Source organism: Choristoneura fumiferana, chromosome 11 (genome assembly GCF_025370935.1).
Source record: "Choristoneura fumiferana chromosome 11, NRCan_CFum_1, whole genome shotgun sequence".
Lineage (NCBI taxonomy): Eukaryota > Metazoa > Arthropoda > Insecta > Lepidoptera > Tortricidae > Choristoneura > Choristoneura fumiferana.
The window spans coordinates 11,721,633-11,792,853 of NC_133482.1; the positions used below are offsets into that span (position 1 = coordinate 11,721,633).

General features: G+C 38.2%; 7 protein-coding genes across 7 annotated transcripts; 4 read left to right on the forward strand and 3 right to left on the reverse strand.

Moving 5' to 3' along the window:
* Positions 1-1,135: 1,135 nt before the first annotated feature.
* LOC141432369 (chymotrypsin-1-like) lies at positions 1,136-4,984 on the forward strand. Its single transcript, XM_074093908.1, has 4 exons — positions 1,136-1,453; positions 2,525-2,710; positions 3,314-3,450; positions 4,680-4,984. The coding sequence occupies exons 1-4, from the start codon at positions 1,172-1,174 to the stop codon at positions 4,837-4,839; spliced, it is 765 nt and encodes a 254-aa protein (XP_073950009.1). The 5' UTR covers positions 1,136-1,171; the 3' UTR covers positions 4,840-4,984.
* A 1,627-nt stretch (positions 4,985-6,611) lies between these two features.
* Positions 6,612-9,635, forward strand: LOC141432370 (chymotrypsin-1-like). Its single transcript, XM_074093909.1, has 4 exons — positions 6,612-6,951; positions 7,240-7,431; positions 7,686-7,822; positions 9,390-9,635. Exons 1-4 carry the CDS (start codon positions 6,676-6,678, stop codon positions 9,556-9,558), a joined length of 774 nt encoding a protein of 257 aa, XP_073950010.1. The 5' UTR covers positions 6,612-6,675; the 3' UTR covers positions 9,559-9,635.
* Positions 9,636-10,711: 1,076 nt separating this feature from the next.
* On the forward strand, positions 10,712-15,435 carry LOC141432371 (hypodermin-B-like). Its single transcript, XM_074093910.1, has 4 exons — positions 10,712-11,024; positions 12,229-12,420; positions 13,236-13,369; positions 14,344-15,435. The coding sequence occupies exons 1-4, from the start codon at positions 10,728-10,730 to the stop codon at positions 14,504-14,506; spliced, it is 786 nt and encodes a 261-aa protein (XP_073950011.1). The 5' UTR covers positions 10,712-10,727; the 3' UTR covers positions 14,507-15,435.
* A 673-nt stretch (positions 15,436-16,108) lies between these two features.
* Positions 16,109-19,364, forward strand: LOC141432372 (chymotrypsin-1-like). The gene is made up of 4 exons (XM_074093912.1): positions 16,109-16,442; positions 17,232-17,423; positions 18,148-18,305; positions 19,173-19,364. The coding sequence occupies exons 1-4, from the start codon at positions 16,152-16,154 to the stop codon at positions 19,330-19,332; spliced, it is 801 nt and encodes a 266-aa protein (XP_073950013.1). The 5' UTR covers positions 16,109-16,151; the 3' UTR covers positions 19,333-19,364.
* An 801-nt stretch (positions 19,365-20,165) lies between these two features.
* On the reverse strand, positions 20,166-21,251 carry ClpP (Caseinolytic protease proteolytic subunit). The gene has a single exon (XM_074093913.1). It carries the CDS (start codon positions 20,987-20,989, stop codon positions 20,237-20,239), a length of 753 nt encoding a protein of 250 aa, XP_073950014.1. The 5' UTR covers positions 20,990-21,251; the 3' UTR covers positions 20,166-20,236.
* A 1,738-nt stretch (positions 21,252-22,989) lies between these two features.
* Positions 22,990-25,839, reverse strand: LOC141432374 (uncharacterized). The gene is made up of 3 exons (XM_074093914.1): positions 25,555-25,839; positions 24,296-25,324; positions 22,990-23,749 (listed from the first exon to the last, which is right to left on the reverse strand). The coding sequence occupies exons 1-3, from the start codon at positions 25,643-25,645 to the stop codon at positions 23,265-23,267; spliced, it is 1,605 nt and encodes a 534-aa protein (XP_073950015.1). The 5' UTR covers positions 25,646-25,839; the 3' UTR covers positions 22,990-23,264.
* Positions 25,840-26,757: 918 nt separating this feature from the next.
* On the reverse strand, positions 26,758-37,444 carry IntS8 (integrator complex subunit 8). The gene is made up of 10 exons (XM_074094562.1): positions 36,915-37,444; positions 35,725-35,937; positions 34,794-34,891; positions 34,177-34,301; positions 32,256-33,846; positions 31,128-31,278; positions 29,093-29,450; positions 28,471-28,624; positions 27,418-27,507; positions 26,758-27,130 (listed from the first exon to the last, which is right to left on the reverse strand). The coding sequence occupies exons 1-10, from the start codon at positions 37,030-37,032 to the stop codon at positions 26,891-26,893; spliced, it is 3,138 nt and encodes a 1,045-aa protein (XP_073950663.1). The 5' UTR covers positions 37,033-37,444; the 3' UTR covers positions 26,758-26,890.
* Positions 37,445-71,221: the final 33,777 nt, after the last annotated feature.

Here is a 71,221-nt window from a genome sequence, read left to right on the forward strand (position 1 = left end):
TATTCTTTATGGGCATAAAATGCGCCTGGTGAGAGCTCTTTTGTGGCCTAGACAAGGGTGTTTTTAGTAGGCTGTGTTTCAACCAAAGATGACAAAGGTGTTTTTCATGAACCATCAATAGGAACGCTTCCTTTTACCTATCCTCGCACAGCACTCTCTAGTGGGTAGAAACAGCTGAGTGGAGCGAGGCGAGGTAAATGAAGCGTTTCTACCTATTGGTTCATGAAAAACTCATTCCTCGCAACGGTGTACTGCCGTTTCGGCAAAATATTTTTCGCCAAATTTCACTTCCCAAAAAACTTATCGCAGTAGTTTCATTTCCCAAACGAATCTTTAGCATATTTACATTTCGCATTTTATTCATTTGGTCAAATTATCATTTGGCATAATATTACTTTGTCATATTTTATTACGACAAACGTTTATTAAGCAAACGTTTTCTTTTGGCTAATATTGTATTCCGAAGAAATGTTTGTTCAAAATGACATTTCGCACAAACCAACCACAAAAATTGAACACCTCAAAATTTTTAACTGTAAAATTCCGAAAAGTTTTATTGGCAAATGATTTTTTTGCCTAATGATAATATGAGCAAAATATTTTGGGATGTGATACTTTGGGAAAAGTTTTTTGCCCATACATTAGTAATCCCCTCGCAACACATCCTCGCACATCTCTCTGGTGGAAACGGAGCCTTATACATAGAGCAGCAGTTTTTATTTGTATTTAAGAATAAATACAAAACAAACAACAGCAAACTGAGATTAGGTACTTAATATGATTACGATTAGTATTAATAAAAAGCTAAATTAAACTAAACTATTTAAAGCTAGCTAGTGTAGCAACTCAGTTTGCGTCCTAGAAAAATATTGCACTCCAATAAATCAATTTGCTTTATTTCTTAGGAATATTATATAATATGATATACTTATTATCGTGGAAAAAATTAAAACTTTAATTCAATGCGCGAAGTTATATGTCAAAATTTGTGCCTTAAAACGTAGTCAATTTTATGAAAAGGCTCCTACCTAGACTAAATTAAAATCAAGCCTGTCGAAACTGTCAGCGCGCATATTAAAACTGACGCAAACCCGTAATTAATTTACCGGCATTCAAATGGCACATTAACGTTCTTTCAATCACACGAGAGAATATTGGTTTCAATCGCATTATGGTAATGGCTAAGCGTTCAATCAAAGCCGTCGTTCTTTTGTTTTTGCACTTTAATGTACGCGCTAGTCGCTTGGAACCGAGGGTCTATGGAGGGAACTCGGCAAGTATTGAGAAATTCCCTCATTCGGTGTATATGACAGCAGAGTGTAGTCAGAAAGCTTGGATTTGCGGAGCTTCCGTCTTGAATCAGAGGATATTGTTGACGGCAGGCCATTGCGTCTACGGATGTGTTGGAAAGTATTCTATACGTGCCTACGCGGGGCATGACGTCATAGGAGAGGTATTATTATAAAAATTGTTTTTACCCACCCCCGTAACGGCCATTTTATCAAATTTCATGATAGAAATATTCAATCTTCGGCTCTTGCAAAACTAAACCGTACTGCTTGGCGAGAAACGCATCAAGTTCATCCATCTTGCTTTAAAACATGAACCTCCGTTAAGTATGGCCTTGTTTACATTATCCCGGTAAAGTTCCCTTTCAATAATATTTGTATTCAATTCAGTATAATACACTTTGTTCACTAAACTAAAACTAGATTAAAACTAATTAAATTAAAACTACAGTAATTCTAAAAATGGCCCCTGCGGCATCGTGCCGGTGCCGTAGACGCTGGCAGCTTTTTCTCGCGGATTTTCGTGGAAGCTGCCAGCTCGTCCGTCTCCTGTAGTATCTCGAGTATCTCTGAGTCTCTTTCTTAAGTCTTTGAAGACTCAGCGCCAGGGCTCTACAGACCAAGTCTCGACGCAGAAAAGTACAGTATAATAAAAATAGTTCCAGTAGCATGACACAGAAGCCCGGTTTCCACCGCGAGCGCAGCCACCTCATCACTAAGTCAATTAGTTGAACGTACAACGATCGGCTGTATGAAAGTACTTACACCGGCCCTCTATCATAGTAGAAGAGGAGAAGTAAGTTCAATACAAACAAAAGTACATCGCGCGGCTTAAATGTGTGCGCGCCGGATGACTTGTCGCCGGTACGCGCGCACCCGCCGCACGCACACACTGATAATTTAAGGAGGATTAAGTTTTCTGTTATCTGTTACGTTCGCGTGCTCGTACTTACGTGTGTTTTTGTATTAGCGTAGCTCCGCTCGCGGTGTAAATTAGGCTCGAGGTACTCGATCGATCTGATGTAACTCATGTATCGATACTGCAACGATTTATTGGATTAATATAAACAGGGTCTAAAGGTGACTTTCCACCGACGGGGCGGGGCGAGACGAGAATTGAAATTTGCATGGCGCAGCGGGCACGCGAGAATGGATACAAATTTCAATTCTCATCTCGCCCCGCCTCGTCTCGTCTCGCCGGTGGAAAATCACCTTAACGCCTAAACAACTTCCAGATGAAAATCATGAGAAAAGTTTCCAAATATTTGGTTCATCGAGAATACGAGCCAGTACAATGTAAGAACGACATTGCATTAGGATTTGTGGCTCCAGATTTGCTTTTGGAGAAACTCGTTCAAAGAGTTATCATAATGAGAAGTTTCCCTGAGGGCGCAGAAGCCAAAGTTGCTGGATGGGGCATGGTGAGGATTAAAGATATTTCTAATGAAGATAATAAAAGAAGAAAATAAAATTGCTAGGAGATAATTGTGGTTGGTGGTTGGACCTTGTGCAAGGTTGGCCTTACTCACCAAGTGGTTCCGACGATGCTGGCAGCGTTTCTCTCTGAATAGCTAAGCTAATGTCTTGACCGAGGAAGCTGCCAGGTCTTAGACCCACAGAAGTCACAGGCTTCTACTAAATTCTTTGTTATTGTTTCTTATTTTCATGTTAGAATATTGGCAAGAGCCCACGAGAGTCATACCTTCGTTTTTTTAAAAAGGTTGAAAGTTTCTTTAAGTATGCCTTCAGCTCAGTTTGGCAGGGAGTTGCAGCGGTACTAAATGTCTGACAATCGACGACGTGGTTTCTAATAGGTACTATTGTAAATGAAACTTATAAAAACTAAGGTTTTTACTATAACGGTTTGAGGTGCAATTTTATAACCTTTACTACCCGTCTACTGCCAAAGCAACCACTACGACGGGGATCATCCTTATCTGTCTTGAGGGCATACATAAAGATACCTTCTAAAAAACGGAGGTCCGACTCTCGTAGGCTCTAGCTCTATAATTATTTTTACGCAGGACGAGACTAATTTCAACTCAAACCAGCTGAAATGGGTGACTCAAAGGTTACAATCGAAGAAGAACTGCAAGCCGTTAGGCAAACTAAGCAAAGGCATGATGTGTGCTACCAACGCGTTTGATACCTACCCTTCTCAGTAAGATATAGAACATTTTTATTATAAACTAAACACTGGTCCGTGGTGCCTCCAAATAGTAAATGCCAATCAGTTAATGCAGATTTTTACCTCAGAACTGAGTAAAAAAAATATTGAACCTATACCAAAAACATAAAAATAACTTTCATTTCTTGAAATCGGTACCTCAGCACGAGCCAGCAGGAGTGGACCTAGTCATCTGCCTTGCCTATTGTATATTACCTATCTGTTGGGCTAATATCACTCCTCCTGGCTGAGTCCACCTTCTCAGAGCGTGTTAGTCTAATAATATTAGTGTTTTGTCTCGAAAATTAAACGAAAAAAAAAATGTATAACAAAAAATAGAACCGACTACAAAAACCATGAAAAAAATTTTCTACGAGTCTGAAGTCGGTGCCTCAGCACGAGCCAGCAGGAGTGGACCTATAATCATCTACCTCACCTACAACTATACGAGTATATTGGGCTTCAATTAGTCGGTTCCATTTTTCGTTATAATTTTTTTTTCACCCGTTTTAGTGTAAAAGTTCTAAGATACAATAGTTTATTGTCAACTGCTCGTCACCTTTTACGAAAAATTGCTTTTTCCGATGCAGAGACGTTCATTATTGAGGAGTCCTGGTGCTTCATCACCCGTTCCATTTCACCGGATGAATTACGATGAGCTTAAATTGCTTAGCAACTGCGTTAAAGTAATTGAAATTCAACCCGTGAAGTACTTGTTATTGAGTAGTCGCTCCATTGGTCAAATTTGGTCTTCATCATCAGTTCCACTTCACCAAATGATGATTTTCAAGAGCAAATGCACGAGTTACTCCTAAATATATCGAAATTACTATAGGCGTTCCTACAATATTTGAAGAGTTCCCTCGATTTCCTTAAGATCCAATAATCAGATCAAGATTTATGGGACCTAATTGAAAGCATTCCTAGGCGAACGAAAAAAAATAATTTTTCAAATCTGTTCATAAATGACGGAGTTCTGAGGTAACAGACATAAAAAAAAATACAACCGAATTGATAACCTCCTTCTTTTTTTGAAGTCGGTTAAAAATGAAGCAAAACACTAATAGATTATTATTTTTTACACAAATATGCTCTGAAAAACTGGGCCCTGGTAAACACCAGGCGCCAACTTCAAATAGATCAGTAGAAAGTTGTTTTCGTGGATTTTTTGGAATCGATTCAAATTGAGACACCTCACAATACTCTCTTAATTATTTCCTCAGTGGCGATTCTGGCAGCGCTTTGGTACTCAGCAACCTTCCAGTCCAGATCGGACTGGTGTCCTTTAAGGAGGCGACGATACCACATCTGATAGCCTACACCAATATCTCATACTACTACAGCTGGATACACGAATACGCGAAAAAGTTAAACTGTGGTTAGTTAGATAAATAGAAACTTAATTACTTATTTGTAGTTGGAGGGGTAAATATTTTAGATTTATCTTTAGATTATAAGGTAATGTGTAAATGTTTTGGTCGTAACTGTAAACTTGCATGTCTTGAAATAAATAAATGAAGTTATTTAATTTCATTATTTTTTTATAAGTATTATATTATTCGTACTATTATAATGTGTGTAAATAAATAAATATTTTTTGGGTTTTTGTTGTATAGTCGACCAAGTAAATGGTTTAGGTACCATTTTTATGAGAGCTTCTACATCAGAATAGAAACAATAAAGCTGATTATGACAATCAGCTGTCATGACGACCACATTGACTTGTAAATGAAAAAAAAATGCTCTAATATAGAAGTAAATAAACTCAAAATTAAACGAAAACTGACCAATTTATCTATTACAAAAATACACAATTTATATGTTATAATTAATAGAGATTGTTGCGAGATATTCCATACAGAATGTTAATGCTGGCTGGATAATATAATGCATTACCTCTTTTGTTGTAATGAGTCTGATGAAATTTACGGTTTCCATACATTGTTTATGATTACTGTTTTCAATAAAGTACAGAATCCACAATTTTTTTAGACTGATTCAAAAACGCTTTCCTCTATGCAGAAAATATGGCGCTACAGTCAAGGGCAAAGATATCGACACGGCCAAAGTTGCAAAAATATGTATGTATACACGGTCTTAATGTTAAGTGCATAAAGTCGTGTATACATATTTTTGTAACTTTGGCCATGTCGATATCTTTGCCCTTGACTGTACATGAGTGTGACGTCACATGCAAGTATGTCTTTCTCTGTCTAATCTTGACTTTCAAACCTTTATAACTTTGTTATTTTTGTAAAGGTGCTTAAAAATTGTTTCTCTATTCGATAACACGCATTGTGAAGTTTTAATTTATAAAATATATAAAAAATAATCAAATACCGTATTGTGTTAATTTTTGCTTTGTTATCGTTGAGAAATTGGTATAGATCTGGAATAATTGTACCTATATTATAAATGTTTTCATTAAAAATCAAATTGTAAAATAGCTGGTTTAATATTATTCTGAAGTAAGGACATTTTTGCGCTACAATAAAAACTTTTTTTAACACATGCTATTTTGTAGAAAACTCTTATTTTTGCCATGTCTAAGGCGTAAGTAAGTTTTATATCGTACCTAAGGCTATTAGAGTTAAATATACATGGATACTTAAACATATATTTGGGAGCAAGGTCCGCCCGGATTGCTACCACCATCTTGCTCACTAATCCTGCCGTGAAATAGCAGTGCTGGCACTGTTGTGTTTCGGCGTGGAGAGTAAGACAGCCGGTGAAATTACTGGCACTTGAGGTATCCCATCGTAGACCTCTAGGTTGGCAACGCATCTGCAATCCCTCTGGTGTTGCAGGTGTCTATGGGCGGTGGTAATCTCTTACCATCAGGAGACCCACTTGCTCGTTTGCCATCCAGTCGAATAAAACAAAACAAACAAACATATATAAAATACCTAAGATTCGAGAACAAACTCGAGAAAAACGAAAATTCGTGATTTTTTTATTTTTTCATACATAATATCAAACCCGACCGGGGATCGCACCCAGGTTTTCCAGCTTCGTAGCCGTATCTTAAAATACTTAAAAACACCCACATCGTGAAATAACCGGAAAATGTTGAACCAAATTTCTATGACCCACAATTGATATCACTAGTCAAAATTAACTACAATCATCAAGTTTTATACCCCACAATCAGCGTACGACACGGTCATTTCCGAAGCCATTAAAATTAAATTTGAACAATTCCGGCCAGTTAAGAAAAACATGGCTACGTTTTCTACGAAACTAGTCGCTATTTTCTATTTATTTTTATCCAAATGCACTGGAGAAATGGAGCCTTATGTTGTTGGAGGAGATTATGCGAAGATAGACCAGTATCCACATTCCGTGTTTCTTTATGTGGAGAATAATGGAGAAGCGTGGATTTGTGGGGCGTCCATTGTGAACCAATTGTTGCTGCTGACCGCTGCCCATTGCTTAGAAGGCTGTCTGACTGATTGGTCCGTCAAAGCGTATGCTGGATCTGCGCACGTGAACGAAGTGAGTGAGTTTATTACATGATTTCTAAATTATACTTTACTACTTATTTGGTGTTTACCCGCGTGAGTTAAGAGTATGACGAATCAGATTTGAACGAATCCGTGCGTGGTTAACCCGCGGCTTCGCACGCGTACACCATTAGGATCAGGGTTTTTTTTTACATAAATCTCACCTGATGAAAAGTGCAGATGACGTCAAAGGTGTATATATCTCACTGGTTGTGAGCAGTGCCGAACCAAGACTATAATTTGATGTCCTAAGCAATGCACGCCTGTGTTTTATTTTCAGATGAAGGCTGTAAGATTGGTTTCCAAGTACATAATCCACGTGCACTACGACACTAGGAAGAGTTTAAACGACATCGCTTTAGCGCATATTAAGAAACCATTTCCGTTTGGACGCACCATCCAAAGAGTGATACTGAAACGGAACTTTAAGGGGGTGAAGAATGCTAAGGTAGCGGGGTGGGGACTGGTCAACGTAAGTGAGATGTGTTGCATTCATATCTGCCACAGCGAAGCGTAGAATAATATCTGACTTGTTCTAACGGCCCTAAAAATGAACTCGTGTCAGATATAATTACCACAAACGGCACTTATCACGCTAAATACGCGAGTAATATTTACCTGGAAATTTTGACCTTATTACTGTGTTTGTAAAACATTGTACGGAGGTACGGAACCCTTCATGTACAAGTCCAATTCGCGCTTGACCGATTTTTTACTCTGCCACAGGACCAGACAGAGGAAGATACCGAGCTGCTGAAAGCAGTGACGCAAAAACTACAGTCAAAGTCGAGTTGTAAGGAAGCCGGGGAACTTCTTAAAGGCATGATGTGTGCCACGAATAACAGGAAGAATCGGCCTTCAAAGTAAGATTGGTTCATCTGTCGTAGTACTTAGGTACTATCATCATCACATGCACATCATATCAGCTGTGGGACGTCCACTGTTGGACATAGGCCTCTCCCCATACCAGAAATTACTATGCATTTCAAACTAAATAATCCACATTTTTCGCGGACGCAATTTTGAAAGGGTATGACTTTATTGATCCCCTAATACTAATAAATGCGTTTTTGGCGACCTAATAAATAATATTTGTGCCTAAAATAGTAGATCTGTCACCTAAATTGAATCAGCAAATAATATTAAAACGGTTACGTAAATATAATTTAAAAATTACTCGGGAATAATATTGATCATCAAAAATAATTGAACTGAAATTTGACGGTAGTGATATATACCTAATACCTAATAAATGAAATAATAATAATAACATCTTCTCACAAATTACACCAATTGACCCACCCCAAACTAAGCAAAGTTTGTTCTATGGGTGCTAAACAACGGGTCGACATACATATATACATACTTACTTAAATATATACAAACATCCAAGACTCAAGTACCTACTACAAACATTTATATTCATCATCATAAAGGTTAACTGGAAGAGATCCCTTTAAGGGATAAGTTCGCCTTTGTACATCTCTTTCTCTTGTTAATTGTAATTTTCATATGTTTTGTGTAAGCAAAAAATGTTCGGTTCTGGCACTTCGCCGGTCGCTGCCGCGGCACGCTCACTTCGCTCGCTCGGCTCGCGCACTGAGGGTCGCAGTTCTACCTAACACTCCTCCTCGCTTCGCTCGTCGTCGTACCTAACCAGACCTGCCTTAGTTGAATAGGTAGAAGAATCGAATTAAGGAACTGATATTTATTAGGTGACAGATCTATTATTTTGGTGATCGAATTTTAATGATCAAACTATAATTTAGGATACAGGTTTACATTAATCTGATGGATGACTCATACTTAGAAACAGATTTGATTAATTTGATGACCAATATATTTCTTAGGGATAGATATAATAATTAGGGTATCGCTGTTTAGTGACAAATCTAAATTTAAGTGACAGAAAATTTAGTTCCCATTTTGAAATATCTTATACCTAGTTACCCGAACGAAGTCACTCCGACTGCTGTTTTGATGAATCTAATGATACCTCATAGTTATGTTGAAAACCGTCCAGCAGTTTACGGTACAGAGAGGAGCAAAGAAATAAAGTACTGTGTGACGTCACGCCGTGCTAAAAAGTGTCGCACGACGTGACGTCACACAGAAACTTTAACTGGCTATATTATCTCCATAATTTTTTGTTTAATTTACAAATAAAACATACGTTTTCAATATTTTCTGGTAAGCTAACTGGCTAGCCAATTATGTAGAATTTTTTAGGACGCTAACCCACTGTTTCACCATCAATTAATAAAATTTGATGCCGTCTTTGTTTGTTTTGTTCGAATAGACGGAGACAGCATCACATTTATCCGTCAAATAAAACTAATCAATGGGTGGTGAAACAGCCCTTAAGCAAACCAATTATATGCTGTATGTACGTTATATTTTACTTTATTTACTTCGTTCTTCTGTCATTAGAGGTGACTCCGGCAGTGCATTGGTCACCTCAGACGGGCAGCAAATCGGCCTGGTCTCCTTCCGACACCCTCACGCTCCTGAGCTGGTAATCTACACCAATGTGTCCTACTACTATGACTGGATACAACACAGTTCCAGGATGTTGTTGTGTCCGAAGAAGAAAGGATAACTGTAGATATTTTTTAGGCAACCACTGCATAATGCATTATGAATATATTTGGATAGAATTAAAAGCTTCTTTTATTACGAAAACTGCTGAATTTTATTAATAAGAGATCTATTCAACTTTATTTAATTGTTGAATGAGAAAGGTCCACAACAGAGAATATATACCTAAGCAATTTCTTATTATTTATTTATTTCACTGTAAAGTCATGTACATTTCAAAAGAATGTTACAGTTGCATGTCAATCCATGCGCAAGGGCACATTCTAATATAATAATAGGTATCTTTATTGATTGATAAATAGAGTTATGAAATAACTTAAAAAATCAACGAAGATATGGACGTTTTAAAGAAACAATTAGACAAAGAGATCCGTCATGGACTATGACGTCATATGCTACGACGGCAATAGAAAGTCCATACCTACTAAATTTATTTTTTCTAGAAAGAGATGGGATGAAAACTTCATTCGCCCATATCTTCGCCCACATTATACCGCCGTATCACAGAAAATTTGTGTTCCATACATGTTCCATTGGCAATAATTGTCCTGTATTCTCTGCATCTCTGAAACGGAAAAAAAATACAAACTAATTTAATTCTAAATAAACAATAAATAAGCATGTTTATCAGTTGCCCAGTAGGTATTTATAGTACATACAAGCTTTGCTAAGTTTGAGACTAGGTCAATCGGTGTCAATTGTCCCATGATATTCATTATTCAAAGTCAAAGTCAAAATATCTTTATTCAATTTAGGCTATAACAAGCACTTATGAATGTCAAAAAAGTCTACCACCGGTTCGGAAAAACCTTTGTTGAGAAGAATCCGGAAAGAAACTTATTATTATATATATTATTTATAATTCATGTGGTTGTATACTCGAACCAACTGAATCGTAATCCACTGTGGAACCTTTTCGTAGAAAAAGTCATAGTGACATCGCATTGCTTGACAAGGGAATTGATCACACTTACTGTGAGAACGTTCTAGGTCAGAAACCAAATGGTTCGAATGTAGGTACATGATAATGGTTTACTCCCAGTCTTTATAGCCTGGCTCATTATCCCATCAACCTACGATCATATAACAATCACAATAATTCACGCTCGAACTCCATATTCATTATTGATAATAGGAACGTCATTTCACGGCGGTCGAGTTACGATAAAAATGGCACATAATAAATTAGTGACGAAGATTACTTTAGCCATGAAAGTGGCCGTCGTACTTCTCCTTTTACTAGCGGTTAGCTCCGCATTAGAGAGTCGCGTAGTTGGTGGAGATTTTGTTAGCATAAAGAAGTTTCCTCATTCGGTTTTTCTCCACTGTTTATGCGACGAGGCAGAGTCAATATGCGGAGCTTCTGTGTTGAATCAAATGATATTGCTAACTGCTGGACATTGCATGTACGATTGCAAGGGGAAATGGGCCGTGCAAGCATATGCTGGAAATGAACATTTAGAGAAGGTATGGTTATGATTTCTTTCGGAGTATAGACGTCTTAGGAACAAGTACAGTCAGCAGCAGAAGTTGATGAGCAGTTACAAAAGAAAAGAAACAAAAATACAATTAAATAAGAGTCAAGGTAATAAGAGTCTGTAGATCTTTAGAGCACCACAACTGCTTATCTACTTCTGCTGCTGAATGTACTTAGGTTGTTGTAATTGTGGCGATGTAGTGGTAGACCATAGAGAGGCATAATAGAGAGTCTCTATTTTTAGGGTTCCGCAGTCATACAGGGAACCCTGAGGGGCTACGCTAGCTGGTAGGTACCGTACGGAGCGGGCGCATGCCTGCGGGTGCGGTACAGCAGGGCTACTACGACTACGAAACTCGAAGTTCGTGTCGTGCGGTCCCTCTGACACTTATACTGTTTAATACGAGAGCGAGAGGGACGGTACCTACGATACGAACTTCGAATTTCGAGTTTCGTACTAGCCTTGCAGGTAAAATTCGCCGCACGCGACGCGTGTTGTTAGCGCTGCACATACTATACTCAGCGGCGCAAAATTTGGCCCACTCTACATACAAAATTACCTATTTCTGCATACATTTGAGGGCCAGATTTTTTGCCGCTCAGTATACTTTTCAATAGGCGTCCATCACCCGCTTCGGGAAACTGCGTCAGCTACCGTGGGTCAGTCAAGTAAAGTCAAAACAAGTATATCTTTATTTAATTTAGGCCATAATGTAATAAGCACTTATGAATATCAAAAAAAAAAACTACCTTGTCGGTCGGTGTCGGTTTGTTGGGAATCATTGGAAAGCAAAGCTGGGGTATGGAATCGAACCCTGTTCGTCTTCATTCCATGATGAGTGTTACACCATAAGTAGGGTGAATTCCGAGACAGAACCGACACAGAACTAAAGTCATCGACATAGCTCACCGGATAAGCAAACTGAAGTGGCAGTGGGCCGGCCATATCAGCCGAAGAACCGATAACCGCTGGTACAATCGAGTTCTTGAGTGGAGACCGCGAATCGGCAAGCGTGGCGTAGGACGCCCTCAGACTAGGTGGAGCGATGATCTTCGCAGGTTAGCTGGCAAGAACTGGATCGTGCTCAGTGGCGTGCAACTGGAGAGGCATGTCCAGCAGTGGACTAAGATAGGCCGATGATGATGATGATGATTATGAGGATGAATTCGATTCACATTTGCCTATTTTTTTAGATGTCTACTATGAGAACTGTACAGAAGTACACAATCCATCGTAAATATAACCCGAGAACGTTCGAAAACGACATTTCTTTGGTTTTACTGTCAAAACAACTGACTCTAGGAGCGAATGTTAAAAGGGTTATCGTGAGGAATAAGGTGCCGGACGTAAAGGACGTCCAAGTCGCCGGTTGGGGCACCGTAGACGTGAGTTTATATTTTAGAGCACGACTATCTTCGGGCATAGGCGTATATAGAGGGGGGCTGGGTGGGCCGTGCCCACCACAGTATGGTCTAGTGCCCACCCCAGGATGTTGGGCCACTGAAGTTCTATAATACTGATATCTTCATACACAAATCCAGGCCAAGCCCCCCCCTGGAAAATAACCCTAGATACGCCAATGTCTTCAGGTGACGGCACCAATCATGGACATGTTAATTGTTAAGGCACAATAGTATTCAGTAATGGACAACAAGGAGTCAAATTCCTAATAGCTCACCATTAGAAGATCAGAGTTTACGTTAAACAAAAGTAGGATCTGTTTCTTAAAATTAAGGTTAACGGACAAAAAAACCATTATTATAGTTCTTGTCCCAGACTGGTGCCATCACCCTAATCTTTCTTTACATTATACACAGGTCAAATCTTGGAAGTTCGCATCCGCTCTCTCACAATTTTTAACTAATCTTTTTCCCTCGGGAACTTTGCATTTTTCCGGGATAAAAAGTAGCCCATGTCACTCTCTGGCCCATAAACTATCTCTATGCCAAAAATCATGTCGATCCGTCGCTCCGTTTCGACGTGAAAGTCGGACAAACATACAAACACAAACACTTTCGGATTTATAATTAATATTTTATATAAACTCGTAATACCTAAACCAGTTCTCTTTGCAGTTCACTAATTTAATTGAAGCATATAGATCCCACAAACATGAAATTCTTACTTAAACTTATTCCCGAATTGTTTATCATGCGGTTTTTTTATAAATAATAACTCTTTGTATTGTTTTATCCCACAGGAAGAAACAGAAGAGTTAGCGGTAAAATTAAAATGCGTTAAACAGACATTGCAATCTAAGCAATATTGCAAAGAATTGACAGCGAGAGAAGACGCGTTGTGCGCCAAAAATTCCGCTACTCAACACCCTTCGCGGTAATCTACGGTTCTGTTTAATTTACTGTTCTAATATTTTATTACAACTTAAAATGGCAACCTTGTATGGGGTTCACTAATGTTTCGCAACTAACGATTGGCAACCCGATTCATTTCGCAACTGTTTAATATTTCTGAAACTGTAGATATTTCAGGTTTTTTTTTTAAACTAACCTAACCTAAAGGGTTCTTACACGATGGCCCTGAAACAAATCCTGAAATATTTACGGTTTTAGAGTTTGCGAAATGAAAAGTTGTGAAATGAATCAGGTTGCCAAACGATAGTTGCGAAATGAACGGATACCTACCCTTGTATGGTTTTGGACGGTGCCACGTCGAAACGATTCCACTTTACACTAATATTATAAATACGAAAGTTCGTAAGTCTGTTTATTTGTTACCTATTCACGTTTAAACCGCTGAACCGATTCAGATGAAACTTGGTATATCTACCAGTGGCGAAGCGCCCATAGAACTCTATTCCCACCGGCTTGCCCAATATTACAAAATAGAACAACAAGACATACAGAATTTATGAAATACTAGCTTTTGCCCGCGGCTCCGTCCGCGTGGTATTCGGTTATCGCGCGCTGTTCCCTCGGGAACTGTGCATTTTTCCGGGATAAAAGTAGCCTATGTCACTCTCGAGCTCATAAACTATCTCTATGCCAAAAATCACGTCGATCCGTCGCTCCGTTACGGCATGAAAGACGGACAAACACACAAACATACAAACACACTTTCGCATTTATAATATTATAAGTAAGTATGGATGTAAGCGATCGTTGCTTCGGCTTTAGCACGGAAATATCTGACGCCACGCCACGCTGATATCTACACATAGGTACTATTAGTAAATACAGTCAAAAACGGTCGAAATGTCTGGGTGTAGGGACAGCTACAGTGACAACCAAAACCGAACATCTACTTCCGCTGTTGACCTTTACATATAGATGTTTTTTTTTTGTTTACAGAGGTGATTCTGGCAGCGCATTGGTGACGACTAATGGAGAACAAATAGGCCTTGTGTCTTTCAGATATTCACAAAGACCGGAATTAGTTGTGTACACCAACATCCCGTCGTACAAGACTTGGATTACAGTTAATTCTTACAATTTGGACTGTAATAGAAAATAAAATTGTAAAACCATGTAGTTTTGTAAGGGGCATCCAATCCATTAAACTTTATAATATTTGAAAGGGAGGGATAACACCACGGGGAGGGAGGGAGGATATGGATGGCAAATGTATTTAATTTTAAGATCGTTCATTAAAAATCTCAGGTAGTTTTAGTGCAAGTAGGGATATTTAGTGAAGTATCAGCAGAATAGGACGAAAAGACTTAAAATAAAACCACTTGATTTATGGCCGACTAATATTAGGATAAGTGTAAAAAGATGTCCATAATTATAGACAAGACATGGTCCTTTTATACGGAATGAGGTTCTATGTATGGGAGTTAACGAATCAAAAGGAAATTGACATTTAGGGCCAGAGGCTTAGTACCTATATAGTGCAGTGTGTGCGTTACAAACAGGCGCAGCGGTGTTAGGGGCGCCGCCTGCGGCACTTTGTACCTATTACATTTTGACCGCGCGCTTCCTAGGTGGCGCTAAAGTAATAATTGCATACGGGCGCTACATGGGCTAAAGATGAAGAGATGTGCCGCTGGTTAGGGCAGGGACTCCAATAGAGAGATCTCTCTCCGGGCAGGTGTTATCCTGGGGACCAAAGTCCGAAGGAAGAGCGTCGGAAGCTGGTTTACTTATACGCGTCCGAGTTGAGAAACTTCGATAGCGCCATGTAGGTTTTGGTTGGAGTTTCTATATTTGTTCACTAGATGGCGCTAGGAGTCGCTACAACAGTGAGATCTTCTTTGAAAAGACCCACTTCTTATCTCTTCAAACAAGCGTTGAAGTTCCAAGCTTCTGGTAGTAAGAAGGCAGAATAACCTCAAGCTAAGTGGAACCGGGCGCTTGAGAAGAGATTTCCTAAATAGGGTTCAAATGACAGGACTTAACGCTGCACAGGAACATTATGGAATCGTCATCAACCAAAATCAGACCATGTTATCCATACGTGTTATTGAATAAATTGTTTTATATTTAAGACTGTTTTAATACCTGTAGATTACTTTTTGAATTATTCAAATCGTACATTTCACTCAAAATGTATTACGAATTTGAAAACGCGCCCTGCTTCGCCCGGGTATAGTTTTAGGGAAAAGCAGCTAGTGCCCTTGATCCTTTTTTTATTAATTTGTGCTCGTGCGGACCGGAGACGGATCGCTAATATTTTTTATAAAAAAAACGCAAAATAGGTTAATAAATATAGTTTCGATCCACCACCCTCGAATGCAAGCGACCAAGCTGTTCGAGTGCGTTGGTCGGTGACACTAAAGTACAGCACACTCGGCTCCGTAAGCCAAGAGATAAGGGTCCAAATCCCAGCTAGGGCACTAAAAAAATTCAATTTTTTTTTATCCTAGATTTCGTTGAATACATGTACTGATAAAAAAAACGATAATGTTTATTTTATAAATGTTACATCTACAGGGAACATCGTAAAATGACTACAATGAGTAACTTATTCAATGTAAGATATACCTTTAATCAAATGCCATCCTAAAAATCTAGTTTCCTAATTTTACTCTCATATCAACCTACCTAATTAAAAGTCAAACGTAATCACAATACGTTTCGCTCGTATTCCGAACCAATAAAACTGATAATGAGATTGGAACAGTACCTAAATCCGTTGCATTCAAAGTTAAGACGCTGCCATGTCAGCCGCCATTTTGTACAAAATAATCACTGCCAGTGTTATCTTGATGCTTGTGAACTGTCCATCGACCCATTCTTTCATGGAAGGCCGTATTGTAGGAGGAGAAACGGCTAAAATGAAGCATTATCCACACTCGGTGTATTTGGACGCGGCTTGTGATGGCGGCGAATGGCACTGTGGGGCATCCATCTTGAATCAGAAAATACTTCTCACTGCCGCTCACTGTGTCATGGGTTGTGACGAGGATTGGGCCATAAGCGCGTTTGCTGGAAACGAAGTCATCGATGAAGTAAATTAGTTTGTCGATTGCTGGTTTGAAGCCACATATTGGTCCTCATTTGTACCTATAATTTTTAGAGTTCCATATGGGTATTTAATGAAATCCATAAGTACCTATTCAAAGTCATAATGTAATGTTGCCATATTTAATAATAACAATAACAAATTCATTTGTTTCGGGCAACTTGGCCCAAAAAATAAATACCCTACGGACTAACATACATATAATAATCATTTGCCGAAACTGTTTTCTCTTGAAAACTATAAATAATTCTGATAGTTATAAAACAAACCTAACCTAAATTCTTATAAAATATATAAGTAAGAGTTCTACAGGATGGCGATTTTAGAGTTCCTGAAAATTTAAAGAAAAAAGAGTTATGGCAAATGATCATTATGACAAACATTACATTATGTTATAGCTATCGCTAACGGGATCCGTTTCATATCTCAGATATGCAACCAGCTTCCTGGGACCGCATTCCCGGAGCGATACAACTGAAGGAACTAAACCCTCTCCAACTTGCGTTGCCAATGGCCGGTGATGATTGTTTCCCATCAGGTGACCCCTATAGTTGGTTAGACCGATCCCCTGTAGTCTAGTTGGTACAAGTATGAACACCTCTGCCGTATAAACAGAGGAGGTGCTACTGCAATGAGTTTACAGTGACCGTACTCGATAGCGACGGCGTAAATTATTTGTAGAGGCGCTGTACAATTCTCTAGTAGTACAGGATTCAATTCCCGTCCAGCGATCCGAAACTCTTTTTCTTTATAAAAAAAAAAAAACATTTTTCAGATGAAATTATACAGGAAAATTTCTAGATACATAATTCATCCGAAGTACGAAACAACTAGTTTTACTCATGATATTGCCTTGCTGCTCATGTCGAAGCATTTGCCTTTTGGGACCACAATTAAGAGGGTTATCATAAAAAATCGTTTTCCAAAGGACAAGGATCTGACAATAGCTGGTTGGGGAACTATCAAGGTAAGATTCATATATTCAACTCGCTGTTGACCGCGACTCCGTTTGCATAAAATTCGTTTAAGTACTAACTATTGAATTTTTAATTATTCAATTATTTAATTTTATTCAATTTTGTTGTCCAAGATATTTTTGGATTATTATTGTTAGCCTATCTGTCCCACTGCTGAGCAAAACCCTCCCCAACCCCCCTTATACTTCCACTGCTCTCTATCTACTGTATAAATGTATACTGAGGTAATTACAATAGAAAAGTTGGGACCTAGGAGACTATCCCACTAATATCATAAATATGAAAGTTTGTTTATTACTTCATCACGTCTAAACGGCTGTGCTGATTTTGATGAAATTCGGTGTACAGATAGTTTGAATGTAAGGACAATAGGATAGTTTTATTTATTTATTTAAGGAGAATAAACAGCTAAAAACAACAATATGTGTAGATGTGTGTGTTGTGATGTGTTATCCCGGAAAATTTCATAGTTCCCGCGGGATACCGATAACCGTTGACCACGACTCCGTCCGCGTAAAATTCGTTTTTCACTTTCCCGCGGGAACTATGCAATTTTCCGGGATAAAAACTAACCTATATGTCTTTCTATCTGTAGAAATACCAAATTGCATGTAAATCCGTTCAGCCGTTATTGCAGGATTGAGTAACAAACTTTCGCATTTTAATATTAGGTAGGAATTAGTAGGATTAATCCCATATTAATACATGATGCAGGAAAGCCCAGAAACAGTTAGAGCAACACGACTAAAGGCTGTGAAACAGAAGTTGTTGTCCAAGAAAGACTGCAGGAAAGTGTGCCAAAATGCGATCATTGAAGGTGTAATCGACGGGATGCTGTGCGCTAAGTACAACATGGAAAACCGACCTTCGCAGTAAGAAACAATACTTGCCTTCATAGGCGTATATAGGGGAGGGCGTGCCCACCCCAGGATGTTGGTATTGATTCGAAATTCTATAATAGGTACTTCTATCTAGGTATCTTGATGTCTTCACACAAAAATCCAAGCCGGGCCCCCTGAAAGCAAAACACCACACTGCACTAAGTAAAAGTAACTAAGAGGGTGGCCAAATTCACTCGGTGGGTAGGGGAGTGCACCTGCCCTGCCCTGAAAATTGTATGTTTTATAATGTGCACCTATATACCTAATACATATATCGCGTTAACTTTTGAAAAACCCTCGCAAACTCGCGAATGTGTATGACAAGACAAGCGCGGCATACGAGCTAAAAAATGGATCAATTCAATTCAAGTCATTTATTTTAATGTAACAAAGACACATAATAATATGATATTAGTAAATACATTTAAAGGGTTAAAAACTCTGGGCCGGATTTAGGGGAAGGCATCCGGGGCTACAGCCTCGGGGCCTCCACAACAGAGGGGCCCCCACAATAGACTTCAGTTTTTTTTTATTCCGACGAGTAAACACTAGTAAACAACTATTTTTATTCATTTGTATTTGTTAACTTCAATCAGGCAATCAGTAAAATATCAAAATCTCAAATGGCCCCCATTTCATTTGGAAAATAGTTTGGCCGGGTGGAAAATAGTTTCCTCCACTCTTTTGTTGCCCCGAGGCCTCTAGACCTCTAATCCGGCCCTGAGTAACTTATACACATACATAAGCATCGACGAACATTATTAAAAACATTTAGGTACTTATCTAGTTTTAAAATAAAAACAAATAATGATTTTAATTTGATTTTCAGTCAGTATTTTCAGGAATTCTTTTTTACAGCGGCGACTCCGGTAGTGCTTTGATGACAAGCGACGGAACCCAAGTGGGATTAGTGTCCTTTAGAACTGAGAAAACACCTGATATTATCGTGTACACCAATGTTACTTATTACTACCAATGGATCAGGAGCAACGCAAAACGTCTTTATTGCAATGGTTAATTTGTTGAATAAACGAAATTTTATTCATTTAATTTACTTCACTACTCAAAATAGTAAACAAAGGCGTCTCTATCCCATGTAGCGCCCGTGTGCAGTCAGTCATACTTTAGCGCCGTCTAAGACCCTGTCCAGACGGAGCGTTTTGCGCGCGAGGGCACTCGCGCGTTCCCGAGGTACTAGAGCTACATACACCCCGTCCAGATGCTCTCAATATGGAACCGCGCGGGAGCATCTCGACGGAGTGTACCTGCCTATGTACCTACATAGTTCTAGAACCTCGGGAACGCGAGTGTCTACGCTCCGTCTGCGTCTGGACGCTTCTAAAGTGCACGGTCAAAATGGAATATAAGTGCCGCGCCCGGCGCCCCTAACAACGCTGCGCCCGTGTGCAACGCTCACCCTGCACCAGATCAAACCACCTCTGATAGTAAAGAATAAACATTGAATATCGCACTACTCTGAAAAAATCTCATATCTCCAATCAATATGTCAAAAAAATTGAGCTTTTAATCTTCACTCAGAAAAAATATCGATTTCGCGGTAAGTACATATGAGCTTTATTTATTTTAAAGTAATGACAATATGTCTGAGAATGCATACTTAATTACTACAGAAACCTAGAAAAATATGAATACTATTTAACGACTAAGGGGCTGTCTTGAATTCCCACACTATAGGTGCTTTTTGATCTATGATGTACTTGGCAATCTCAACCCATAATAAAGAAAATATAGCAACCTTTGTTTAAGAATAGTATTTATATTAATTCAACAAATAAATTCTATTCAATAAAATCAGTTTTATTTTACAGATCAAATAATAGAAAACATAAGTACAGTATTAAACAATTTATTGTATTTATCTCAAACATTGTAACATCTCTACATAAAAATATATAAACAATTCAAACATTGTTGTTTGAAGTATTCCCAGCAGCTGCAGAACATTCCTTCTCCATTGCATGTGACGGAGGGTGCTCTAAAACATTATCAATCAGACCAAAGACTTTTGCTTCAGTTGGTGACATGAAATGATCACGTTCCATTGACATCTGCACTTTTTCAATCGGTAAACCAGTATGCCTTACATAAAGACCATTAATCTGCGCCTTAAGTTTTAAAATTTCTTCTGCTTGGATCTGTATGTCCGTGGCCTGCCCTCTTACTCCGCCAGACGGTTGATGGATCATTATTCTTGAATTAGGCAGTGCATGTCTCATTCCTGGAGCACCAGCGGACAAAAGTAATGATGCCATACTGCAGGCTTGCCCAACACACCAAGTGGCAACCGGAGGTGTAATGTACTGCATCGTATCATAAATTCCCAGCCCAGCAGTCACATTACCACCAGGCGAATTGATGTACAAGTGCACTGGTTTCTTACTAGATTCTGATTGGAGGAATAGGAGTTGAGCAACAACTAATGAGCTGATATCATCGTTGATCGGTCCCATGAGGCAAATGATTCGCTCTCGGAGAAGTCTTGAGTAAATATCGTATGCACGCTCGCCTCTACCGGTTTGCTCTACAACTATAGGTATCATGCCAAGTCTCGTAGGTTCACTAGTAGCCAAATTTCGATGGATAATTGTATTTGATCGGTTAGCACCTACTGTGAGAGCTGCTTTTACGAGCTGACGAGTGTAATTCAAAGCCATTTTTGCTTACAACTTGCGACTATGCTGTGATATAAAAAAGATATTCTGATTGCAGGTTACAATAAATTGTTCAGTTCCGTTACCTGAATGAGAATAAACAGTATAATTCCTGGTTATTATTAAGATTAGTAGTCATAAGTTATTTTTATGGATGTTTTGATTGAATGGATTATAACTTTTTAGATTTTTTTAGGGTGACATTTGTTTTTCGTTTCGTGTATACGTTTTGTGAGTTTTGACAGCTGACAGCTGTTGTGGTTCGGTAAAGGCGCGGCCACATACAAGTCGCTCGATGCTCGTTTCCAGCAGGGCTACTACGAAACTCGAAACTCGAAGTTCATGTCGTGCGGTCCCTCTGACACATATTATTTAATACGAGAGCGAGAGGGACCGCACGACACGAACTTCGAGTTTCGAGTTTCGTATACTCCGTTTAATTTAAGGTTTGCAATAACGGTCAAATTGTAACACACGTTTCTCGGTATTTCAAACACAAACGGACTAAAAATACGTACATGTACATTTATTAACTGTATTTATTATGTTTTTATCATAGAAATTAACACAATTTTAAATAGTTTCCTTGTTTCATTTAACAACGTGTCCAAATTGTACCGTTAAGTTTCAAATGTTAAAATAAATGGAGTACAGTAGCCCTGCTGCGTCAAATCTGGACACGTGACATATAGCGATAAAGCTGGAAAATGTTGAGCTTTATCGCTAGTAAAAACAACCTCTTCAATTTCGGCAAATCACTGGTTTTTTTTTCATTCCATCCAATTTATTTTATTTGTACCACTGCCACGACTGCTACTAGAGCCTGGCCAAGCTAACTCTGCAGATAATAATATGGTAACACTGCAAATGTAACGCATATTATGTACGTGATTTGACGTTAAAATACAGTTGCTAAATAATTCCGTTGAGCTTAGCCAGGCTCTAAATGAGATTAAGAAATGAGCTTCCAAGACCAAGATCATTCCTGCAAGCAGCTTTCTTGACGCTGCTGCTCGACGCGGCGACTTGTCGCTACTTTTTCGAGTCGCGGGAAATTCAAAATCTCATTCAAAATGGGGTCACGTGACCAGATTTATTGCTGCAAACGAGTGACGAGCGACTACATGTGGCCGCACCTTAATTTTGACATTCCTGTCATGACGTTCAGACTGCGTTTTGTTCGCGTTTTATCATAAATAGTAGATTATAAAACCAGAGCATAAAACAAGCCATTTTACCTTTACCCGAGCCGTTCATATTCGGATAGACACGTTGAGGAGAAAATTGGTTTAATGGAAAGTTTTCATTTCATTACTATTTCTACACTTTGAAGTTGTACTCTCATTGAAAACTGATAGTAAGATTTTTGAAAATTATACATCGAACTTCACGCAAATTATAAAGAAGCCGTATCTAAAAGCAAATGCATTTTATTGTAAATATTTATAATCCAACTATCGGATACCTACTCATCTCTCACAGACTCGAATACGGTATTTGACTATTTTGTATATGTTTTATAAATTAAAACTACACAATGCCTGTTATCGAATAGAAAAACAATTTTTAAGCTACCTTTACAAATAACAAAGCTATCAAGGTTTGAAATTCAAGATTAGACTGAGAAAGAGATACTGGCATGTGACGTCGCACGCCAGTACCGCCATACTTGCTGCATAGAGAAAAGCGTTTGAGAAAGAGACAGGTATATAGATATTTCAAAAAATCACTATAAATCCAATTTTCAACTGATTTAAATTTTCTCTTCGCTAAACACTATCTGTTTATCTATATTTTCATAATAATACTAAGATATGGCAAAATCACCGTATAAAATACCTTATTGTCAATTTTTATTTTAATTGATCCGCAAGTAAAATGGAAACATCAAACTTAATTATAGATAGACATTAATTTAAAAAAGACTTAAAATAAATAACAACTCAGATTATATATAGATTGTAGCGTGTTTCTTTTGCCATCATGCAAGTAAAACAACCTAATGCAAATTACAAAATATTATAATAGTGAAGATACAGATAAATAGAGCATGGATAACTTCATAACATTATCACATTAACAGAAGTGCCAGTCTCATGTTTTATTCAATATTTAAAAACATTATTTATCACAATGATCCTCACTCCATGTACAATAATGACTAATATGGCTTAGATTAATAATAACATAGCTTTTGATCATCTTCACTTTCATTAAATTAACAAACATAATCATCATAAAACCAATTTTGAAACCATGATTTCCCAAACTTTTATTCTTATTTTTGTGGCTGTCGACGCCTTAATTTCATTAATGCTTCTTGTCTCTTCTTTTCTATGAGTACTTTTAAATCTTTAGACTTGTCATTCACTAGAGACTGAATATTCGAGTTTTGTTGAATGCTTAGATTTGGAGCATTGTTTGTCTTATTTAAAGAGCTAGGAACATTATTTGTAACTTTAGGTGGAATTTTGATAACTGAGCTTGTAACACTGTTTTGTAAATTCGAGGTTATTTTAGCAGTACTGGCAACCCTTGGTTGAAATTGGGTCTTTTTTTGTTCCAAAGCAGGTTGAGGCTGCGTTGCCATCTGGCTAATTGGGGTTCTTTTTTGTTGCGATACTGGTTGGAGCTTTGTTGCCACTTGGCTTAGTTGAGAAGTAGTAAATGGCAATTGTCTTTTGGCAAGAAGTTTTTCTCTTGCCTGTTGATGCTTTCGCTTGATCTCATCAGGTGTACATCTTATTGGGGAGTCACTGAGTTCTGAAAATATAAATAGCTGATTAGTGATTAGGATACTACCCTTTTTTTAATTTAATATTTTGAAGAGGTATGCCAAATTTGACTAGGAATGCCAGCAACAAAAAAAAATACTAAACTCTCCCATGCACAGAGATAAAGTTTCTTTATACAAAAAGTGTCTGATGAATTTATACATTATCATTCCATTATCTGAGTGGCGAATATCTGCCTTGAATTAAATTAAGACAAATGGTAATATTTAAAATAATGTCAAATTTTTTAATGGTATAATTAGTGGTTTGAACTATGGCCTCTTGAGCAGTGGATCAGGGGTATTTTCTCTGCTGATATTTTTGGAATTCATGTGCAAAATAACATTTGAAATTTACTACAATCTTTACAGTGAAGGAAAACATTGTAAGGAAACCTACACAACATCCCCAATCTGCATTGGGTCTGCATGGGAACTTGGGCGCAAGCTTTCTCATTTAGAATGGCAGCCTGTATCCTGCAGTGGGGCGTATATAGGCTGAGATGTCATAATTAGGTACTCCTTGTAGTTTATACCTGTATTTTTGTCGTATGGCATTGAGCTGTATCGTGTTATGACCATGCCACTTGTAGAAGGCTTGTTATGGCTGACTGACGGAGACTCTGGCATAGAATTATGTCTTCCAAAGAAAGATTTTGCCATGCTATCCTCATGCAATACAATGTCATCTACCAGCCAATCCATCCCCTTTGAATTATTTAATTTACTTTTATTATCTTTCACCGGTGCCTGCGTTAGTCTATCCAATGCACTGTCATTTAAATTTCCAACTAGATTGTCAAAAGAGTCATTATTAAGGCATGGTGAATCAGATTTCTTTGTACGAGTTACGAGCGGTGATTCCAGCTTGATACTATTAAGTATAGCATCCATGGAGTCTTGATCCATTTCAAAATTTACACTTTTCTTATGACCTCTAGATCTATTTGGCTCAAATCTAGATTTCTTAGCTGGTGTCGTTTTCAATATGTTTTCCTCTATAACTTGACTTGCTTTAATAAGGCATTCATTCATAGAATCATCAGATTCTAGAGCTGTGTCAACTTCAGGTTTTGCAAATTTAGAACTCAACAGATTCTTTCTTAGACACCGGGAATTTGTTTTAAAACAGCTCTTTGGTGACTGGCCAGATAAATCACTAAAAAGATCCTCTTCACTTCCTGAATGTTTATCCTCTACTTCGTTTGTTTTCTTCTTACTAATCAATTCATCTAAGTTCTGGTTCAACTCTACAAGTTCTTGGAATAATTCAGTTTTCTTATGTGATACTTTATGGACTAATTTTCTTTTTGGCATAGGGCGGTTGATTAGTTTTGGTTTTGATGCCTTTCTCTTTCTAGTGAGAGGTGTTGAGTTTTTAATGCGAGAGGTAGCAGTATGTTCTGCTTTTGGTGTATAGTAGTTCCAGACAACGTCGGTTTCGCCTTCGGCACCATCTTGTGTGCAAAGGAATGGTATAGGGCTAGCAGCCTCCGAATCACAGACTGAGTCACTGTCTCTTGAAGGCGAATCCGCTTGAAGCTCGGGTGTAGAGCAGGAAACCACTGTAATTAGTGTAATAATAATAATAATAATCATAATAATAATTTACTAGCCCTGACTTTTCTGATCAGTAATTTGGATAAATGTAGAGTAGGTATAGTAAATTTACCCCAACATTTTGCAAATTTTTACCAAGTTTGTGATTGCTAAACAACAAGGTTATACACAACAAATCATTAAAAGAACAACAAACTGCTAACTGAAATAAAAACGTGAAGGTGACAATGTATACCTTTACTTTTGGGCTTAGCGGCTACCATATTTTTCGTCGATAAGCTTCCCTTACTCATATGGGAGTCTGTAATTTCTGGTAAGAACTTCATTCAAGGAATCTTGTGTTAATTCGTTTCAAGTGTGCTTCTTATACACCGTAGAAATTAAAACAAAAAACACTACTATAATTTTTATCTTTTACTTTCTAAACGAGATCTTTAGCGATGAATTATCAAAACAAACAAGTAAGAAAACAATGCAAATTGCTGTATTGAAGACTCCAAAATTGACAACATTGCAAGCAAGCAAGTAACAGCTGTCATGTCACTGTCAGTCAGTCACGTACATTTTTTTAAACATCTTTCTAGGAATAGCCAAAGGTAATGTTACCCATACAACAACTCCTGCGCTGACCAACAGATCACCAAAAGTAATTAATAAATAATGAATAAAAGACAGAGCATCGTACGGAACTATTGACGACCGGATGGCCGAGTGGTTAGAGAACCTGACTACGAAGCTTAAGGTCCCGGGTTCGAATCCCGGCCGGGGCAGATATTTGTATGAATAATACGAATGTTTGTTCTCGGGTCTTGGATGTTTAATATGTATTTAAGTATGTATTTATCTATATAAGTATGTTTATCCGTTGCCTAGTGTCCATAGTACAAGCTTTGCTTAGTTTGGGACTAGGTCAATTGGTGTCAAGTGTCCCATGATATTTATATTTATTTATTTATTTTTATTTATTGCTTCTTTCTCAAATAGCAGCCAACTGTGAATCAGATTCGCGCACTGAGTGTTCCGTACATATTTTTAGGTATGTCAAAATATCATTCGCTTTAAACGGCCGACACCGAGCAGAATCCGTCGCTCCATTTCGACGTGAAAAACGGACAAACATACACACTTTCGCATTTATAATATTAGTATGGATTGCCATTTGTTAGTGAGTATCAAAAAGTATTAGTACCTCTGTGAGTAATAACGAGATATTAACATTATCTCCAAATTTCAAATTGTCAACGCGAAGTAAAAAAAAATCGGAACCAGCATTTTCGTGAAAAAAGCTGATTTTGGTTACTTCGCATTTCCTGTTTTCTAATATTTTTAAAACAAAAATATATCCACTTGCTCCGTTTGGACCCTTCCATCACGGATCTCAAAAATACGCGGAATGTAAAGGCCTTGAATATTGCATTTGGGTGAAATAAAACTAATATTCAGTAAAAATATTTTATTTACTTAAACCTATCCTCTCTCGCCTGCTCTGATCTGATTCTGGTTCCAACAAACCAAATTTAAAAGTTGCTTCCAATAAAGCCACTTCCGTAATAGTCCTGATACAGAGCACCCTAACAGACGTATTGGTTAGTAAGAGCTCTGAGGAGACGCGCGCGCCGGATCGCAGCCGCCTCTCGTTGTATATCCTCACTATTGTTGGCATTCAGTTCTAGGGCTCCAATGGCCGTCACGGCGCGCGCGCGGCGCCCCCCCTCTCCGCGTCGGGCGTGCAAAGCCACTGCCACTTCCAAAAGCGTGCCGTCCCATATGCAGCTATAGTAAGCGTCCATCGAGTCCACTGCGTTGCCAGTCTGCAAAATGAGAATCAAATCTGAGAAGTAATTGTGTATGAACGACGACAGCGCCTAACATTAGGTTTGAATTTGCTAGCAACTTCGCTCGCTACCCGTCATGTCATTTTTTTTTTTTTTAGTTTAAGGCTTGGTAACGAGACCTTTAAGCTGTCTTTATTTAAGAACCTATTAATTTTAGAGCGTCCATTTATGACCGTTAATTGCCATTTAAAAAAATCAAAGTAACTAGGTATAACACTAACACTGTACTGACAGAGAAAAAAAGTTAAGTTAACAAATGTTACCTTTTCAGCGAGACATTTAAAAGCGGCAGTGTAATCCGGCTCGTCGGGCAATTGGCACAGCGCGGCGGCTTGCGTAGGCGCACCCAGCGCCTGAAACAACAGATACAACTTATTACTGGCACAATCGGTATATCCAACCAGAGCTGGCTTTCACCATCTAGGCGCCCCGGGCGAGTCATGCCTTTGGCGTCCTTTTAAATACAAGCGACAAAATTACAGGTCGTGTTTGTTAGACATACTCATACTCATACGTACACACTCCTACGAGAAAAGCCGAGAAAAGTTAATACACTGTCTAGCTAGTTTTCCTTTAGATCGAAAAAAATAGATTTTCAAATTAAGTGTTCAAGTTAAACTGACGGATGCGGCGCCCTGTAGTACACCTACCTGGTGCCCCGGACAGCCGCAACCTTTAAACACCTGGCGGCTCATCTCGCAATGCTGTCCTCGCCTGACGCGCACGCCGACGGACAAGGCGCATACATAGTTCCTCTATGCTTTTTACATCAGCCTGAAGGGCCAAAAGTATACTGAAATAGGAGCTCCGTGGAGCAGCTCCATCTAGCCAAGTACCTGGCAACACCTGGCTGCTCGTCGCGCAATGCTGTCCTCGCCTGACGCGCACGCCGACGGACAGGACGCATAAATAGTTCCTCTATGCTTTTTACATTTGCCTGAAGGGCCAAAAGTATACTGAAATATTAGCTCCGCGGAGCAGCTCCATCTAGCCACTAAGTACCTGGCAACACCTGGCTGCTCGTCTCGCAATGCTGTCCTCGCCTGACGCGCACGCCGACGGACAGGACGCATAAATAGTTCCTCTATGCTTTTTACATCAGCCTGAAGGGCCAAAAGTATACAGAAATAGGAGCTCCGCGGAGCAGCTCCGTCTAGCCACTAAGTACCTGGCAACACCTGGCTGCTTGTCTCGCAATGATGTCGTTGCCTGACGCGCATGCCGACGGACAGGACGCATAAATAGTTCCTCTATGCTTTTTACATCAGCCTGAAGGGCCAAAAGTATACAGAAATAGGAGCTCCGCGGAGAAGTACCTGGCAACACCTGGCTGCTCGTCTCGCGATGCTGTCCTCGCCTGGCGCGCGCTTTCCGAAGTGCCATGAGCCAACGGCCAGGGCGCACAAGTAGCGGCGAAGCGCCGCGCTATGCCGACCCGCTGCCATCTCCACGTCGCCGTATAAACGTAACCTGAAGGAAGCACCTCACATTTGCAACAGGGATCGAGAAAAAAAACCGTAAACTCACGTTTAACCTTTCTCCGGTCTTTAAGGTGACTTTTCCACCATCCAAATTTTAGTATGTGATTCGGTATCGATAAAAAAACTGTTTTAAGATATATTTTTTACAGTTTTTAGTAATTTAACGAGATGAAATGAAAAAAAAGGTTGATTAAAAAAGATGATTTCACATTTTCAAAGAAAAAACACAACATTCAAAATGTAGAAAAAATGTACATAGGGAGAATTCCGCGCGTGCCCTGCTTCAAAACAGAGCGGACCTCGCGGTCATTTTCAAATGCAAATTCGCACATAAATTTGAATAAATTAAAGTTGAGCTAGTCTTGAAAAGATTTTTTGAAACTACTACCTGAAAGGGGACTGACGTATTCTTTAGGCAAAGCTGCAGGATAAAGCTTTTCATCAAAAAACTACTCACCAGGAAACATTATACGGATACATCTTCAAGCTCCTCTCCAACAATTCAGTTAGCGACTCCAATATGTGCTTAACGTTGTATGCATTCCCATTAGTAATAATGCCAGGCCAGAGGTTTGTGTAATCAACTACCAGTTCCAGCGAAGTATCGTCGACGAGGACATTATGGATCTTCGCGAGGACTGACAGCATGACACTAATGGCCAAGGGTTCCCGAAGAGAGTGCAGTAAGGCATGGTATTCGCTCCGGCCTTCTATTTGGCCGTGGTGGTTCGAGAAGTTTATGTGGCTGTGGTGACTGTGGTGGCCGTGCGCTGAGCGCTTTGGGGGGTTTGCGCCGCTATTGAGGGATGAGAGCACTGGAAACAGAATTAATGTAACGGTTATTGAATGGGTTAATAATCTTCTATGTAGCAAAATGTTCATTGTCCAACGACGTAAATTGACCCAGAAGCGATGTCACTCGTACAATGAGGGGGCTATCGTTTTTCGTCTTTCTAGATGGCGCCACTGTTGCGTGAGGTTTTTAAGTGTGGCTTTCAAAGTCTGTTATTACGGGCGTGAAAACAAAGTTTCGATTAAAATCATATTTAATACACCTTAAACCGTAGGTACCATAAAAATATCGAACAACCAGTGTTGCGTAGTCCCGTTTTGTTCGAAAAAAAGGGAGGGCAAAAGTTTCCGAAAAACAAAACTGTCTCAAAACCGAGACATTCATTGCCCCGTGACGCATAATTGCCATAATTAATTTCAGGTAAGTAATGCAAAATATTCACAAAATTATTCTAATTATAAATAAACCCGCGTAGCTCACTGAAAAACTATGAGCTTTGACATTTCGGAGACCTCACACTACACTAGCGCCTCTAGAGGCGAATTAAAAAAAATAGTTTATTGAAAAAGTATCGCACAAAGAGGTATCGCATTACAAATTGCATTGCCGTTGGTCCCACACTAGACAAAGCCTGTCACGCGGCAACCGGGATTCGGGTACAAAACACTTTGGGTAATTACAAAAAAATGCCAAAAAGAAAAAGAAACTTAGTGGTTAGTAGTGGGGGCGTCAGTCTCCTCATGTGTGACATATGTCTACGTCAACATTGGCAAAACGCTCCTTCCTCTTTGGCAAAACGTCTTGCTAAAACGGCAAGAGTGAAAGCCATTAATACATTGTGTCTTAAGGGCGGTAAATAAGGAATTACGAACGAGAGTCTATTAGAAACCCGAAGTCGAAGACTGAGGGCTTTAATGAGTCGACGTTCGTAATTGACAAGATTTCATATTTCTAAGACTATAATTTGATTCGTTCTCTGTATTCTGTTTGGAAAGAGAAAAACGCTGATATTTTTAAAATTTCGCTACAACTATTAATTAATTTATTACAATTTTTTCAAGATGTGCTTATTCTAAAAGGGCATAACTCCAAAACTACGACACAATAGATCCATTACTTTTGTCTAGTCTCTTAAAAAAAAGATCACGTAAATCTGACGTAGACGTTGCATAGAGACAATATCAAAATGATGACAGCTCCTTTTTCTGGTGATAAAGGCAAAGGAAACATATCTATTCTGTGGTAGTGTTGGCAAATTCAGACATATTTTTTCAATTTTTTGTATTTTTTTAATATGGAGAAATCAATTATAATAAATATTTTCCCATGTTCAGGAGGCAAAACTCTTTCGATTCCTGTAGTAATTAACAGATGTTAAAAAAATGAAATCTTGTCAATTCTAGTACCGCCCGTGCGACATACAGTGTTTTAATCACATTTGCGATACCGCTAACTGCGCTCTTGCCCCCCCCCCCCCCCCCGCAGCATGTGCCCACCATGCAGTGACAAACTCATTTACTCATTTACCAACCTTGGGTTTCATGACAAGAAAATTAGTAAGTACGGGCAATGACTCATTTATCGACCACGGGTTTCATGACAAGCACATTAAGGTCGAGGGTCACTGTTTACGAGCAAGTGTGATGAAAAATAAAAATAAAAGATAGTGGTCACATGATGATGGTACTATGGTACTGACCGTAATCCCACAGCGTCCTCGGGAACTTCCTGCCAGCTTTGCCTCGCTGCAGCTCTGCACAGGCGATGCACAAAGCGGCAATAAGGTGGTCGCTGCCCGCGCTCTCCCATTCACACATGTTCAGTAGACCGATCCACGCCGCGTGGACCACCTATGGGAACATAGTGTTTACTGAAAAGATCGACCAAGCGCACCGACGGTACTGTATAAATTTAAGGTCTCTGAATGTCCAGCCCTATTCCTAAGCAAAATGTACGGAGTGTGACGATAATTTAGATTAATTTACTGTTACAGACTAACAGACAAAAAATTAAGATTTTCAATTTTATTATTAGTTGCGCTACCGTAGTAGGTACTACCTTCATACCAAATTTCAAGTTTCTAGGACATCCTTTCGATAACTTTGTCATCAACGTGGTGTTCAGTGGTATAGTTTTGGACTTGCAACTTGAGTTCAAATGTAGATCCGTTGAACTTTAAGCGTGCATTTAATTATATTATTTCATTTCCTTTGTTTTATATTCGCATGTATAATATGTATTATGGTTATATACATATATTAGTAGTTTATTGGTTTTTTTATATTGTAGTTTATGTATTATATTGTTTAAAAGACTGTATAGTAGCTTCCACAATTTTTTTTTACTCTTAAACTCACTCTTTGTCGGACCCTAACTGATTACTCCTCTCATCTACTCATAGGTTGACTGGTAGAGATCCAAAGGGATAAGTCCGCCAATGTACAAGTATCTCTAAGTTTGTCAATTGTGTTTTGTTTCTTTTCTTTTGTACAATAAAAAGTTTACATATATTATAAATATATATTTTGACGACCAGATGGCCTAGTGGTTAGAGAACCAGACTACGAAGCTTGAGGTCCCGGGTTCGATTCCCGTGTCGCGGCAGATATTTGTATGAAAAATATGAATGTTTGTTCTCGGGTATTGGGTGTTTAATATGTATTTAGGTATGTATCTAACTATATAGTTATATTTATCCGTTGCTTAGTACCCATAACACAAGCTTTGCTAACCTTACTTTGGGACTAGGTCAATTGGTGTGAATTGTCCCGTGATATTTATATTTATTTATTTATATTATAAGGATCATTTAAGACACAAAACTCACCTGAGGCCGCGGAGCGATCCCTTCGCCAGACTTAGCTGCGGTTATGCAAGCCTTGCACTTATTGACGAGCGCGGTGACATTGACGCGGTGATGCGGCCACTCCGCCAGCATAAGGTTCACTTGGAGCAAGACAACCTCCCAGGAAACCAAGCGGGAGAGTCGATAAAGCACGGGGTCACCTCTACCACCCAACTGCCCCAGGGTTTCACCTTCCAATACGGTAAGCAGTGTCAACGCAACACGAGCGTTCCCCGCTTCAGCTCGCGCCCTAGCCGCTCCCGCCACAACATACCCAAAATCTTGCAAGAACCCACGAGGCAGCGACGCTAGGACCCCGCCTAAATTCCCCACCGGCTGCCAATACGCACTCAGCTTCCAAAGAGGTGAAGCTGGCGACATTACTGCTAGCTTGACTAAACACATGCGTACGTCGTCAGCAGTCGATGCCTCTATCAAACGCTTCTTCAAACGCCCCATTTCAAGCTCCGGCACTGTCTTGCTTTCAGAGTCCTGAACCTCCCAACCGTCAGTTAACAGCTCGCCTGGTATATCCATATTCTCATCGTCAGCGTTCAACTGGTCCGTCAAAATTATCTGCAAATGTTCGTCGCTGATCAATTTCTGTCTAATCGAGGCGGCAGATTCCCCCACGTGCTTCCTCAGATACTCGTCTATCCTATCTATTGGCAATCTGCATTGACACGAAGTCGCTAGATGCAGGAAAAACATCCTCAACCGTGACCAGTCTAGCTCTGATAAATCCGAGGTCAAAATTGGAGCCATCGCCCAAAAAAGTAGATCGAAAAACTTTATGCCCACAGTTTTGAACTTGTTCAAAAAATCAGGATGAGTGGAAGGTAGACCACCCTCTAGAGCGTATCTCACAGCGTTCAACACAGAGACGCGAATCAAGAGATCCTTTGCCACTGTAAAAGCGCCGCTTGATGCTGATCCGTGAATGTCCAATTCCAAAACTTGTCTGTGAATAACTGGGATTTCCCTCGCCAAATTATCTGCTTGTAAAACAGCTATAATGCCTGTGTAATGATTTGTAATAGATTCCTGAAGCCTTTGCATCAACGAAGGTTTTTCATCAAGTAACTCATAACCTAAATTTAGAGCCCTTATATACCCTATTATATCATCTTTAGACATGCTTGCATAGTAAAATTTTCCCCATGGTACTTTATTATATTCGCCATAACCATGTTTAGACACTTCATTTTCTAGACAGTTGTAGTTTTCTCTACAACCTAAAATGTGTTTCTTTGCCAAATCATGTTGCCCATAGAAGAAATAGTTGTAGCAAAGATCAAAATGTATTTGCATTGCTAGTTCGTGTTGGCTAATAAAAACATTGCCGGCATCCCAGTTATGGTTCATTTCATCCATGTCCTCAGTGAGATGAACAAAGGCCTCCATAACAGGGACTCTGATATCTTTAGGTTCCCTTCTGCCAGCAGGTTCATAGTTTATCAGTACTTCCTCCAAGTATTTTGTGCTCTGAGCACGGCTTGATTCGCACATTCTTAAAATCTTATCGAAATTGGAATTCACTTGGGCGAATCCATTTTCAAGGGGTATCCCAGAACTGTAAAAAAAAAACTTTTTTTTTATTCGACTGGATGGCAAACGAGCAAGTGGGTCTCCTGATGGTAAGAGATCACCACCGCCCATAGACACCTGCAACACCAGGGGGACTGCAGATACGTTGCCAACCTAGAGGCCTAAGATGGGACTCAAGTGTCAGTAATTTCACCGGCTGTCTTACTCTCCACGCCGAAACACAATAGTGCAAGCACTGCTGTTTCACGGCAGGATTAGCAAGCAAGATGGTGGTAGCAATCCAGGCGGACCTTGCACAAGGTCCTCACACCTGCAAAACTATCTTTATCAAAAAAAAATACTGTATCATACATACATGAATGGTAGTTTTGCCGATTTAGCCTGAAGAGCTGCTTTCACAGGGAATCTTAGAATCCACCGGTGGTACAGAACCAACGCAAATTCCACCTGTGGCTTTTGCAATAAATCTGATGGGATGTCCTGCATAACATGATGATAACAAATAATTAATACAAATGATTAAGGTAGTGAAATAAACCGATAACTCAAGTCATTAATCGAGTTTGTGTCAACGGTTATTGTGAGCGTGTCTTTACACAGTGATGTTGTTAGTGCTGTGTGCTACTCTACATTTGACAAAAATAATAAAAATAACGATAAAAACGTGGGTAGTTGTATGCTGGCATTAGTGTCGTCGAACAATCGCGCGAGCAGAGTGGTGACGAGCTGTGCGCGATTCGCAGTAGCCACCGTGGCGTGTGCTCCGATCGGAGAGGAAGGGCTACGAATTAGTCCGAAACATGTCGAGCTCAACTCGGTTAAAGACGTGTTATCGGATTATTTCACTAAAAGTTAATCTCACGGTTGTCTCATGTTCAAAAATTATTAGACTCACAAACTTCAAGGGAAGTAAATGTAATTCAACAGTTAATATTGGTGACTTAAAAAAAATAGTAATTCTATTCAGCTTACCTTTGTAGGTTCAGAAAAAGCACCGTCAGTCGCCATGTAGACAAAATCTTGCACCAATTGTTGCTGTATTAGAGGTGGTAATTTTGATTCTAAGGTATCTGAAAAAATTTACATCTATCTATGAGATTTAAACATGAAATAAGGTTTCGATTACATCAAAATTTATTTGAATAAAAAATCATCATTGTAGTTTGGTATTTTCCTGGGTAATATGCTGTTATCTGTCAGTTAGCTTATCAGAAAATATTGTTTTTTTTTTTAAATAAAGATGAAGCGCGTCTATGTTCGAGAGTAGGGGCCCGTAAAAAGTGTCGCAAGGTGTGACGTCAAGTGGAACTCCGATTCCGATGCAGTGGATGTGCAGCTTAATATAATCCCGCATTAGTTCCTTCATTTATCCTGCCACCTATTGTAGTCTTTAATAGTCATCAATAGTAGTATAGTTCAATATCAGTTAAAATTCTAGAACTAAACTGCTGCCCTACCGATGCATGTATCCACTCTTTATATAGTTCATATAGTGCACACATCCCTTCATTGTATCTTTATTATTTTTCCACAAGTTATGTATATTATCCACTTAACTCTGTTTTGTCTTCACAATTTCACATAAATGTTCCACAGATCTGCCTCAGTTGGTTCTGGCAGAGTATCAGCACTGCGATCTCTGCAGCTCAATGCTGAGTCAGCACCTATCTTTTCATGACACTTGGCACCCATCCATAGCTCAGACATAGCAAAATTGATATTTTTACTTCATTTCACTTGTTTGTGTGTGCATGTGTTGTGAAGAAGTAAAGTTTTTATCTACCTAAATGATAAAAATTACAAAAACCAAAGAAAATTGTCTGTACCCTAAACCCAGTTACTATGTGGCAGACTTAGTCCACCACTGTCTTCACATACAAGGAGGTAAAAGAGGTGTATTTACCCAAATTCCAGTTCAGAGTAGCAGCAATTTTCAGAGCCAGGATTTTCAGGGCAAGCTGTTTCCGTGTTAGTGGAGTCAACGATACCGAGCCAGGGCTTGAGGATGGCGGCGTCGGCGGCGCATCCACGTCCATAGCCCGGTCATTACCCCCTTTCCAAACAGCATTTGTGTCAACTGATAGGAATTGAAGAATTAAATCTGTCCCTGTAGGTTCTGGAACAGAGGAAGTTATTGGGTATGATAGAAATTGATTCATTATCAGGCGAAACATCCACTGTTGAACAAGAGCCTCCCACTTAGAATGCTACAATGAACAAGAACTCCAAACATGCATCCACCAGTTGATTGCAATTACTCAGAATAGCTCTGGTTGACCAATCTGTCAAATAAATCAAAATATATGATACCTTGAATGTACTTGTCTGATTAAGTGACAGCAAAGGGAGATGGAATGGATATTGTAACAGGACTGTCTCAAAACACAGACATTCATTGCCCCGGAACGCATATTTGCTATAATTAATTTCAGATATTGCAAAATATTCACAAATTTATTCTAATTATAAATAAACTCGCATAGCTCACCCAAAAACTATAAGATTTGACATTTCGGAGACCTCACGCTACACTAGCGCCTCTAGTGGCAAATTCATATGCCCTCATTGTACTTGTTAGGAAAACCTGCCCCCTGTACCACAAAAGTTACAAGTGTTACAATTCTACACACTAACCTAAGCTAACCAAAAAAACGTTGGAAAACCCCCAACTTTGTCACTTCAAAGTTCAATATCTCGAAAGCGGCTTTTGATGGAACATGTCTAAGAACCATCGCTAGAAAACCTGATTTCAAATAAAAAAACCGCATCCAAATCAGTTCACCCGTTTAAGAGCTACGGTGCCACAGAGAGACAGACAGACACGCATAGCAGAAACTTATAACACCCCTTTTTTCCGTCTGGGGTTTAAAAGATACAGCAGTTAAACAACTTCGTGGGCTTACTGAAGATGTACCCCTGATGAAGAGACCCTGGGCACATTAAGATAATGGGGCCAATATGACCATAATAAAGCACTATTTAGCTATTGATTATCGTTTGGTAATGGAGTAGGGAGTAGGGGGCCCCAATCCATCGCGGGGCGCTGGGCACGTACCCAGTGTGCCCAGTGGGGAAGATGGGCCTGTAAATTACCTGGATATGGGTCACTAAGGTGTTTCTTTAGAAGATTTTGGTCTAACAGGAACTCAAACCACAAAATAGTATCAGGCGGTATGGGCGCCGTGCCCGGCCGCAGCAAATCCACATCCATTTTAGATTCGTTTGTACGCAACTACAAGGCGCAATAATGCAGTTTTTTTGAGGTTTTTTTTTACATTTTCAACTGACTAATAATTATTCTCAGCGGCAATGACATTCTTGTTTGATATCATTGACATCTATTTTATGTACCTTACGGCACATAGGTGTCGATGTTTGATATACTGTTTATTGAGCTGTCTTCCAACTATTATAATAGTATTTCACTTTGGATTGGTAGGCACGCAAGTAGGTGTATTGTAGTTTATAAAATACAATAAAATTGCTATCACGAGATCACACGAGTAACGTAAGGTTAGTTCTCTAAGTAGTCCGTGCGAGTAAATAATTAAATAATATTGACAAACAGTTTATCGTAAAGTCCACATGTTCAGTTCACAGACTAGAATTCTATCTACATCACAGTCATCCCATCTACATCTACTCTACAGGCCTTAACCTAAGGCCCTATTGGCACTACGAACGAAGTGAAAAATTCGAACTTCGTATCTTGCCGTCCCGTCGATGCTTATGGTATTTAAGAAGAGAGTGAAAGGAACGGTACGATATGAACTTCGATTTTCGTATTTCGTTCGTTTCGTAGTAGCCCCTCTAGTGTGGTGCGGTGCGTGATATGTCATTGTCATGTCAATTATTGAATTTGCTGATAACTTCACTCGCTACAAGTCTCAAATGCTGCCAGTTTATTCAAATTTGTAAAACTTTGCTCATTATTTTTGTACTGACTTTATTTTAGAGTGTAAATTTATTTTGTAAAAAACCTTGACATCAGTGCACAATATAAATGAATTTCCTTGAAAAAAAATACGCAGTGTTTCAGATAAATTAAATATGTATGTAAGTAAGTAAATTATCAGTATTGTGTATTTGTGTATAAGCAAAACCATTCTGCACATAAGTAGGTACTTACGAATTTTTCTTAGCAAGCAAAATGCATGTAGAATTTGTTAAAACTGTTTTCAGTTCAAATATCACAAAAAGGACTTAATCATCACATAGATAATTAAACAGATTTTGTGTTTAATGCTAAAACGAAAAATTAAAAAAAATGCTCATGTGGGATTTGGCAGGCGCAGCGACGATTAATTTATTTTAGGGCAGTTTAATTAAGACCGAGTGTCACTGAAAATGATAAAATTTCTACTCGATAAAAAAAAAGTGAAACTTATATATAACCCTGTAATTATTAGGCCAGCGAGATGTTTAATTATTCATATGTTTGGAAATAATGACCCACTGACATATATTCAACGTTTTAATCACGTTTATAAAAGGTTCAGTTTCGGTTTCGGCCGAAACTATAATAAGAACCGAGCCTTCGGTTTCCGTTTCGGCAAAAAAACATGTTTCGGTCAGACACTAATATAAACTAATCACATAACCTCTTTGCTTTTAGAAATCGATTAAAGAAAATAAAATAAATAAATATCATGGGACACGTGACACCAATTGACCTAGTCCCAAACTAAGCAAAGCTTGTACTATGGATACTAGGCAACGGAAAAACATACTTATATAGATAAATACATATTTAAATACATATTAAACAGCCAAGACCCGAGAACAATAATTCGTATTATTCATACAAATACCTGCCCTGGGCGGGAATCGAACCCGGGACCTCAAGCTTCGTAGTCAGGTTCTCTAACCACTTGGACATCCGGTCGTCAAAATCTAAATAGAAACCATTTTCTCGTAATTAGAGATGGGTAAATCCAGATCTGAAGATTCAAAAGAGTCTGATCCTCAATCGGATCCGAATCCCTTAATGACTTCTTTCAAATCTTACCGACTCCGGAGTTACTAACTCCGACTAAGTCCGGCCGGATCGAGTGGCTCGTGATCGCCGTCACACTCACTCGCTCCGCTTTCACACTCGGCTCGGATCGGATCGGATCTTATTACGTTTGGTCGGGCGCTGAGCCGCTGAGTGAGCCGGTACCTACGTCGGTACTCGGACGGACTTCTCGCTCGGTTATATTGGAAAGAAAAAACACAATAATATAATATGACCGGAGCGGGCGATGCATATTTAACACTGTTTTCAAGCTTCAAATAGTCAAACAGAAAACTAGTAGGTTCTTAAAGTAGCTCATAGTTCTTTAAAAAATACACAATTTAGAATTTTTCAACATTAAAAGGACGAAACGAATCGGTTATTCAGTTCAGTACATTGACCTTGGTACCTACCGAACCGAGCCGGGCCGCATCGGCCATAGATAAATTAATAATCGCTGGAAAGAACCGGAGTCAATAAAGGAGTCGGATTCAATAAGCGGATTCGGTACCGACACCGGAGCTGGATCTAGTGAGTCAGATCACTTCGCGGAGTTGAGATTACCCATGTCTACTCGTAATATGTTAACATTTTCTCGTATTTTTTAAATTATGCAGCTGGCAACTCTTAAATTGACAGATAGCAAGCAAGTGAAGTTATCAGCAAATCCAATCCAATCGCCCATCAATGTCACAAAAAAAATATTTTGGCAGGCAGGGTAGGATAATCTCTAAATAAAATATACTACATTTAATATATAAACTGTAGTCTTTGCCATTGCCAGCCAGGGAGGATGAACAATTGAACAAGGATTTCTTAGCCTTTTCCTCTTTGCCATAAAATAACACATGAATTAAAAATAAACATAATTAGATAAATATACGAACTTCGAATTTTCGGAGTAGAACAAAACAAAACAAAGTCTATAACTTACTTGCCTAATGTGTTGGGAAACTGTAAACTAGGTTAGGTTAGGTTTCTATAAATAAATAAATAAACAATAATAGAGTAGTACTTTATCGGCATTTTTCATCTCAAGAAGTCATCGTCATTTTATAATTTGTATAATATTTACTAAAAAACACTAGTTAGCTACGAAGGAAGCGCTCGCCCTGATAAAATATGAAACAGATAACTTTTAAATAATGAATCCTGTATGTATAGTGCAATGCATATCCTATTCTTGTTAAAGTTGACCAAGACCAAGCTATTTTCAATTTAGTTTAACAGACCGAACTTCGCTCGCAGCGCAGTTACTCCTTCCTTGCTTTACTCATAGTCTCATACGCTCGTACCACCGTACAACTCGAGAGCCTCGTCCCTCGACTCACGACTCCCCGCGTAATTTTCTGTCAACGTCAGGCAGGCGCGGGGCTGCGGGCCGCGGGCCGAGCGAAGCGAGTCGCCCAATTCAGTCTCGCTTGACCCGCCGTAGTAGTTGAACGTATTGTTCCCTGATTCGCGATGCTTCGGTAGTGACATTTTCAGTGCTTAGTGATCAAAAACTATTTCAAAATGTTGGCTGACGGAGAAATCGTCGGCGATGGGTCGTGGAACCTTACAGTTTATGTGACCGACCTGAGCGAAAAACGCACTATGGTAGTTAAAGGTGACATGCACATTGGAGGAGTGATGCTGAAATTAACCGAGAGCTTCGGTAAGATATAGTTTTTATAACCTTTAGCCAAAGTCCTCGATTTATTTTCTACTATTGAGTCATGGACGCGAGATGAGTTGTAGGTAGAATGCGCAAGTATCTTGTTACGTCCTACAGCTGCAATGTGTCATTGAGAACAGCATAGATGTTTACTAACAGATCTAGCAATGATCTTGTTTTTATGAATATTCGTCAGTCTCTTTCTCCAAATTGGTGTGTGAAGTAAACTTTTATCAGTATGATTGAACAAAAGTATTTTCATATGAATTAGCTTAATAATTACTATCAAGTTACAAGACAAATATTAACCTCTTGGCAATCCTCATTTATTTTAAACTAGCTTAATTCTGTGGCTTCAGTCTCATGGATGATCCTGTTCAATTCAAAACATCTTGTAAACCAGTCAGTAACTCTTTTATCAGAATAGAAATAGAACATTCTTCTAGTAGATTTCTGTTTGACGACCGGATGGCCTAGTGCTTAGAGAACCTGACTATGAAGCGTAAGGTCCTGGGTTTGATTCCCGGCCAGGGCAGATATTTGTAAGAATAACAAAATGTTTGTTGTCTCTCGGGTCTTGGATGTTTAATATGTATTTAAGTATGTATTTATCTATATAAGTAAGTATGTTTATCTGTTGCTTTGCTTAGTTTGGGACTAGGAAAATTGGTGTCAAGTGTCCCATGATATTATTGTCAATGTTTGTAGATATTGAATAATTTAAACTCATTCCCAATATGTAATTAACATTTATTTTAAACACCTATGTCTCTATCTGTAAATCATGCACATTTACCAATGATTCCTTTAATTGGAATATCAGTCTGAATCATCATCAATACATGATTTTGTCAACAATGCTCCATTAGAGTCATTAGACTTCTTATCAGCAGCCATTATTTGAATAATTTTTGATGAATGTGTCTAAAATTTTGTCTTCGCCCAAAAGCATTAGACAAAAATAAAAATAATTTACAAAAAAAATTATGTCTATTTCTTTTGGTAATTACAAAATTATTGTTAAAAGTAAAACTGGCCTTTATTTAAAAAAAAACCAAAGGAGTGAAGGAGTATCCCAAAGAGTACAAATTTTGTTTTGCAACATTGTATTTATATATATTGTCTCTGGTGGTTCTGACTTCTGTTACTTGTACTTTATATGAAATTACAGATTCATTTTAAATAAAACTTATTTTAACCAAATTTTTTTTTAATCTTCCTGACAGGTTTTGATGTTGGGATTATTGAGCCAAAGGTATTTGTATGTGTTTTGTTTTGAATAGTGTGTAAATTAAATAACCAGGATATTGAAATCATTAATCTCTATGCAAGGTTCAAGTGAGAAATTCTTATTCCTTTCAATCATATTAGTAGGCTATTGTTTATCTTATTTATTTTCTCCATGTACCGGTTTTTTGTATTGTTTTCTGTGTGGCGTATAATAAAGAGCCCTTGTACCTATTGTATTATATCAATGCAATACTTTCTTGATGGAGGTAAAATTCCATAACATTTAATGTTCAATAGTTATTTTACTGAAGTTTCATTTATCTGAAAATGGTGAATATTTTTTTTATGCATATTATATGTTTTAATTTACAGTATTATTTGCCAGTAAATTAAAAACTCATGTTATGTACTTAATTATTATTTTATCTACGCGAAATAGGAGCTCCGCGATGCGGAGCTATGTTGGCGTTATCTCAGTTTTCAACTTAATCTTAAAATGAACAAAAAATCGGTTTTAGTAATGATCTTACAGGATTTTGAATCATTGACGAATTAAAAATCGAGTTTTCAAAAGATCTGGAAATTGGAAAGGGATAAAATGATGTTTTATTGTCGAGATTTGAATATTCAGAAATACATTATAATAAAGTAACCATTAAAAGAGGATACTGAAATCTTTAAAAAAATTACATCTTAATATTTATCTACAAACAAACCACATTCACAGTGCAGGTTTCGTCAAGTGAATGTATGTAAAGAACTTAATCACTAAGATCAATAATTTCAAATTCAATAGCACAACCAACTCCAAAAGGGCATCTTTGCCAATAATTGCAATATTAATCGACATCCACACACCACTTATATATTCTTCTGGCGTACAACTAGACTGGTTTCAGTGCTTGCAACATTTTATCAATATTCATAATATTCATCATTCGTCGGAAGCCAACCCCAGCTAACTGGTTTTGATAGCTATAAAGCTGCCTGATTTAAAACAGCAAACCGAAAGGGACGGCTAGGACGTGCGAGTGAGAGAGGAGATGCGCGTACGCAGGCACGCGTCCTTCGCGGCCGATATGTCGTGGTGGGGCTAGTTTTTTGCCCACTCTCGCGCAGGTGAACTCAATCAGTTATGCGTGGGCTATCACTTTTGCATCACAAACAGATCGTTTATTAACCGCTAATAGCTATATTTAGGGATATCTTATCTTTTTTGTAGAAATTTATAGGGTGAAGCCAAAGCAAAGAAGCCCTTGAGTTTGACCTTTAAAATAAGGGATCATTGGATTTCATTATCTAGTGAATAAATATGAGATGTCCACCAACGAGATGGAATGGAGGGACGACCTGGTTAAAGCCGCGGGTTCACGGTGGTTGCAAGCCGCTTCCAACCGAGGCAACTGGAGGTCTATGGGGGAGGCCTATGTCCAACACTGAACGTCCTACGGCTGATATCATGATGATGATGAAATATGAGATGAATTATGAATATGATGATAATTTAGAATATAAAAATGGAAACTATACAAATAAAATTAAGCAAAATTTCTGATACTCGTATTCATAGGTAGGTATCCACTGATCATAAAGATTACGACGATGAAAAGTAAATTGAACTCAAGGGGATCGAGTGTTAATTTGTTAATAAGCCCATACTTTTCAAGTTCTTTGGAGATACACATCACATCACCGTCAGAGAAGATTAAAACAGCGATTGTGTCTCTTGTTGTCTGTTTTGACCCCACGCAACACCTAGAAAAAGGTATCATAAACAAATAAAATTTTCTAGCCTACGCAATACCGATAAAGTTGAAATAGAGGCTGATATTCGCCCACTTTGATCCAAAGTAGATGTTATTATTCAAAACATTGTAGCTGTAGGCAAATGTGATGAAATTGAAAATAAACTTGTTTTAATAATTGCAACGTATTGGGTACGCGGATAATAACAATAATATCCTGTTACTCTTACTCATTCCGTAAATTCAAATTCAAATCCATTGCACAGATTAAATTACATTATAGATTTCTACGAGTACATATATCTAAAAAAAAGTGACTGACTGACTGAATGACAAACACCGGTCAGCCGAAATCACTGGAGCTAGAATCGTCATATTTGGCACCGCATACCTTTACTTGCCCGAATTTCACTTGCCACTTTGCCATAAAATATATAGAACCGTGCTGTTTTGAGGATTTTTTTAAATGTCATCTTATAGAATGCGTAGGTTAGGTTAGTTAAATATCAACTGAAGAAAATAACGATGAAGAAAGTAACGATACTTGGGAGCAAAGAAGAGCCACCCTTGCAATTTTTGCGTTGATTTTTGTCAATCAACTTTTTTACCGTGTGACATTTTTATTACAGTTTTGTAAGTAAACATGTCTGTTATTTAATAGATGGTGTTACATGCCATCCTACGTAAGAAACCATGAAATAAAGTATGATTGGTGCCAGAGTCAATTTTGGTGACGCCCTCGGTAAAATAGTTGATTGGCCCTTTTAAGGTCGTAAGTGTTATCATGGAAACGTAAAAATTTGCAAGGGTGGCTCGATTTCTTGCTCCCAAGAGTATGTCAGAAATAAATTACTTTATGGCAAATGAAATTTATGGAAAACGATACATTATGGCATATTAAATTCGGGCAAACGATAGAGAACCATTTGGCACACATATCACATGCCTTAAGATCATATAGGAGCATTCCCGCGAAGGAACCACCTGTTAAGTCCTGTGTGTCTTCCTGTGTGTAAGTCCTAATAACCGTGGCTTGTATTAATGCAAGTTGCTGCACTGCATAGAATACGTTAATATAGCATCGGATGAAGCCGCAAGTTTTTATTACCTCTAGCCAGTACAAAAGTTTTATCGCCATTAACCATGTAGCTAAATAGAAAATCTAATCTAAAACCATCCTTATAGAGGCTTAAGCCGTGGCAGTAAATCCTAATCGTGAAGATCTTTTATTCATCCCACGCACAATGAACACGAGTGCAGACGCGAGTTTTTACGCCTTATCAAATGCATTATCATTATGATCAAGAAAATGGCCCTAAACAGAAATAGACGCATTGTCTGCCAATCAAGAAATCCTCGTCGCCAAAAAAATATTTGACAACTAGGAAAAGTTCTTAATGATATGAGTGTTGATAAAATGGTTGTTGCATGAAGTATGAAATAGGTGATGATGAAAATTTGAAGTTTTTCCGGATGACATTAATTTTGTGCAAGTTGTCTTCGAGTAACATTTACCTATATCGTAATGTCTCGATTCTCGACTCAGGAACTAAACTGAACGTGTAGTTTCTTAAACATGTTCTCATTTGTACTTCACTAAGGTAAGGAGCGGAAAGACTTCCGTCAGGGTCAGAAGCTATGTCCCAAGATAAAACATCGATAATTAATGTCTGTACCGTTCTGGAAAAATGTAGGTACGTAGTTATGAGACGTGTATCACAGTAATGACCGTGTATGCGGAAATATTACAATACGATACAATTTATTAACATTGCCTGAAGGATCAAAAATAGGAATCATGAATAGGACTGATGAGATGCATTTTTTCTTGCCTGAACATTACATGATTATGATTCTTTATCCATTTAATCGCAGCAAAATCATTAAATTTTTACCATTCAACTTAATTATTCTTTAGTTGATTAACTTCAATGATTAATATACGTCTTTATTTCAGCAAAAGCTTCCTTTTAGTTTCATAAGACAACCTTGATGTTTCCTATTTATGTTCAACCAGCTATACAACGTATAAGTATTTGGGTTCATTCAGATTTACCAAAAGGGAGCTAGCCTCTTCAAGTACCGATTTGGGAGTCTCGAGTGCCGTACTTTACTTAGCTTGTAAATCAATACGTCATGCACTTACCAACTCTGCTGTACTAGCGAGTTATTTGATACTCAAAAGCTTTAGTATTTATGTACCTATGTATGTGACCCTCCATTAACTGTCTTCGGATTATTTTATGTTAACTGAATAAGCAACCCAGCCTTGAATGGTTTCGGATCTCACCTTAAAAAGAAATTCAATGCCAGTGGCGGTCGTGTCGCGATCAACCTTCTGGGTACGATTATTTGCAATGCAACCAAAATAATATATAAAATTGTAGATAACGAAGTGCTATTACGAAACACTGCTTTTGCTGTACGTTGCAAAGAGATAAGATAGTAATGAAATCCGTTTACATAAGGACTAGGTACGTAAATATTAACCCTGAGTTAATGAAAGTATCCCTGATGTAGCTTAACGGAATTCTAAGATAGCATAAATACAGTACCTACCTATACCTATTGAGAGATAATATCCCTTTTGGATATAAATCCTCTTTTTAAATAAACCGAGATTGACTGCAAGTGATACCTACCTGAAGTTGGATATGTTGATCTTTTCGTGTTTATTTAATGTATCGAGCCTATAAATGTATTATATTTCTTGTATTGGTATTGAGCATCAATATCAATATTTTTTTTTGCAAATGCCTTTGGCTTGAGTGGAAGCTCGTGTTCTGAGAAACCGCCATATAGGCATGTGTGTATTCGTTCTTCCGGCGACTCACGCCCGGTTAGATAGGCGTTATCATCCGCTCATTGTTTCTCTATGTAGATGAGGTACGGCGCCAATCACTGCTATGCACCGGGGGTGATGACCTGATAAAATTTATAACACACCCCCTTGTGACTGTTGATTTTTTTTGTGCACGTCAACGGAGTCACTATTGATTAGGCATTATTCTGCCCATTACAACCATCTAGACTTGTATCAAAGCAAAGTTGGTATTGGTAAGTCCCTCTAAAAATTAGTTAAAGTTAAATGAACGGTTTTTGCTCAAGGAAATAAAAAAAATAACCCCCTACAGCCGTCCTTTAATAGAATAAACGCATTCTTCATTTGGCGTGCGCAATAAATCGAAATAGGTAAGTTCTCATTATATTCAGTAGCTAACAAATAAGGAAAAGCCAAAGCTATTGTGTTAATTCGTTTAAGGTAAATGCCATTAAGTTAACCCTTATCTAGAAATACCCAAATCGGACCTAAATACCTATGCTAGAGGTGGGTAAATTCCACAAAATGGATACTTTAGCGCTACGCAAAGTGGACACTGACGCGTTAAATGTTATCAGGATATGTCAGGGAAGAGGGGACGCGAGCTATCTATAAACTTGTACCGATAATGCTTGACGCGACATTCTAGCCTTAATAATGGAGGTTTTTGTTTCGTTGTTTCGAATCAGACACAGAACTCTTTATACAGTTTAAAACACGACACCGGCTGTTTACTCGAAACAGATAATGTTATTGATAGCCGGTAGCGGTCGGGAGCAAATTTCTTTCGGTACCTTTTTCCCCTGTTAAGCCAATACAAGTGATCTTAATACCTGCCATCGATGCCTTTAAAGCTCACTTCTATTTAGTATCAAGATTCAGCTTCTAAGGAGTGCCACCTTCCTCCCACTAAGGCTCGAGCCAGCCGGACACTAACGGTCGCGCGCATTCCGCCCCTCTATAGTCAACCGACTAATTGCTCAGTCTTACGCGCGAATGTCTCACTGTCTCTATGTTAATGCTTGCTTTCCTTGAGCTTTCTCTCGGATTCCGTACTGCAGTCCTAAATTCTGCTTCACGCTTATTCGCCACGCCTCGACGTGTCCTAGTCTTGTGGCATTTGCTTCGCTGATGTTTTACTTGTCGCCGTAAAATATCATCGTGTCAATGCATGTGGCTCCTGAGAGGCCACTGTATGGCAATCAGCACCTTATAAGGTTTTGTCCTAAATGTTGCACCACACGCACGCTGTCTCTACTGCAATTGTTACTTAATGTACTCGCCCGTCGTTTAAAGTGTTTAACCAGGGTTAAGTTTGGCAGTTTTATACATTTTGAAACTACTGAACCCTGAGCCCTGAGTAATCTAAGACGGGATGAGCCTTTGCATCTATTTCCCCTCTACCAATGCTATATGGCTATTTGGTCACGATCGTTTATGAAAACCAAATTAGGCCGCGACAGGTTGTCATTTTTTTGATTGTCCGTACGTATGGTGTAGTTATTTCGTGCAAAAAAGGTCAGCAATGACTAGCGTTACAAAAGACGGTGTTTCTTATCACACGTAAGTGATTTGAGTGACAGAATTAGAAATAGTGCAATAAGGGAACGCTGTGGTGCAAATGAAGGTATAGTCACACGGATTGAGAAAGGGATGCTTGGATGGTTTGGTCATGTTGAGAGAATGAATGAAAACAGATTGAATAAGCATAAGCAGCCGAGCAGAATAAGCAGAATAGAATAGAAGCAGACGAGCCTGAATGGGAACGTTGGGAGAGGAAAGCCTGGACGAACGTACCACGATCAAATCGGGGACGTTCTGAAGAAAGGTCGGGTCAGGAGTACTCTAAACCGACGTGCATGCATGAAAAGATTGATGAATGTAGAGGAAGCGAGAGTTGTATGCCAGAATCGTAGCAAGTGGAAGGATGTAGTCTCTGCTTACCCCGTTGGGAAAGAGGCGTGATTTTATGTATGTATGTGATTTAATCATCAATTTACGCTACCAGAAAACTAAATTATCAGATTTAATTTATAACCTAAATTACAGAATAATAACAACCGTAAGTACTAGGCACGAGGGTAGTGATGGGACACAAACGAACGGAACGAATGAACGAACTAAGTGAATGAAGTTTATCCTGTGGTTTATTTTAACTTTAATTTACAGCTTTTTGTGGTGTTTTTTGTTGCAGAGTTTTTTTGGATTAAAATTGTTAACAGCTTTTTCGAAACAACCCGTAACAGACCGGGTAAGTAAAAGATCGAGCGTCATCTGCTCACATCATTTCGAGCTATCTTGTTTCGAAGTGTTAACAAATGAAAAAAGAGAATGTTCATGAAAATTATGTTTGTAATTAATTTTTGTAATTACGTTTTAATCTACTGGTCGCCATCATAAATCTATCTAAATCTATGGAGATCGGAGTCTCATCATCATCTCGGCCTATAATTATACGTCACACTGTAGTAGAGCACAGGCCTCCTCTCAGAACTTCATCATCATAACATAACTCTATTGTAACGCTTACGCGTTTATATATAAGTATACAACATATTTATTTCATAGGAATTTGTACGACATTTGAAAGGTTACCTCCTGGTCGCTAGCACCTAACAACACTTTTTGACACTGCCCAGGAAATTCCTAGCTTTGCACACCTAATAGGTAAATGGTAGCGCAGTTTAGAGTTCACTTATAGCCAGATTTTGAATAAAGTGGTACTTACACTGTCTCCACTAAATTTAGCAACCCTCTAATTTAGCTTAATAAATTTTCTACAATTTTCTGAAATAAAATTACGAGTGGGTGAATCCCCAATGAAAAACTATATTCGTGAAAAAAATTCTAAATGATGACCACTTTCATTTAAAATTTAACTTAATTTCAGTCATTCATTCTTTGTTTGCTGCCCATTAAATTGAATCGGTCTTTTCACGTGCCACATCACTACTTATTTCGTTTGTAAGTGTTTGTTTAAAAATCAGTGTGATAACGACAAAATATTTATTGGTGTGCGTTTTGTTACATTTGTGTCACGATTTTGTCTTGGTAGGCATCTGTAGGAACGCAAATTTTTTTGACATGAGTGTGCGGTAATACGTAGAACTGTGCCTATACGTGTTTCCTCGCCCCCCGGAGAATTTGGCAGAATAATTTGCAAGTAAAGGTACATCAAAGGCTCATCCCGTCTTTACTTATCTAAGGAGTAAGCAGTTAATTCGGAGTTAAAAGTAATCTCTGTGTGTCCGCAAGTCCGTCTTAATGTTCAAAAATGCTTATTCTTTGTCTGCTGTCGTACGTTTTCGAGCAATGACCGTCCAAATTCGATCAATCAACTATCATCAAGTAGACGTCACGTAATATGTGTCGAAATGTTCCATTAGTTCTACTTAGTCATCGACATAATGTACCTTACGGCACTAGACTGGCTGTTTGGAACAAAACGCGCGGCGCGTCAATCGTCAATATTACTTTGACTCAACCCCTGTCACGGACGTCAAAAAACTATAGTGAACTGTTCACAAAACCGCGCTGTGAACTAATTTTGTGTAAGAAACATGCAGTCTAGTACATAGATGTCAATGTACATAGCAGAAGATCTTACGACTACTAATGATAGCTTGCTCATAGGACTAAGTACCGTTATTTGGTCAGTCTTATTACATCATCACAATATAAATGACCTGACAGCTAAAACGTTAGTTGCTTTATTTTTTTTAAGTTTATTAGCAGCAAGCGCTACACAGTGCCACAGTAGAACACGACTCAAATTGTTTCCTATTGTTATGCAAAACTATCACGCACTGGGACTGTTTCGTCGTCTTTACGATATGTACATAATATACATACAGTTACTGATCCCCACACATCTTATTGACCCCGACAGTTTACAACAGCACTCTTTCCAACCTTGGTAATTTTAAACGTATGTTTACTTTACACACACCCAAGTCCTCCAAATTGGTTAATTGCCTTGTCCAAACGAGCGTTAGACTGTTAGTCCAGCACGCAAATATATGTTTTCTACAATACAACACAGAAACCAAGACATTCTATCTGTCAGTGATTCAGGATCGCGGATGACTCCATATTAGCGGTCATGTATGATTCTGACCGGTTTTGCCGCCAAGACTCACGTGACGTCAAGTTGTGAAACCAAAGTAACAACTGAACCCTACAAGGTAATAATGGCGGTATTATAGTTCATCTTACATGGCATTATGGCAAAAACTCTCGTTACCGTTGTCTGGCCCGGTTTATTTTTTTATACTCAAATGCAATGCCTAATCTTGGTTTCGTTAACGAGCAAAAAAGTTGTACCTATATAACTAATTGATAAGCAGAATGGCACAATATACGGTTCAATGAGTAAGTCCAAGGCAATTTTTGCGTTTACCTACTAAAGTTAAGAGATAAGGCGTTTCTTGAATTCACCAATGCCAAAGTATATTTACATTCTACACTACAGCTTTGCTGTTCGCTAAGCGGTTCATTAAGTTTATACCAAGACGCCAGCGGTTTTCGATTAGCCTTTTGTTTTATTCCCGTCGTTCGATGCAATTTATTCGCTCCCTTTGTTTATTTTAGACTTGCAGTCATAAATGGCCCGTGGCGTGAAAATTCAAACTACTATACCTACTCGTTCTAATTCAAGTTTCTATTTATAATCCTCTGACTTCATACGTTCGGGGTATCCGCTGGCCGCTAGAAACATAACACGCACTGTTTTCAACGCGTAGACGCACCAACTGGGTACTGTTGATGGATTGCCAAATAGAAATCGATTTACTATTGACTCAACTGTAGATTAAACGATAGGAATTGTACGTATAGTAACTACGCAGAATTTACAGCTCCCATTAATTAGGTGAGCTGTGTTAGCTACTGTTTCAAGTTTGCGTGTAATGTTGTTAACATTGCCGTCCTTTATTAATCCTGTAAAATACCTATCGGGTCAAGGTCTCACGGGTGCGTCGTCGCCACTCCTTTTATTTACCGATCCATTAAACACAACGTTTTTGTCTCCATAACCTCTTCGCTATTTATTTTTCTCTACTTCTCTGTTGCCAGACTGTTTATCGTTCTTATCTGAATCTTATCAGATAATGCAAGTTCGTTACGTTTTGTTCTTTTCGTAACATTAATCAGGATTTCTGCTGGTGTTGTGTAAATTGTTTTGGCTTAGTCAATGACGGTATTGAGTAGTTGTGGCGGTCTTACGCACGCTCGTCGTATTTTCCTGTAATATTGTATTGTAGTGATTAACGAATTGACTAATCATTTTTAACCAACTACTATATATATTGTCAGAATTGCACAGTTTTTGGATATGTTAGTCCATACCAGCCTCTAAACAGTATGCCAAGCTTCATTTGTGTATGTATATCGGTCACTCGGAGAACGTACCGTTGGCTTAACTAGCAGCATCATTCTAAAAGAAAGCATTCACGTAGAAGACCAAGAAATAATTCAATAAAGGTATTCGATAAAAGAAATCAGATTCAATTAAAAGTGAAGTAAAAAAAGTAAGCTATCATAAGGTCGCGGGTGAGCAAAGAAATTCTTTTAGTTTATTGATATGGATGGACCTCCGCGAAGTAACGCCTGTTTCAGTAAAAATAAATAACAATAAAAGTAATTTAATAAATTAAAATGCCTCTTGTAACTAGAAAAGGAGAATAAGGGGCTGTTTCACCATCTATTGATTAGCGTTAACCGACGGTTAAACGTGATGCCGTCTCCGTCTATTCGAACAAAACAAATAGAGACAGCATCACGCCTAACCGCCAGTTAACACTAATCAATGGATGGTGAAACAGCCCCTAAAAGTTTTTCTTTAAAAATAGTACATAGGTATGCGAATTATTAATTACTTTGAGGTCGGGGTCAACCTTGGTTCAAAAGAATTTTTATTGAAGTTTGCATGTTTTACATTTTTCAAGAGATAAACAATTTGTTTTTCCCTTTTTAGTTAAGAAAGTCAGTATTTTTACTAATTTACTTTTTTTTTGTTATGAGTACCAAGTTAATTTCAGGCAAGTACCTACTAATAAATGTTGCTCCTACAAATTATAGCTCCTGTTTTGTTTATTCCCTTTCAAGACGATGGATATGTTTAAGTAGTATTATTTTTTGACAAGGAACCGTTTGTTGCTCGTATAAGCCTGGCATTTTAACGTAAATAGCCCAAGAGTTATGAGTTTCCTTCAGCCTTTGACGTTTGAAAAGATACGTTACTAAAATGTCCTCCTTTTAGCCCACTGCGGCGAAGCCTTATTGCTTATACTTCAAACATGTTTAACCATTTAAATTTAATTCTACACGTGTTCTATGTTTATCTTTTGGGCCTTATTGTCCTAAACTTTTACTTAATTAAGTACCTATATATACATTTTCAATCATATCATACATAGATATTTGTTACTTCATATCATAACTATTGTAGCACCCGGGACTTATCACGCTTACATAACGAGTAATAGTTACATCGATGTTTCAGCCACATTGAGTCTACTCGTGACCACGGCCACGTCAATGTGGTGTGGCTGAAACGTCGTTAAACGTGGTAAGACCCTGGTAGGGTTGCCAACTTTTTTTACAAGAAATAAAGTATATTTAGGCCTCAGAAAGAATATAAACAGTATTTTAAAAATATCGATAGTATTTTAGAACAATGAACAGTGTTTTATTGTTTTAATGTTTTAAACACAAATTTTTAGTCCTTTTACTACAACTAATCAATTTAGCGACAATCAAAATAAATAAGGAGCTTGTTTTAGTAAATTTACATTAACAGATTCGTCCTGAAACGCCACTACTGAGACTAGGTAAGCTGCACTGACTTAGCGTGTGCTTGGTGTTAGACATTTTGATGCTGAAAACAGTATTTTGTATACTTTATTTTTTGTTCAACAGTAAAAAGTATATTGTTGTGAATAATACTGCTTTTAACAGTATAGTTGGCAACCCTAGTCCCGGGTGCTGTAATAGATATGTTCAGTCGCGTATCCACTAGAGGCAGCCTCGGGTCGAGCGGCTGCCTCGCTCCGAGGCCGCGCAAGTGGAGACGCTGCCGCCGCTCGACACGAAGCAAATTCGTCGCCGAGAGCCGAGCCATATTTTTTTGCCGTGCTCAAAGGAGCCTCAGTACGAGCCGTGCATTTGATGGAGACGGTTTAAACTGGCTCGCACGTTGCTGATCAGGATGAGGCCTGTCACCTCAGCTTGATCCGCAACGTGCCTCGAGCCTATGCCTCAGAGCGAGCAGCCTCAAACTGAGGCTGTTTGCTTCAAGTCGAGGCAGCTCGGCCTGAGGCTGCTCTAATGTATACGCGGCTAGTGAATATCACGAAAGCTTAAAACTTTTTTTACTTCATTCAACCATAGTATTTGGTCAGTCATTTTTATGGATTCACAGCTGAAAGAATTATGACTATATAACACTGGAGAGTTTACACAAGCGTCGACTATGCCAGATAGAAGCGATTCAGGGCACGAATACGAGCTTCTGAAATATTAACGACACGATATAAAGGCCACCTTAAACGGTTATCTACATAGCTAAATTCCTTAAGATAAAGTATAAATAAACTGAATTGAATAAGTATACGTAGATATTCAGACTTATCTAAATATGGCATGATAGGAGGCGCTGATTGCGTAATAAAGCAACGAGCATGCAACGAAGATGTTTTTTTTTTGTGATTATTTATTGTTTGTGGATTTGAAATCAATTGCTTATTTCTTTCCAAATACAAATCCATGTTGATATAGGTCAGTATAGAGATGTGTGACAGTGTGAAAATTTAATTTAACCACTAAATATCATTTTTAACCGGCTTCATATCATCTTGTATTCTGCGTTATTCATGGCTTAAAAACTGTTTAGTATCATTCAACGCTACCACAAAAATTCATGCAGTCATTCCTGTCTTTTTATTTTTAATCCAAACAGGCTGGCGCATACTTTGATTGTCTGCTAAATTTAAATGACTCAGAAATTCCCGACTCAAAACCGCCTTATCCCTGTTTTGATATGTTTTTATTTTGCAATCCCCGAGAATGCCCTCAGTCAGACGTCTGCGAGGGGTCGTCTTAGGGCGGAGGTCAACGCACTGAGTGCGTTTTAGAACGTTAACATTCTTAGCCTTGTTATAAATCACTAAAAACATCGCTTAGTCCCTTTAACCAAAGTAACGACTTTTGAATACCCGGTACAGCATTATAATATTGCTTTAGTCTCGCTCTCCCCCAAATTAGTTCGACGCTTTTATTCAAGCTAATTGCACTCTAGCAAATAAAACCTGTAAACTGCGAGTCACGTTGGTAATCACCAAATGAGATAGGGCTTCATACTTAAAATGAATCAGATTAACCCCTACTTCCAGACCACCCGTATATGCCAGACTAAATCCATTAATGCTTGTTAGAAAATTAACCTATGACATTGGATAAATCCCTTGCTTGACTTCTTCACGGGCATTGCTATTATGCCGTTTGTATGGAATTCTTTATACATCAATGTTGCTTGTTATAGGTACTTTGCTTCAACGGCAAACAGTTGACTTACAAGTTGCCAGTTTGTTAACATCCGAATAAGTTATGCACATACACTAGACTTCTTCGAAAACGAAAGTTGTCCGACTAGTATCTCGCAGACATGCTAAAAATTCTCTGGGAACGTACACTTACGTGTTTCCTTCCTGCTGATCTCGCCACCCGAAAAGTTGCTCTCGAGGCAATAGTAACTCGAGTTTATACTCTAAAGTTTGACTCCCTAAGTTATTATTTCTATTCTGAATGCGGCAGTCGCAGCAGTTCCCACGCGAAAACTACTCGTGTTGGTGGTAAGTGGGGAGATAAATATTTGTAAACTGCTCTAGTGTGAGACCCTGACCTTGCTTTAAATTTTAGACATCACAGAAAACATGTAGAAGGCACGTCTGAAGTTATGAGTATCAAGAACTCGTCTACAAAGTAAAAATCGTGTACATAAATGAATAGTTACACACTTAAAAGAAGGAACTGTACGGTACTGACTGATGAAAAGTTACCTAATCGATTGATTCAGGCATTACTTAGCGTAGGTCCATATCAATGAGCTACAAGGCTACAACTCTTTACCTTGCTCCTTTACAATCGCCAAAAAAAGTTACTTAATGGGTACCAGATACCTATATGTTCAGGCACTTCGGGAAGTAAGAAACTCCAATCTGTAAAGAATTTTATAAATTTGTACAAGGAGTCGAATTCCAGCCGTCGGCGTCAACGGCACATGGCGGGCGCTGTGTCCAGACCAAAATAGACGACTGGCTATTTATACGGGCCGCGTATCCGCCCTGCGTATGCGCCGCCCGCAAGTTCGGAAACGCGTAAATATGGTGCCAGATTCGTAATCCTCATCGCATTGGAAATTCAAAAGTCAATCGAGCGCACGCAACTCCCAATTGAATAAATTCGGGTCGCATCTGTCATTGTGATCAATGAAATTACTTTTCGTAAGGGTTTGTTTTATCCATCTTCTGAATGTCAGAATTTATTTACTAGCTGCCTGCTCCGGCTTCACACAGGCGCACGAATGAAGAAAATTGTTATCATAAAAAAGTAAGATAGCTACAAACACAACAAAAACTGTATCTGTGGTGCCGTTCTTGAGTGAAAATTCAGCAATTGATTTTTATTTATAATATCTAGATAGATTTTATTTTTATTAATACTGCAAAGTCAGAAATGTATATATGAATATAGGATATCTGTTATGTTATATGTATTATACGGATCAATAGTGAGGCTTTTAGAGTTGCCGGTGAAAAGTCATCAATCATGGTTGAACTAGAAACACGATGACGACCAAACTATTATTATCTGCAGTGCCTCCCTTTTCCCTTTTAACTCGTTACTGGCGCTTTAGCTTGACGTGTAATATCCTGAACACCTGAAAGTTCCGGACATCTAATATTTATGATACTTAGACATATGTAAACTGTCGGAAGTATTTGTCTCCAGTGCTTAGGAAGGAGATGTAGTCAAGTTGCACGTTTATAAAATGTTTATTCAAATAATGATCGTAATCGAGATCTTGATCCTCAAGGTGACGATCTTGAGCCTTTACGTAGACCCCACTCTTATGGCAAAATAAACAGAAACAAGACTCGCCCAGGCACAGTGATGTAACTGGTGACGCTATCTTTTGTAACTATTTATAATGCTGTTTAAAAAAACCCGTACTGTTTTAATTTGATGGCATTGACATTAATGGACTGTTAACACTAATTGTGCAGAAGGTTTCGAGTTTCATAATACTTAAATATGTCATGATAGATCGACTTACAAGTTTCGAAGTTAAATTACAAAACAATTAAGATTTTTACTTTGGTTTCAGTATCAATTAATTTCAATCTGTGGGTAAGAAATGTGTAGATTGTTTTGTTTGTTTTCGTTAAAAACATTGTGTATATGCGCCGTTGTATGACGACGTGATTTGAGGCTACAAATAAACGCAATCTGGGTCATGGTCTGTCGTGAATCCCACCGTCATTTCGAACCTTGCGAACAGCTCCGTAAGCAGATATGATACTCATTGAATATTCCTAGAAAGTGATTCGGGAATTTGGTCTTGACTAAACCTAAATATACTCTATGAGCTTATGCTTATTTACGAATAATGCAAATACGTTGAATCCCGCGTGCGTGCTTACTTATGTGTTGTTAAAACCTTTTAGCAGCTTTTTCTTTAACCCTTCTTCGTGACTTACCAGCAATCGTTCAAGGCGTAGTAAAAGGTAAATTACAGGAGCGTGTTGCATCTATTTTCCCACAGTATTCTAAAAGGAGATGACACTTAAGGAAATTTCTTTGTCGTGATCAACGACTTTTACACCTACTACAAATTGAACATTTCATTTCTGAGTATAAATTGATTTTACATTTACTGGCGTTTATTGTGGGCACACCCCAGGTTAGAAATTGCCAGCTGTGTCAGTTTGGTTAATATAGTGCTGCACAATTATGTTAACTAGAAAATATCAATTATTGTGGAGAGAGCTGAGACGCCAATAGTCGCCTGACATGTTAATTACTAGTATTTATGTAAGCGATGTGACTTGGAGGCTGCCATATTTCATTTTAAGTGCATGGAAACGATTTGGAACCTAGCGCGAACTGTATTGAATTTATAATTAAAATTTAAACAAGCTTATGAATGAGAGAACAGTACCTATATTGATGATTAATCTGGATAATATCCAGCAATCTTATGAAAGAAGAAAATGTTATGTGATCCAAATATGCATTAGTATAATAAGCTAAAGACCCTTGATTTCCTGGCACTGACTTCACACGCCTAATTAACTTGCGCAAGTAGCACAATCACAATGGCAGATGTCCGCACCATACTTAATGCAATTTATACAGCACTGTATATGTACAAATGACGTATTTTACAACTGTTAAGAAGTAGGTACTCAACTAAACGCATGTGGCGGATGACATTATTTCAGTCTCAATCCAAAAAAGTTATGTTAAAGACAAGATTTCCTGGCAAAATTGAAGACTAAATTTAGTTGGGCAAGTGGGCAACTTTTTACACTACAATGTAGCTAGACGTCATAGGTTAACGACTTGATTGGCGAAGATGGCGTACTGCAAATGTGCTAAGTGGATGATGACCCTACAAACTTAACTCTTGCCAATTTCGAACTTCCTAGAATACACCTACGTAGAATTACAATCCATTGAAACATTTAATACATTATTCAACTTGATGACATGATGTAATGCGCACTTATCACTGAAATTATTTGATTTACTGTTCTCAGAATACAATGTTAGTTTCCCTATCGCTTTCCTTAGAAGTAATGATAAACAAACAAATAACAATATCCAAACAATACAACTTGTTTTACAGTAAGTATGACCCGTAAGCGTTAAGTGCAACATAATCATGTCCCTTGAAACAAGTCACATGGCGTCGTGAGAAAGAATGTTGTCAACATGTAATATGAAGACGAGATAAGATAGTTTTATCTGAACGTTGTTATTCGCTGTGCTACTTTCTAGCTACGATGTGCTCAGCATTTTATCGCCTGTCAAACATTTGCTTAGCAGAGATTTCTTGTTAACTATCGCGTTGTATTACACGAGAGTATGATCTTTATTGAAGGATACTCCAGTACAACGTACAAAGTATAAGCGGTTGAAGAATATGCTGGCTGGCAATCTCTATTTGAATAGTTAATTCTTTGCCCGAGGAAGCTGCCAGCTCTTCGGTCCCCTGTTCCTGTGACGTTAATTTTAACCGTCTATTTCACTATGAAGCCTCAAAGCGCTAGAACCCCACGGACCGAGGGTTCCGACACCGAACGGGACAAATTCGTATTATAGCGGTGTCGTAAATGCATAATATTCTCTATTTCTACTCAAAATGTTAGTTTGTCCTAAACTTTCAATCGAAACGTTTTTGTACGGGTAATCAGGTGTCTAACAGTTTCAACGTTGCTGTATTTGGGGCATTTTGAATACTTGCACTTATAATTATTTAGCCATTGCCTGCTAATGGATGAGCTGGAACATCGCGCCTTCGTTATTGTTCTACAAATTGTTAATTGCTCGGTTGCACAGTTCGTATCTAATTCGTGCCACGGACGGACTAGTCTAGACGAAGTTTTATTTATATTTTCAATCATCGCCACTGTAGCCAACCCTTAATTCATTAGTACTTATACCTTACGAATCTAGAACATTCTGGTTCCGGCAGAATATCAGCGCTGTGACAGCAATTTTGCAGCACATGCTGAGTCGGCGCCTTTTCGCGGCTGTGCCGTGACAACTTAATTTAAATATGTAACAATTTGAATCGTTTGTTTATGTAGAATTGTCATGGAATGTTTGTGAATAAAGTTTTTTATCTATCTATCTAACATTAAATATCACTACAGACAAATACTCAAAGCTACAGACTACAGTACACAGCACTAGGTAATTTCAAAGCGTATTATTATGTTTTTCTTACGGTTTTTAGACTTCATTTCGAGAATCACATTCTTGTGCTAGTTCTATGTCAGCAGATCCGCTATGCTATGCTGACTTTACGTAGATGACATGACATTAAAATTATTTGCTGTGTCCACACTATCACTTTCACTATCGCCCACTGCATCTTCGGAAGTGGGCGGAAGGGAAACCATTATGCTGATCCATCTATCTGGATGACACTGGAAACTGATATCGTCTTGAAAAGTTATCTCTTTGACCATTAGTGTACATGTACTTATGTTTTTCTAATACTTTTTTTTTTCTTTTTATAGGTAAAGGTGAGCAGTCTCCGAACGAACTCAGGTAGACGCAGTTAAAATCGTCTTGGAATAATTGATAATTACGGTCAGCAAAAAATATATTTATATCTTAATTGTGACTTTGTGAGTATAGTCAATGTAATGAAACACTGGCCAGCATTATCCAATATACCTAAAATTGTTATAAATGATCATCAACATTAAGAACCTGAAATTTTTACTTATTAAAGGACGAGGTAAGGCTTAATAGGGTTTTCAACTCTTTGTCGACTGACTCGCGAATACGTGTTTTGGATAGACTAGACACTATGTAAGCGTGAAATATTGTACATATTAGAATGATTTCAACATGAGATTTCTTTCATGGACGAGTCAAGTACAAAAAGTGAGCAAGGTAGGTATGAATTTACGGTATTTAACTTAGTCATTGAAATGTTTTCGTTAGTCATTGAAAATGCGTATGTAGCTTACTCAAAACAGGAAAAAATAACAAACCATAACCCGTTTAATGAATAAAGTCAAGGAGAGGCATGCACCTGAATGTGATACGTAGAAAATCTTTATTTGGTAGAAGGCGTACAAATCGCGCCTCGCCTATACGAGTAGTAAGAGGTTATCTAATCGGTCTCTGTTGATCGGGCGACGCCTACTACTAACAGCTGGATGTCAATGAATCTTTACAATGAATGACCATTGTTGCCAATGCCGTGTAGCCCTTTGTACTGATTTACGTAGGTTTTTAATTTATTGATTTTTGCTTTTTGTAGTTTTACTCGATCGTTATTTTTTTCTTACCTACGGTTTTATTCGTTTAATTTTAAGCAAAACGTTGCATCTTCTGGGTTCTACATATTTGTGATAAAAAATTAACCATGAATTGATAATTTTATTTCAAAACTAGTTACGTATTAAATAAAAAAGTAGGTTTAGCATTTAAACAGTTGTCCGCGCAAAAGTAATAGCGTATATTTAATATCAACCATGCAAACATACACGTATCATGCATGTCCTACCATCGTTAGATTTAATATTTACTTTTCGTGTTTGCGTTCCATATTAGTGTTACGTAATTTTAGTCTGAGGGTCGTTTTGGTTGTTCAAAGGTATAACTTTGTCATGCAAAGCTTTCATAATGACATTCTTCCTGTTATTTCAGATGACAACACTCGCTATTAGTGCGACGGGTTCGAAAATAATTCCTACCGTTTCAACATTCCCCACGTGTTCTATTGTTTCGCTGTAATCATTCTAATGATTGTTTAGTTTCGTAATCGTTTTGCTGATATGGGAAACTAAACTATTTAAGCCTACATTTCCGTCTTCGTATCAATTACACTTTCGAATTCCGTTTACTTTTAAATTTCCAAGTATGTGTCTTTGCCGTCCAATTTATCGATCAATTTGGCATGAGTGCGTAATTGAACTGATCGTGGGCTGAACCGGATCGCGTAACCTGTAGTCGAAATAGGCCAACGTGGTACCGATGGAACGATACTGAACGATTCTGATCTCACAGTTACTATATAGAGTTGTAGCCAATCTGCAGACCGGTGTCCACGTCGTCAAGCGCAAGCGCAACCTTAGGTGGAAACGGCATTTAGAACACACCGGACATTCGGTCTTGAAGTCACAGCCATAAAACTCCATATTTATATGCCGTCTCGCGTAAGTAGTGCGATTGTATCAGCATCGTACGGCGAAAAATTTTAAACTCAAACTGCAACTGAATAGAATATCTTTTCATTTGTAAGCCTGTGCGATGTATTCAGAGATAAGTTAAATTTATTTGTAGCATGATTACCGTTCGATTGTATTGCGTTTTATTGCTGTCGGTTTTCGATTTGTCATTTAGTGCTCTCTAGTAATATCGTGTTTATCTCGGTTTGCTGCTAGTGTGGGCCATCCGTCGTAATGGTTACCAGGCCAGTGTGCTATCAAACTTGTCACCTGGACTGCATATTTCTACTAGTATTATAGCTATATCGCCCACGTAATAAATACCGCTAAACCCACGGCCTTTATTTCCGAATTCTCGAGTATCATAACATTGCTTGCTACTAACCAAATGAAACACGGCACCAAATGGTATAATTTGATTTGAATTTGCTATCGAATGGTCCCGTTTCTATGAATTGGCTTATGAATGTCGCATATCAACGTGGCCCGGATTCCCTGTCTTTGATCTCGAATTATTTGTAGACGTTAGCTCCAGCTGCCGCCAATGGAATCTCAATTGAATCATTTGATGATAGGTTCATATATTTCCTTAATGATGAAGCACAAGATGCTGCTTTATCGTATAAAAATAAACAAGTAGTAGCTCTAATGACGGAAACAGCTGCGGATGACCATTTATGGAAATAGACTGCAAATTTAAAACGTCGTTGACGACATAATGGATCATGGAAGCTGGCTATGACTAACTAGGGTCTGGCTTATCTAAAAGTAACAATGAGTAATATTAATGTTGCAACTATATACGTTGGTGCCACGTGATTAGTTAAGTTATTATAAATTATAATGAGGATGATTGACGCGGCCCGAGTTGCTGAGTTAAGTAACTCTAATTAGAATAACACTTATGCACAATACGTAATAATACTAGACGTTATAAATCAGCTCTATCGCTGGCATAGTCTTTGTCAAATGCCACTGACATAAAATGGTGTCTGGTTACAGATTGGCAGTCGACACAGTTCACCTAAAAGCTTTGATACTGAGAAAGACTTATATGTTCCGGTTTAAGTAATGTCACTTATCTTTGATTTATTAACGAACTAGACCTAACATATTTTATTGATAACTTTAAGAGTAATTTATCAATATTGAAGCGGCGATTTTAAATCGTAATTTGCAAATGGAAGTAGTTTCAAATCAGATACAGTTAAACGATGTCTTTAAGTGTCAATAGTAAGTAATTTTTGCTGAAATATTGTCCAAAGTTCATATTGCAAAGGATTTTCTCAACATAATATTTACGTATAAATTAAATTAAGGGCTTAATTTATTTAAAAGTCGCCACATTGAATGGCCCTTACTTGGCACAGTTAGACAGGCCACAAATCTAAATACTTATCTTCGTGTCGTGTCTTGTTTTGTTACCAAACCATGTTGTATTTTAATACATTTTCTTCTATAAGTAATTGAATTTTTTCAATTCGAAAACAGTTTTCGAAAATAAAACCATTGGTAAGGCTGATCGATTGGACTTGCATTCCCATTTCTCAAGAACTGTTACAGTGGATGTCGTAATAACGCATTGGGAATAGTAAAACGGAACGCATTAAAGTTTAACTCGCTCTGTGTAAACACCCACAGCGTTTGTTTCGTCAATCCATCACCACCTTTCTTCCGACTGTATTGATTAGAATTTCTTTAAAAAATGCAGGATGCGCACCGTCCGGTGAAAACGCTACGTTTTGTTCAATTCTTATGACTATCCATTACATCGGTCGTTTTCAACCTTTAGGTTTTAACGGCACATTTTTCGTTAATCAAAGTTTCACGGCACACCATTAAAAATAGCAAAGTGCGAGTCGGACTGGCGCATAGAGTACCTAGAGTTCCGTACAGTATACCCATAATATGTATAACATAACTCTCGTTGACACGTACACTTCGCGGGGATCGAGGCACACCTGGAAATATACGCGGCACATCGGTTGAAAACCTCTGCATTACATCATAATTATTGTTATTAGCAAACTAAGTCAATTATCAAAAGTTACAAATCGTTAATTACATTAAAGCTGTATTGATTTTTGTCACTAGCAAGTTATTTATTGAATCAGGCGTTACTTTGCGGAGGTCCATATCAATGAGCTAAAATAATTCCTTGCTTACGATACCTAAGCTTATGCAAAATAGGCGTGTTCATGCAGTTCCTCCACCTCCATACTGTAAGAACACACACAAATCACACAAACCCATCTATCACCACCACCACACTACACTGACGCGTTTCGAACTCAACCAGAGCTCATCTTCAGAGTGACACAACCGTACACCATGCTACCAGTTGTTAGTCTAACAGTGTAGTGTGGTGGTGGTGATAGATGGGTTTGTGTGATTTGTGTGTGTTCTTACAGTGTGGAGGTGGAGGAACTGCATGAACACGCATATTTTGCATAAGCTTAGCTATCGTAAGGTCGCGGGTGAGCAAGGAAATTATTTTAGTTCACTAGCAAGTTACATTTTGCCATAATTATTAACATTTGCCATAATTATTAGTTTAAATCCCCAAAAAACGGTTCTGCATTTAACTGCAATTCAAGACAAAATGGATTATTCAGTGCAGCACTTTCTCCTTATCCTTCATTGTTACAAGAAATTTATGATTTTATGACGATTTTTTTTCCTCTGTCGTAATCTTCTGTGCCATAATGCTCATTTCGCTCACCTGGCTGGCTGATCTCTGCCAGAGATTGCCTCATATTGATCAGGTGTTGAGCCGCCTCCACGACGGAAGCTGTGGGCGGCGACCGGCGAGCGCCTACGCAGGCATTTGTGTCACTTATTACCTACTCATCACTGGGTACTATTGAGAGGTAAAATTATCTGCCAATTGGACTCAATCGAGACCGCTAGATGTCACTTCTGGGTGCGAAGTGTGTCAAGTACTTAGAAGTTCTATATTGATTTGGAAGGAACTTCTTTCGTTTGCCACCGCATGTACCTTTTGTGGGTTTTAAAAAACTGGTTAGATATCGATGTTGTCGTTCGAGGCCGGAATGATTAAAAAAGTTCATTTTATCCGTTACTTTGTTAGCATAAATGTCAAGATAAAATATTATTAAATAATCAGTACATTGACAAGTGCGTATTATAATAATGTATAACCTATCATGTTCTGATTGACATGCTTAAATGATACGTTCGCTAATGGATTCTACTGACAGCACTTATTAGCGAAATGGATTTCATACGAAACATATTGTTTATGTTCTTTAGCAGCGGGAATAACTGCAGACGAATTGATGGTTGTGGTTGAAACTGAGCTACTTAAGTCGGTGTAATTTAATGCCACGATTGTTAATTTATGATTATTGAAATCCTCGTAGTGGCCTGTGGCATAATGGCATGGCGTAGTTTACGATGTCTGCCACCATTGAGTCCATTATGATCCCAGAATTCCAAGAATAAGTCGCTTAACCCGAAATTTATTTAATGACCCCCGATTAAGCCAAAACCCTGTTGTCGAAGATTTATTGCGTAATAATTGTCAAAACAGTAGTTTAAAATACACCACCTGCCTTCACGACACATGTAACACATGTTTACCCCGGGGACTAAAGTTGCTATTAATATGCATCTAACACTGGCGCACGCTTCATACATTAACCAACAGTAGCGGTCTGTAGTAAACAAACAACGGAAGCAACCTCAAATTCGGACCCGTAGAAAGCTTTCGATACTGTAAATTTGAAATGTTATACACCAAGTTATAAGGTTGAATTTGCAGTTCAGTTTCAATTTCAAACAAGCGTATCATTAGGCGTGAGATGAATATGGTCGCTATCGTACGTAATCTGAAAGCGGATCTCGGTTTGTGTATGCCGAGATCAAAGGGCGTGCCGCAGGGTACGTCCTTTAGTCCATTGCTGTTCATACTGATCGACCCACATAAGTCACTGCGGTATTATTATTTGATTGATTATAATCCCTTTCGACATTTCAATCCAATAGATTTGATTGAGTAACAAAAATACGTGGGTAACGTACTCGATTACTGCCGCAAAGCAAAGTTCTAAAACTAAACACTGCAAGTGCGATACTTGAACGCGCTTGCGTATTTGCCCCTGTTTGTTTTACGAGTCTCTTCTCAGAGATTTATTTACTATTAGTCGAGATAACGGTTAGTTTAATTACCTTGCCTGTTTTATATTTACCGTGCATACTGTTTAAGTAAGCACAGCTACTCACGTTGAGCTATAGATAAATTCTGCTCGTCCGTGGTGTCCGCTATTTGTTTTCTGTGTTTGCAAATATTTTTCTCGATTGCCAGTTTGGTTTGATAATGACCTGGTTTTATTCTGTCTGCTGTTTCCTGTTGTTCTAGGTTCGGTATACGAAATAGGTCAGCGTAGTCGCGTGTCGTGTGGACGTAAAAACATGTACAGCCACTTATCCAATTCCCTTTAAACAAGGGGTCAACATGTGCGCTGTTGTTCCAGATCCATTGATGAATATACGATTTTGATTGAATTGAATCAAGGGCTCGGCGGCGCTGCTTTGTGTTAGCAACGCGTTTTAATATGCACTCGCTTCATTTAAACTGTTTGATACTAAAGAATGTTAGGTTTCTCATTTATCATCGTCTTGTACTATCTGTTTATTTTGATCCCGTTACACTATTCGAAGCCGTTCTGATGAACACGAGATCAATTTGCGAGGCAGGTCGAGCGAGCAATAAAATCTGCCAGATGCCCTACATAATTTTGTAATTAATCAGAAGCGCATGTTCTGGTTTCTACGGTATTCATTTTAAAGTGGTCTACGTACGTATATAACAAAGTTTTTGTTAATTGTCTTTGTTTATGTGACATAAGAAAATATATCAAAATAGGTACTTACTTACTACTTCGCCGGCTCAGCGACCCAAAGTGGATCTTGGCCTCCGACACAAGACTCCGCCAATTGTTCCTATCCTGTACAACAAGGCGCCAGTCTGCCACCTGCATGTCGCACAGGTCTTTTCGGACTTCATCCAACCAGCGATACCTAGGCCCTCCGATAGGTAGGTAGGTAGGTAGGTAAGTATTGATTAATGTCATTATTATTGATTATTTTAAACGATTATCTGCCGGCTACTTCAAAAGATTAGTTATGAGTTAATCAGTAGATAGCGTAAATGTGAACTCTTCATCCGTTACTATCTCAAACCGTGATATTTAGATCTCGGACTTAGGACAGTTAAAGTATTAACACCTGCTCGAATAGATCTCTCATGCCAGACCACTTCAAATGCCACTGGAATGCTACTTATTTATTACCATACATAATCTTCTGGAACTAATTCCATATTTATGTCACCTTTGATGATGTCGCTAGCTTTATGCCCCTTTAGAAAATTATATTAGTCCTGCTCAACTACGGATAGATGTATTCTGATTGACAGCTGCTTTTGTTTTGGCTGTTATATAAAACGTATGCACGTTTTCTTTAGTCACGCTTCACTAACATCATATTTGTTTATCTTTTTGTCTAGATTGTGTAGTGAGCGCAGTGATGTCAACACATTAGTCTTCTGAGTCTGGCGCAGGAACTGTCTGTCGTCAAAAATAAACTGTCCCACATAACGTCGATAACGACGAAAATATACCGTTTGTCCTTACAATGCAATAGTTACACGTTTAGAACGAGTTATTAATTTAAATAGTTGCAACACGCTGTTTGCACAAATGTTAAGCCGTGGGTTTGAGAGATAAAATTACTTCAATTATGGTGATGAAATGTTTATCAATGCACTTTCATAAGTTGTAATGTTACGTAACTGGAATTCAGACCATTTGAATTTCATATACTCGTACAACGGTAATACAATTTTTTGTCTTGTTAGGAGCGAGACCATGTAAATAAAATGCTGATGTCTCACCCATTTTCTCCTTTAACATTGTGACTTCTTCACATGATAAAACGAAGCTAACCAACAAAGGAATTTTAGAATGGTCAAGTGAACAAGAAATCACTTTACGTGATCGGTGTGGTAAAATCACAGAGGCCGTGGATACCAAACGCGTCTATCCGTTTATCCACGAGCCGAATATGGTCTGAGGCGCTGCGTCGGCGCAGGCTATCTATGTGCATTGTTACCGTGTCCGTGCTACTGTAATGTACTCAGCGATAATGACGAATACATTATAGAGATTCCTTGTCGATCGTTACCATAAACCTTGTAAAAACAGAGTATTACTGAACTGGAATTCGGCTTAAAGGGTGCCAATTTAAACTTGAATAATTGCCTCCTTATCAGAAGTGGGATATACGATCAGAGCATTATAAATTTAAAATCGTTATGAATAAATCTTTATGCAAAAGCGATGCTCTCGTGTTTTCTTTTCTTGGCCTTCGTTGCTAAATGTGAAATGATTCGCCCAAACAACCGCGAACTGTATCCTCTAAAATATTACACATGCGCCGTTTTGAACAAATGAATCATCACGAGGAAAGCTGTATTTATAAATGACGTCATGTTAAAAATTAAAACGGTCAAGGAATTTTAAGTAACTATAGTGTATGGTAAGGTCATTTTTTATTTAAGTATATTACCTATTTTACAAGAACTAAAAACAGTTGGTTTGTTGCCAAAACAAATTGGGATGTTATGTTATGACATTACTAAGATAACTGCAGAGAGAAAGGAACGAAGGTTAAAGAATTATCTAGATAATGGTTTCTCTTTTAGAATTATGAAGGTTATCTAGATATATGATTAGCGTATTTATATTTTATTATACTTTATATCCGACGTTGAATTCTAACTTCATGAGGAATAAGTTAAAGTTTGACCTTGGACACGTCTTTTTTGCGTTTATTAAAAAAAACAGTCAAATTAGTTATTACAATTAGTATGGAAAAAACTCTCTTTTTTTTGTTAAATAAGACCACTACTTAAGTATTTTTTTGGGATTCCCGTGGGAGTTTAGTAAATTCTGGGAATTTCAATTCGACTGCCCGATCTAATGGTTTACGCGAGCGAAGCCGCGGGTAAACTCTACTATAATAACTGAATACGTAACCGTGAAACAAGAACTTATTCTCAGCTTATACAAAACAATCGTGTATTTTACAGCACTTTTATAGCTGTGAAAGTTCAGTTTGCTGTTATGTCTCCGGCTATTTCGATGCCATCAGTTTTATGTCCAGTCGAGGGCATAAATATATGTATGTTACCAAGACTTCAAAAATACATATACACTTTATACCACTAACCATAAGGTCGATGTATATATTTATTTGACGCTATGATTGTATTGTATACAGATACTCCTAAAGTAATGATCAAAAATTATAGTTATTAACGCAGCATTTCTAGGCAAATGCAGTGTACTAGCTCTTAAAGCAAACAATTAAAATTTAATTGATTAATGTACCTACGCTATTATTAATTATAAAAAAAAACAGATTTTTCAATACTCTTACGCACAAATGTTTAATCTAGAGGTACATGGTAAGAAAAAATATTTATATTCACCACTTAAAAATCATCCTGTAGAGGCTGTAGATATGACATACATATATGTATGTCCTCCTTGCTTTCTTAGTTGACAGTTTAACACTCACCAAGTGTCTGTAACACAATCTTACCTGTCAATGTTATGACGGTTTCGTAAATACATATGTAATTTGGAGAGCTGCAGACAGGGTTGCCAATTATTTTCTAGGCCAATATAATATTTTCCATCCCAAGGCTTAGTAAATTATAGTACACTGAAAGAAAATATTATAGTACTATTAACTGACCCGGCAAACTTTGTTCTGCCATATGATTAACTTTTTTTAAAGAAATCAGATTTCCGTAAGTATTTAATAAAAAACCGGCCAAGAGCGTGTCGGACACGTCCAAAATAGGGTTCCGTAGCCATTACGAAAAATTAAGAAATATTTTTCTAAGGATTTCGTATTTTATACGGAATCTTCCAAGTTTAGGTATATTTTATACCTAAGGCTGCTATTTACTCACAAACTACTAATAATTCTCAAGCAAAGTTAGCCGTTATAGTTTTCCTTCAAACTTACTTACTACCATCCTGATTTTTTTCAAATTCTTCGATTTTAATGAAAAGTTTGCAGTTAAATATTTTGCAAAAAAATCACTGAATCGAAAAATCGTTTTAGCAACCCCCTAATGGTTTTAAAAGACCTATCCAACGATACCCCACACTATAAGATTGGATGAGAAAAAAATCACCCCCACTTTACGTCTATGGGAGGTACCTACTCTAAAAAAAATATTTTTTTGAATTTTTTATTGTACCATTTTGTCGGCATAGTTTACATATATATTCGTGCAAAATTACAGCTTTCTAGCATTGACAGTCCCTGAGCAAAGCCGCGGACGGACAGACAGACAGACATGGCGAAACTATAAGGGTTCCGTCTTTGCCATTTACCTACAATTTTTCTGAATTTCGTAACGGTGGTCCAGTACATCGTGCTTTTTAACGACATTTTATCGACTTATTTTATTTTACTGTCCTTGCACTATTGAGACGTCAACACATAATGAGGGCTATCGCGAATGAATTCGCCGCTAGAGGCGCTAGTGTAGCGTGAGGTCTCCGAAATTTCAAATCTCATAGTTTTTGGGTGAGCTACGCGGGTTTATTTATAATTAGAATAATTTGGTGAATATTTTGCAATATCTGAAATTAATTATGGCAAATAGGCGTTCCGGGGCAATAATGTCTGTGTTTTGAGACAATTTTGTCTTTCGGAAACCTTTGTCCTCCCTTTTTTCCGAACAAAACGGGGACTTTGCAACACTGTGGCATGCTCGATATTTTTATGCTACGGTTTTAAGGTGTATTAAATATGATTTTAATCTAAACTTTGTTTTCACGCCCGTAATAACAGACTTTGAAAGCCATACTTAAAAACCTCACGCAACAGTGCGCCATCTAGTGAGACAAAAAACGATAGCCCTCATTTCTCCCGTCATCCGGGCTTTGGTAATGACTGGTCGAACTATAGTATCTATTTTTGAGTGCTTTTAACATTACACTTATTATAGTGGGTAAGCTACGAGTACACTGAGTCAAAGTACATACAATACTACTATAGTACGGTTGGCAACCTTAGCAGCAGAGGTCACTGACTTGCTGAATCAAGCAACACAGTGCTAATGTTTGTTTCATCTTTGTACTTTTTAAAACTTCCTAAATTTGTAAGGAAAATGTTTTTTTAGGGTTTCTTGGTTTTACAAAGGACCCCTATAGTTCTGCATTGTCCGTCCGTCCGTTGCTTAGCTAGTGCTAGAAAGCTGTAATTTTACATGACTGTACCTACCTATAATGTATACCTATTAATCAATGCCAGTGTAGTGGACAAAAAGTAGTCGGCAAAAAAAGCTTGTATTAAAAATTGTATTTTAAACAAAGTTTTTATTCATATTAGTATACAAAAACACTGCAATGCTGACAGTGAACGGGATTTTGTGTATTTCACAAGGTGTAACGCTAAATACTTAACCTACTATCGGCCAAAGGCTTAAAATTACTATACTAGGTACCTACCATTGATTTCTCTGAAATCAGCGTTCATAGTTCAATCATATTTAAACCAGTTTTCGACTCATACATTTTTTACTATGACTCATGCCATGCTACGGTGTAATTAGATGTTACCGTTCAGTTCAGTCTAGTAATACCCTTAACCACGTGACTCATTCGCCGACGGAAGCAAATCGAGCATTCACGACTCGAGACGACCAGAGTAAGATGACCTCCCCTGGCCCTATATTACGAAGTGCAAAATTCGAACTTCGTATCTTGGCGTACCGCTGACGCTAAAATATTATGTAATACGAGAGTGAGAGGGACGGTACGATATGAACTTCGGTTTTCGAACTTCGTAATAGCCCCCCTTCCCTTACAACCACTGTGTAAGAAACAGGATAATCTGTGAGTGACAAAGCTCAAGTTATGACGGCACGGGA

What these genes read in the sequence shown, in the direction of transcription:
- LOC141432369 (XM_074093908.1), top strand. Translation starts at nt 1,172, where the DNA reads ATGGTAATGGCTAAGCGTTCAATCAAAGCCGTCGTTCTTTTGTTTTTG. An exon ending in GGCATGACGTCATAGGAGAG is followed by an intron (nt 1,454 to 2,524) that starts GTATTATTATAA and finishes AACAACTTCCAG; the next exon opens with ATGAAAATCATGAGAAAAGT. An exon ending in TTTGATACCTACCCTTCTCA is followed by an intron (nt 3,451 to 4,679) that starts GTAAGATATAGA and finishes TTATTTCCTCAG; the next exon opens with TGGCGATTCTGGCAGCGCTT.
- LOC141432370 (XM_074093909.1), top strand. Translation starts at nt 6,676, where the DNA reads ATGGCTACGTTTTCTACGAAACTAGTCGCTATTTTCTATTTATTTTTA. An exon ending in GATCTGCGCACGTGAACGAA is followed by an intron (nt 6,952 to 7,239) that starts GTGAGTGAGTTT and finishes TTTTATTTTCAG; the next exon opens with ATGAAGGCTGTAAGATTGGT. An exon ending in CGGGGTGGGGACTGGTCAAC is followed by an intron (nt 7,432 to 7,685) that starts GTAAGTGAGATG and finishes ACTCTGCCACAG; the next exon opens with GACCAGACAGAGGAAGATAC.
- LOC141432371 (XM_074093910.1), top strand. Translation starts at nt 10,728, where the DNA reads ATGGCACATAATAAATTAGTGACGAAGATTACTTTAGCCATGAAAGTG. An exon ending in GAAATGAACATTTAGAGAAG is followed by an intron (nt 11,025 to 12,228) that starts GTATGGTTATGA and finishes CTATTTTTTTAG; the next exon opens with ATGTCTACTATGAGAACTGT. An exon ending in CCGGTTGGGGCACCGTAGAC is followed by an intron (nt 12,421 to 13,235) that starts GTGAGTTTATAT and finishes TTTATCCCACAG; the next exon opens with GAAGAAACAGAAGAGTTAGC.
- LOC141432372 (XM_074093912.1), top strand. Translation starts at nt 16,152, where the DNA reads ATGTCAGCCGCCATTTTGTACAAAATAATCACTGCCAGTGTTATCTTG. An exon ending in GAAACGAAGTCATCGATGAA is followed by an intron (nt 16,443 to 17,231) that starts GTAAATTAGTTT and finishes AACATTTTTCAG; the next exon opens with ATGAAATTATACAGGAAAAT. An exon ending in CTGGTTGGGGAACTATCAAG is followed by an intron (nt 17,424 to 18,147) that starts GTAAGATTCATA and finishes TACATGATGCAG; the next exon opens with GAAAGCCCAGAAACAGTTAG.
- ClpP (XM_074093913.1), bottom strand. Translation starts at nt 20,989, where the DNA reads ATGGCTTTGAATTACACTCGTCAGCTCGTAAAAGCAGCTCTCACAGTA.
- LOC141432374 (XM_074093914.1), bottom strand. Translation starts at nt 25,645, where the DNA reads ATGAAGTTCTTACCAGAAATTACAGACTCCCATATGAGTAAGGGAAGC. An exon ending in CGCTAAGCCCAAAAGTAAAG is followed by an intron (nt 25,325 to 25,554) that starts GTATACATTGTC and finishes CACTAATTACAG; the next exon opens with TGGTTTCCTGCTCTACACCC. An exon ending in GCCATACGACAAAAATACAG is followed by an intron (nt 23,750 to 24,295) that starts GTATAAACTACA and finishes TTATATTTTCAG; the next exon opens with AACTCAGTGACTCCCCAATA.
- IntS8 (XM_074094562.1), bottom strand. Translation starts at nt 37,032, where the DNA reads ATGGATGTGGATTTGCTGCGGCCGGGCACGGCGCCCATACCGCCTGAT. An exon ending in CTTTTTCTGAACCTACAAAG is followed by an intron (nt 34,302 to 34,793) that starts GTAAGCTGAATA and finishes CATGTTATGCAG; the next exon opens with GACATCCCATCAGATTTATT. An exon ending in TATCCGTATAATGTTTCCTG is followed by an intron (nt 28,625 to 29,092) that starts GTGAGTAGTTTT and finishes TGCTTCCTTCAG; the next exon opens with GTTACGTTTATACGGCGACG.